The following is a 72,089-nucleotide window of genomic DNA, read 5'->3' as shown; positions in this document are numbered from 1 at the left end:
AGTTGGTTCAACAGTAGTTAACCAAATGGTTATCCATATGAGCACTTTCATATCAACCATATTCTTCTTTACCATAACTAGATCAAATGACTCAAATGAACTAGTTAGAGAAATTTTCTATTGCTTAGATCTTATAGAAGTATACAAGACACAATCGAAGAAAAAACGATTTGATTCACTCGAATCGACTCATGAACTTTATAGCCACGGTTTGCAAACTTGCATTCCTTAGTTTATATAAGTTTAAGTTCACGAATAATCCTTTTTAGAAAATAACCAACTTAAGTACGCGGACTGGGTATGCGGACTTAAGTACCGGGAATAAGTTTGTTTTCAGTTCACAAACTCCAGCAGAAATTCATGGGATGTAAACTTCCGACAGTACGCGGACTTGGTACGCGGACTCTAGTTCCGGTTTTCCTGAGCAGCAAAGTACGCATACTTTGGTTCAAGGAATAAGGACTTATACACGTATGAGTTACCACACAGTGTTTATATCCAACCATGGTTATATAATCTAAACTCTCATTTCAATCATTGAAACATTCTTAGAGGACGTTATATAGTTGTTGTTCACACACTATTTTTCGTCAAAGCAAGTTTCAAGTAATTGAAACTTAATATGAATTATGTCACTAGTAAAGATGAACTTGGCCAAAGCGAAAGCTTACCAACACATATTTCGAGAAATAGATAAGCGAGATAAACTCGGCTCGAAATAGCAAATGTGTACAATCAAGGTCTATATAGAAAAACGACTTTTGTCTCAAGATAGGAGATAGAGTAGATAGACTTTTGAGTGATAGATAAGTTCAAGTCTCAACATACATTTTAGTCGATGAAGTTCCACCATTTCCTTGAGTAGTTATTCGTCTTTGTATGATGATCGCCATGGAGTCTTGAGCTCAACTACAATTTCTATCCTAGTCCGAGACTTAACTATAAGTAGACTAGAAATCAAGACTTATAGTTTTGATCACTAACATTGACAAACATGCTTGAGATAGAAACGCATGTGAGTTCGACCGAGCAGTGCTCTAAAAATATCTAATCATTCTTTGAGCAGTAATATACGATTTTGTTGATTTAGCACTTTATGTTTCCAGGAAATCACAGTGATCGTGCTCTTAATCATGGAGCTGTTGGTGAAAACCTAACATTAGAGGAGCTTTGAGATTTCGATCGCATATAGCATGTGATTCTATATGAAAATGTGTAGCAAATTAATTATCATATGATCATGTTGTAGATATATTTATAGTCATGTTGGCGAAGATGCTCAATTAATAATAATCATGCTTTAATCTGAATAAAACATCTTAAAAAATTTGGATATGATATTTCTATTCATACAAGATCATGAATCAAATAAGATTTTGACCAGAAAAACATTATGAATCCGTAAAATTTAGATTTGACGAATTTTTTTCTTCAGAAATTTTACCATTGATCTATAAATATGCTAAAGGTTGAGATGTTTATGAGATCAAGATCATTAAAATGAACATGTAAAAGTTCGATTTCAATCAGAATTATCATGATTTGGACTAATAAACACATAAATCATCAACATTTGAGCATATCATGTTTAATCATGCAATTTGTCAAGTAATTATACCGAATAATGAATCAAACTTATGATTATGATCTATATTATGTGCAATAATCATGAAATTCTAAATAGCTTAGTCGGTTCCAATGAAGATACGTAAACTTGGTATTTTCACAAATTCCCTTGTCGGTGTCCTCTGTTCGTCGTGATGTGATCACGACGGGTTGCTCTATTCTCTGATCTTCCATCTGGATTTCCTGATTATCTTCTAAGTCGGTTAAGGTTAACGGAGGTTAAAAGAGAATCATAGAGAGAGAGGAGAGAGAATTGTCTGAAATCTATTTTTATTATCAGAATCAATTTGTTTACATTATCAGCCTTTCATGTTATTTATACATTACATGAACACGACAATTACATGTAGATGACTAAGCACATGACAATATGGACTTCGAGAGTTTCCCACCTTGTGCTTGTACCGACCTGGGAATGGTTCCCAGGTTCTCCCTTAGCTAACATCATCAAGAATCTTCTTTAGCTTCGCATATGGAATCAGGTCTTCCGCACCCAACTTCGTGTCTCTAACTTTTGACCGCTTATGACTTGGTCAATGGATATCCAGTTCAGATTTTCTACGTCTGAACTTGAGTTTTATTTCGTATCTCAGATGTATTATTCTCAGCTACTAGTTCTTGGGTAAATGCTATATCTTTTCATCTACAAGTTTATATCTCTTTCTCTTACAATCAGAAACTTCTAGACACGGAATCTGTGAACCTGATATGACCGTAAGAGTACTTGGAAGATTTCAAAGATCAATATCCAAGTTCAATCTAGTTGAGTCCAATACAGGATCAGAATTCTTCCAAGCACGAAACTTGTTATCTATCTTTCAAGATACGAATTCTGCAAGACAAGTTCTTATAAAGGATCATAATCAATATATATTATATAACTACCATTAATTAGGTATCACTTGTGATAATCCTATTATAAAGATAAACAATATGATACGGAAAAGAAAAAACATAAGATTTCTTAACGAGTAACACGCAACTGCCGAAAAACCCCGGGACATCGTCCAGATTTGAATACCAAACTTTATTAAGTCGCTACAGACACTAGCCTACTATCAGAACTTTGGACATAAATGTAGTTGAGACCAGATCCACCCTCCAAGAAATTCAGTTACAGTCGCGCTCCTTACGTCTCTTGAATCTCGTAAGATTCTAGGCAATTGATTCCCTTAGTTGGCGTCCTTTACAGACTAAGAGTTTCTTCAACCTAAGTGAAGAATTTTGATACCAATGTGTCTCTAATAGATAATCCTATATGATTTCCGTCTAGATCGTGAGATCAAGGTAAAGAAATCTTTTTATAGAAGATAAAGCCAGCAAAACTCAAATTCGATACTTATGACTCCCCAATAACATCCTAAATTATTATTCACCTCACAAGAAAAATCTTAGATGGGTTCAATTAAGAATCTTTATCAGATATATATCTTGCGGAATCAAAAAGTCTGATAGAAGAAAATTTATGATTACTATCTATCTTGCCTAAATGAGATTAACCTCGATAATAGATAAGCAAGATCAGGATACGCGATCTATCAAGATAAAAGATAATTGGACCTGGCTTCATTAATCCCTAAGTGAAGTCTTTAAGTCGTTAACCTAATTATGTTTCACAAAAGAAATCTAGGTTAATAGAGGACGGCTCTAACATACAACCAGGACACAAGAAAGTTTCATAGATTGATTTTTCCAGTGGTTTGAGTCTCTCTATTTAAAAACTTTCAAGATACAAGGTCGCTTAAGATTCAAGCTAAGGTAGTTTGGGAACCAATCAAACATTTTCTCAGTTAAGACGATACTCTGATTAACGTTTCACATAAGCATGTGAGAAATTCGGCTTGAAATCACACAACAGAATATGCATTATGGTCAGTTGTAATTGAAACGTGTATAATAATTGTTAATGGTCGGTTAACCATTAGATACATAAGCTTAGACATATTCATTTAGTACTTTAGACTTTAATCTTGATGCACAATCATAAGTGATTAAGAGATAACATATGTCTTAGAGGTGTTTTGGAGAGTTAATCAAATGCCAAACATATCGTAGAAATAGTTTGAATGCATCTGAAAACATTAAGCAGGGTAAGTACATGTACCGGGTACATATACTAGACCCAATTCTTGAACTCATACTGCCAAGGTACATGTACCCTTATGGTAATTCTCGGACAGACTATTTTGTTACGCATACTGGGTACGTATACCATAAGTCAGATCCGGAATCACGTTGTTTTGGTATGCGTACTGGGTACCTGTACCATAAGCCAATTCATGTACGTAGGCTATTTTGGTATACATAATGGGTACGTGTACCATGAACCGTTACCAAACTAGAGTTATGACGGTACGTGTACTGTGTATCGTCCATGTATCCATATTTTCAGTAGTTTTATTACTCTCTTCTAATCAATTGAAAGCATGCCCAAATGACATCAATGACGAATATCATCGCAAGGGTTATTTAAAATGATTAACTTGAATCACGACTTAGTTCATAAATAAATTGTTCTTAACTAAATTCATCAAGAATGACTATTGCTTTGAATCATATTTCAAGATATTTAACAAGACAAGCTTGACTAGAAATTTCTTTTATGCAATGTTTAAAGTCCACGTAGTCATATGACTTAGTCTCACGTAGTCATATGACTTAGTCTCAAAGATAGAAAGGTGAATGTTTCAATTATAGGTTGGTTCGATCTTCACATACCTTTTGTTGATGAAGTTCTCCAAATCTCTTTGGTTATCCTAAATCTTCAATAGGTGATATAATGATATCTGATACTCAACTACACACTTCTAATCCTAGTCCGAACTTCGTGCAACTGAATCTGACAACAAAGCTTGAGATAGAAAAACTTGCGAGTTCGGCTGAGGAATGCTCTAATATACATGACGTGATGAGTATAGAGAATATTTATTCACACATAAAGAATAAGTGAACTATGCATCAATTTTTTTTATGGAGGTTCAAATTATATAAATGTGATTTAAGCAGCGGAAGAGATAGATATATTGTTATGGGTTTGGAAACGTCTTGTTATTAAAGGTCATCAAGGATAAATGATCTTGCAGGCCTAAATTTTTTTAGGCTTTAAATCCAGCTGGTATGAATGAGCAAATGACAACTTATGCATTGGTATGGATCCATTCCTGGATTTAAAATTTGATGATTACACAATAAGTTTGTTTTTTTGCATGATATAATTTGATCTTCTTTAGAGCAAACACTATGATTTTCTTGGTTAGTCTAACTTCTTTATAATCTACCAATGAACAACTATTATGGTAGCAAAAATTTGCTAGATTATGGTAGTTATCTAAGTCACGGCTTACTAGCACAACAGATGTAGAGTGCTGGTAAGACACGGCTTAGCTTAGCGAAAACCATGTTTCCACCTAAAATTACAATACTTTTTTGCATTTTTTTTTCTTATACTCCTATGATACTCGATCTTGACCTTCTATTCGGTATTAACAATTATATCTTTAGAGAAGTTCGATCTCAATGGATATTTTTTGAAAAATCAAACCGTTGTTGATTTTTCTTTATAAAACAAAAATCAATCTTTCGAAACAAAATTTACCCCAATCAATTAAGTTTGTGTTGATTTTTTTTTCTTCCTTAATACTCCAATTATTATTTTTTATCTTCTCTCAATATAGTATGTACTTTTACAAACGATGAAGATATTAATCTCGGAAAAGCTTATATTTGCATAGTTGTTGATGAAGCTGTTGCTTATGGGAAAACAATGATAGTTTTTTTGGGGGAAAAATTCATTATCCAAATGAAAAGATGAAACATGGTAGAGATTGCAAATCGTTACAAAATGGATTTGGTGCAATTACAAGTGAAGTGAGTGAGTACGTGGAAGTTCTTACCGCTATACAAAGCAAAAATAAGAAGCGGCGCTTCTCATGATGACTTGGTAAGTTAGTCAATTCAACTAATTTTGATTCAATTAGCTTATTGGTAATAATCAATTTATTATATTGAAAAGACCAGGGTACCGAAATACACCACAATCTTTTAATTTCAACATATAAGTCTGATGACAAGAGTGATCGTCTATGGATAATAGTCGAGAAGATACAATAACAAGGTATACACTTGATAATAGTTACGATATAAGAACCGATTGACTATACGATCACTATCAAGTGTCTTGAATCAATGTACAAGTGTATTTACTTTATTATAGTAGAACAATTATAATGTGGGAGTAAAGTAAATAACACAAACAAGATTTTGCTAACGAGTAAACCGTAAATGTAGAAAACCTCCCGGACCTAGTCCAGTTTTGAATACTCTCGGAATTAAGCCGCTATACAAAGAACAAAAGCCAACTTCGTATAGTTGAGACCAAGTAAACTAATCCTAGTTACTTAGTTTCCTCAATATCCCTACATCTTCGACCTTTTGGTCACGCATGTGAATCACAAGACATAAATCACTATCTTGGGTTGCTTTACCAAGTAAAGTCTTATGCACTCAACTCCTTTTGATCGTATTCCAAACAATAAAGGAATAAATCTGTTTGGTAACCACTATATTCAATCTTTAAGAAATGATATGTTGAGTCGTTGACCAAGGATCTTATGTTTAATATAATAAACTCCTTTTTATGGTTAGATCAATCCAAATCTTAATTACCAAAATAATCATTTTCCGAATTTGTAATCAAACAATATATAACTCAAAGAGAAACTGTAAAGTGATGCCCATCTTACATAAGTAGCAACACAAGTTTATCAAAGATAAACAAGATCTAATTGGATCCCAGCCGATCAAGATGTGTGCAAAAAATTCACAAGATACGAAAACTAACTATATAAATTTCTTCATATTCAAATCTTCAATTATCTTTAAAGTACTTGCACACAAAAACTTGAAGCATCTTGTGATCAGTCACGCGCATAACAGAATCTGTTAGCGATGGATTATCATAAGATGTATTTAGATCTAACAACAGTTCTAAAGATCATGTATATATTTTGATCTAGTTTGAGTGACCCTTATGTCAGAAGAGAAGGCTCTCAAGAATAATCAAACTAGGTGCAGTTAAAGTTTCAACAACCGTTAGAGAATCAAATCAATTATAAAAAACTAAAATAACAATGCAATTATCTTGTTTCCCACCAACGGTACTCATAGAGCTTCTTGATCCAGCAGAAGTATTTAAACGAGCGGTTGTAAGAGATTTCACCTAATTAAGGTACTTTCCTCTCCGGATAGACGGCTTCACCAGAAACAACACGAATGAAGTTTTCCTGCCACTTTGGATACTTCTCAATAAATGCAAACTCAAATATTTATGAACAACAAGGAAATTCCAAAATCGAAAATATTCTCAAGATATGCAATCTGTACAAATCCGGCCTAAACCAAGAAATGGCCGTTCTAGACTTGCTTCGGTCACAAAGTGAAGGAGAAGGGTTGGTTTTGGGGAGGGAAGCGAAGAGAGTGCTGAGACAAGAATAGTTGATTCTGGAAGAGTAGTTGTTTCACGACTTGTATCAGAAAGTGGGAAGATAACAGATGGAAAGCTAGCAAATATTTTCTGAGTGTTGTATCCTCCTGACCTGAACTTGTTGTTCGGTGGAAATAGGTAAGACCTATTTATACAAGTCGAAGTGAAACGTACTCTGGTCTCGTAAGAAATGGAAAACGGATGAGTAAATGGGAGGAGGTGGTAACCGGTAACGCCTAGAATTGATGTTCCATAAAAGAAAGTTTTTTACCATTACTCCCTGTATTTACTAACCGCCTCATCCTTATGACACTGTCTTGTAACGGGCATAGTGTACGCCGCACAATGTAAACCGCCAAACCAATACCCAATGAGCATCCCCCAGTTTGTGACATGTGTTGATGTCTCGAGTGTTTTCGTGGAAAACATGTAGCATGTTGTTGTTGTTTGGAAAGTTGAGCTTGGGAGACTTGCCGGCTCGGTAGTGACCTTTGACGGTCGAGATTTTGTATCTTGAGAGGAAGGGTAGCCGTTGATTATTGCAACCCTTCGTTTGGTAGCCAGTGGCATGAAAGCATGGACGGCATGGCTTTAAATTGGCCTGGTTTAGGCGTGGCCAAAAGCTAGGGTTTTGGCATTGTTTGGGAGCGACCAAAACTAGGGCTTGGCGTCGAGCCAAAAGGTGGCCCTTGGTGTGGAATGGAAACACACAAAACTTGCAAGTATACAAGGTCAAGTTTATAATATAGGGATAAGAAAGGGATCAGTCCACAGGGAGTAGGAGTGCTTAAAAAAAGTTTTCCTAAGCTATCAATGGGTGCAAAGCACTATGGCAGTGAGCAATGATGGATGAAGGCAGATACAAAGAACTAAAACAGTTAACACAAGATGGCAGCACAGCAAGGATTAGATGGCAGATGATATAAAATAACAACAGCAAGGAACCAAGGCTGTAAGCCAAGGGCAGGGGTGAGATTGTGCACTGATTTCAGTGCACAACAGCTACAAATTGCAAGGAAAACAGGCAAGAAAAACAGTAAATTTAGCAGGGAACAAAATAGAACTGAAATTAAGTGACTGCAAAGGGATTTGTGGTTAAGCCAAGGCTTAGGATCCACCTTGTGTCCTAATCAAACAACATGTTTCTAGGTTGAGTTAAAAATCCTATGCATACATCTAGAATGGGAGGAAGACTAATTTGCTCACTAGGTTGCCCCTAGCATTGACTGTCTTTTGACAGAACAATCAATCACAGGCACTATGAGCATTAACCTCTTCCCATTGCTCAATCAAAACACACATCAGGATAACTATCCTAGCAACTTGTCAATTGACAGTGCACAAGGCTTCAACTGAGCCTTAGCTTAGTGCTACTTAGCTCATGCTCAACATAAGTATAACAACATCATTCATCAAACAAAATAGTTCAAACACAACACACATAGCATTCAACTGTCAACTGTGATAAAGAGAACTGGAATTGAAATTGCATAAAATTTGTTCTAATTCTCTACTGGCTAGTCCAGAGATCATCCCCCTCTACCCCTCTACATCACCCCCTATTTATATCACCAAATACCCAATTTTTCCGAAACCCTAGAATTGAAATTAGGGTTTTCAATTTCCGAAATTTACTCACCAAAACTTTGAATTGACGTCGCCCCATGTCTTCTCTGCCTCTCTCGGTTCTTCTCCTGCTCCCAATTGCTACAATTGCTCCCTAATTTGAGGTGTTTTATCAACCCTCACCTAGGTCAGTTGGTGAGAGAGGTTAAAGCGCTTCGAATTAGGGGGATGGGTCGTGTCGGGTAATGATGGAGATGGTGGAGGTGATGGTGGTGACAGGAGCGATGGATGATGGAAGTAGCAGGTGGAGGTGATGGTGGTGGAATGGGTGTTTCTGTTGCAGAGAGGGGGAGAGGAAAAAGAAGGTGGAGGTCGATATGGGTTAGGGTAGGGAGCTGTTTGGCTAGGTCATGGGGTTCGAGTATTAGTGTGTTAGGCGGGTGTATCAAGATGGGTGTACCACGAGCTGAAACCGCTGGATATGGAGATGGTAGGTGGATCGGACGGCTAAGAAAGAAGCAGCTTGTAGCGACCGTAGGATGTAAAATACAACGAAGTCTACGGTGCGAGATTAGGTTAGGTGTTGTAGTGTTTAGCGGAATCATCGGGATTTGATGCACAGGCATAGGAGCGACCGTAGGATGCTGAAATGCTTCGATCTGACGGCTGAAATTCGAGACGGGCTTGGATATAGAAAATGGGTTTGGGTGAGGGTTTTGGGCCTTGGGTATGCCAAGCCCATATCTTCTTTAAGAACAATTCTTCCTTCTTGAGCCCATTCCTAGCTTTTTGGTCTTGTGCGCACCATTCTTTGCGGCTTCCTTGCGTAATTTCTTCCGGCTTTTCACAACTCTTCAGCTCTTTTCCGCTCCGCAAGTTATCCAGACTTTATTTATTACCTAAAAATGCAAAATTAAGTAAGAAAAATATTTATTCTTGAAAACAATGACAATACAGAATATGGGATAAAATGTAGAATTACTGCACAAAAGATGAGTTAAATGCCAACAAAAAGGGATAAATATATACAATATTTGGCACTCATCAAATACCCCCAAACCTGAATTTTACTTGTCCTCAAGTAAAACAAAATTAAGGAAATCCTAACTATACCACTGTCGCTGGTCTCTCGAATGCATTTAGCGTATGCACTAAGCCTTTTAAACCACTAAGTGTCCCTAGTGGACGAGTTGAAGTCTCGTGAAGGTTTGCTTAGAACGTACCTACAAAGTTCTAGGTCAAAATATAAGCTCAGATTCCATCAAATGTGACATGTGCAAGTCAGTTAAGCTCACAGCAAAATGGAGATGTCAATCTAGCTATCGAAGGCACAATCCTAGCACTGATAACAAAAAAAGACATGTGATAAGAGTGTAAAGTGTATCTACACATGTGTAAAGAAAGATCGGATGTTATGACTACTAATCACCAAGAGATAGTTTCTCAGGCTAAGAACCAAGGTCGAAATCTAGCTAGCTGTCCGGACTTTACGAGAATTGTGAATGAGTTGGAGGTATTTCACAATTAATCGCGTTGTACATCAATGGCATACACCCTCCTTGCTTATTACAATGAAACAACAAAATGACTATTTACATGACTCTTATTTACATTGACTATTCTCTTTTTATTTTTGGAACAAGAGATGATGGAATTGATAAATACTTGATTTTTTTTTTTTTTTTTTTTTCTGATACATTTTTTTTTTTTTTTTTTTTTTTTTTTTTTTTTTTTTTTTGACAAGGAAACACTTTTGATACATAAAAAAGGAAACAAAAGATTACATGACACTTTGCAAGAGGTAGCCCTTTTTGATGCACCCAGTTAAATTCGATGGTTGTCTTTCTTAATGTAACCTCCACCTTCTATCCCAACCAACCAAAGAACAAGCTAGTCAAGTTTCGTTCAGTATTCTAAAGTGATTGGCAATCGTAACTTCCTATCAAACACCTTGAAGATCGAGGCCATACATGTATTGGTAGATCGTGCGCGTGCAAATTTCTTATCACTATGTGAATTGTGCTAGAATCAGGGTGCCTAAATATCTAGACTAAGACTCCTAATAATTACATATTTGCACAAGAGTCAACATTTCAAGGTAAATGAGCTCCATTTTTATGATTTTTCATTTTTTTTTTTTTTAATTTTTTTTTGAATTTTTTCGATTTTTTCAAAAGAAGAAGGAGTTCGTTTTTTTCAATTAAGCATATTATCATGGTATCTACTCTATACCCCCAAACCTAAACTAAACATTGTCCTCAATGTTTCAAAATATGGAAAGAATTATAAAACAATATATGAAGAGGAACATGCTGAGTAGAGTAAAAGGAGAGAGAATACCCGATTGTACGGCGAAAGCTCGATTAAAACTCCGTTATTCAAGGCAAAAATCCATCATATTAGGAGTCACAATGGATGAGCACAAATATATACAAAAGGAAATTTAACTAACACATTATCTACAAGAAAATTTGGTTTTTAATGGGATTGGACTTTTTGGGAAAAATTTGGTTTTGTTGGGAAAAGAAAAATTTTGGTTTTTAGGGAAAGATTTGGAAAACTTTTTGGTTATTTAGGGAAAGAGTGGACCAGTTTAGTCCACATAGACTGGGTCCTCCAGGTTGGTTGTTTCAATGTCGGGTGGAAATGGCTCAAGGAATGGCTTTAATCTCTGCCCGTTGACTTTGAAAACGTTCTTGTTGGAACATCCTCCAGCTCTACAGCTCCATGAGGAAAAACTGTGCGTACTAGGTACGGACCCTTCCATCTGGAACGCAGTTTTCCTGGAAAAAGATGTAATCGGGAGTCATACAGCAAGACTTTCTGACCAGGAGTGAAGGATTTGCGTAGAATACGCTTGTCATGAAACATCTTCATCTTCTGCTTATATAACTTGGCACTCATAAGCCTCATTTCTCAATTCTTCCAACTCGTTGAGTTGAAGTTTCCTTTGAATTCCAGCTTCGTCCAGAGAAAAGTTCAGTTCTTGATTGCCCAGTAGCGATGTTCTAATTCCACAGGTAGATGGCACGGCTTTCCATACACTAGACGATAGGGGGACATGCCAATTGGTGTCTTATAAGCTGTTCTATAGGCCCACAAAGCATCATTCAATCTAATGACCAATCTTTCCTAGACGGGTTAACCGTCTTTCAGAATGTGCTTAATTTCCCTATTAGAAACTTCTACTTGTCCACTCGTCTGAGGGTGGTACGGAGTAGCAACCTTGTGAGTTATGCCATACTTGCGTACTAAAGACTCAAAGTACTTGTTACGAAAATGTGAACCGCCGTCACTGATGATAGCTCTAGGGGTACCAAAACGTGCAAATATGTTTTCTTTAGAAATGAAAGTACCACCTTGTGGTCATTTGTTCTGGTTGCTATGGCTTCTACCCACTTAGAAACGTAATCAACTGCGACTAGGATGTACAACTTGCTGTCAGACATGGGAAATGGACCCATGAAGTCTATCCCCCAAACATCAAAAATCTCCACAATCAAAATGGGGTTCAATGGCATCATGTTTCTCCTCGAAATGCTTCCTAGCTTTTGACAGCGTTCACAAGCAACACAATAATCATGGCAATCCTTGAACAATGATGGCCAATAGAATCCACACTGCAAGATCTTTGCAGCGGTTTTCTTGGCACTGAAATGGCCTCCACATGCTTGGTCATGACAGAAAGATATCACATCTTTCTGTTCAGTGTTGGGGACACATCTCCTAATGATTTGGTCGGGCAGTACTTAAACAAATATGGGTCATCCCAAAGGAAATGTTTAACTTCAGCCAAGAATTTAGAGCGGTCTTGTCTCGACCAACGTGAGGGCATCCTACCTGTAGCGAGGTAGTTAACAATATCAGCAAACCAAGGAAGGTCTGAGATAGACATCAGCTGTTCATCTGGGAATGATTCTCTAATCAGCTCAAATTCATCAATAGACTCTAAAGTTAATCTAGACAAATGATCAGCAACCACATTCTCACAACCTTTCTTATCACGGATTTCGAGATCGAATTCCTGTAATAAGAGTATCCATCGAATAAGGCGAGCTTTAGCATCCTTCTTGGAAAGAAGATACTTCAAAGCCGCATGGTCTGTGTATATGATGATCTTAGACCCTATCAGATAAGATCTAAACTTGTCTAATGCGAAAACGACGGCAAGCAATTCCTTCTCGGTAGTTGAATAATTGAGTTGGGCATCATTAAGGGTTTTGCTAGCATAGTATATCACATATGGTAGTCTATCAACTCGCTGTCCTAAAACAGCACCAACAGCATAATCAGAGGCATCACACATAAGTTCGAACGGAAGCTTCCAATCGGGTGGTCGGACTATAGGAGCGGTGGTGAGAAGGGTTTTTAATTCCTCCCATGCCTTCACACAAGCAGCATCGAAATTGAAGGCAACATCTTTGGAGAGAAGACTGCACAGAGGTCTGGAGATTTTGCTGAAATCTTTGATGAATCGCCGGTAAAAACCAGCATGACCTAGAAATGATCTGATCTCCTTCACAGAGCGAGGTTGTGGTAGATGTTGAATGAGGTCAACTTTAGCTTTATCCACTTCAATTCCTTTTTCTGAGATGATGTGTCCTAGAACTATTCCTGAATTCACCATAAAATGGCATTTTTCCCAATTTAGAACAAGGTTCTTTTCTTTACATCTGGATATCACGAGGGCAAGATGCTTCAAACATTCGTCAAACGAGGAACCAAAAACAGAGAAATCATCCATAAAGATCTCGAGAAAACTATCTATCATGTCAGAAAAAATGCTCATCATGCAACGCTGAAAAGTAGCAGGTGCATTACACAACCCGAAGGGCATACGTCTATAAGCAAACGTCCCAAATGGACACGTGAATGTAGTTTTTTCCTGATCTTCGGAGCAATGTGAATTTGGTTATAACCGGAAAAGCCATCTAGAAAACAGTAGTGACTGTGTCCAGACACACGTTCTAGCATTTGGTCAATGAAAGGGAGCGGGAAGTGATCTTCCTTGTTACTGTGTTCAACTTCCTGTAGTCGATGCATACTCGCCATCCTGTGGTTGTACGAGTAGGGACTAATTCATTCTTGTCGTTCTGAACTACAGTAATGCCTGACTTCTTAGGCACAACTTGAATGGGACTAACCCATTTGCTATCGGGAATTGGGTATATGATACCCGCATCAAGTAGTTTCAGGATCTCTCCTTTGACTACATCTCTCATGTTAGGATTAAGTCTCCTTTGCATTTCCCTCGATGGTTTGGCATTCTCTTCAAGGTTAATGTGGTGCATGCAAATGGTGGGACTAATTCCTTTGAGATCTGAGATGGTCCATCCTAAGGCCTCTTTGTGTTCCTTAAGTACTTCTAAAAGCTTACTTTCCTGTTCCGTGTCTAAACATGATGAAATAATGACGGGTAAAGTATCAGAAGAACCTAGGAATGCGTACTTCAACGTACTAGGCAATGTTTTCAATTCAAGCTTGGGTGGCTCAACAATGGATGGAATGAGCTTGGAATCAGAGAGTAAGGGTGGTTCCACTTCATATTTCCTTTCAGTGATGTCCATTTGAGGTACAGATTCGAGCAGAGATAGGACGTCACTACAGTATGCATCATCATAGGAATCTGGGTTAAAGTTCTCCATACATGCTTGAAAGGGGTCGACGGATAGAATGTTAGTCAACGAATCTTGCATTAATCCTTCAATCATATTAACTTCATGCACATCATCATCATCAAGATTCACAGGTTGTTGACTAATATCGAACACATTCAATTCTACCGTCATGTTACCAAAAGACAGTTTCAACACTCCATTACGACAATTAATGATCGCGTTGGACGTAGCCAAGAAAGGACGTCCTAAGATGACAGGAATGTGACAGTCTGGGTTTTGTACAGGTTGAGTGTCTAAGACAATGAAGTCTACGGGAAAATAGAATTTGTCAACCTTGATCAAAACGTCTTCGACCACTCCACGAGGAATCTTGACAGATCGGTCTGCCAGTTGTAGAGTGATAGATGTTGGTTTCAACTCCCCAAGACCTAACTGCTCATAAACAGAATATGGCAGTAGGTTAACACTTGCACCTAGGTCTAATAACGCTTTATTGACCGTGTGTTCTCCTATAGTGCAAGAAATTGTTGGACATCCTGGATCCCTAAACTTGGGTGGAGTTTTGTTCAGAATGATGGAACTCACCTGCTCAGCTAAGAAAGCACGTTTTTGCACATTGAGCTTGCGCTTTTGAGTACACAAGTCTTTGAGGAATTTGGCATAAGCAGGGATTTGCTTGATTGCTTCAAGAAAAGGAATGTTGATGTTGACTCTCTTGAACAGATCTAACATCTCATTGTAATGGGTACTTTTCTGTTGATAGATCAATCTTTGAGGAAATGGGGCAACAGGAGAATGAGTTGGCAAAGGGACATTCACAGCAGTAGAATTGTCAGGCTTTCCAACTTGCTCAGATTCTTTGGTTTTCTGGGGTTGTGGAGACAGCGTGGAATTTGTATCAGATTCATTAGGTTCGCCCACGTTGTTCTCGATGACTTTACCACTTCGGAGGGTGGTAATGGCATGGACTTGATCGGGTGAGGTTTCAGTGCAGGATGTTGTGCCTGTTTGAAATATCCTCTTTGGATTTTGTTGGGGTTGGCTCGGAAGTTTACCCTTTTCTCTCTCACACATTTGATCCATCTTTTGATCTAGATTTTTCTGACTTTGCATCAAACTCTGGAACATTTCCTCTAGGGTGGATAATCTCTTGTCGGTATTGTGTTGAGGATATGATTGTTGTTGAGAGTTTGATTGTTGTTGAGGGTTTCTCGGGTGTTGATAACCTTGATTGTTCTGATATCCCTGATTGTTTTGATAGCTCTGATTGGGTTGAGATGGTCCTCCCTGAGGGGTCCTTTGACCATGAAAAGTTAGGGTGGTTTCTCCATCCTGGATTGTAGGTCTGTGAAAGGGTTATGCTCTGGTTTTTGAAACATGGCATGTGCCTGTTCAAGCCTAGATTCCTGGACTGCAAGCAAATCGGGACAATTTTGGAATTGATGGTTGGGATCGTTACAAGCGGCACAAACAGACGAAGCGACATGTTCTCGGAGAGTAGTGGTGGAAGGTTTTGAATTTTTATGTAGTTCTAACTCTTCTAATCTCCTAACTATTGATGCCATGTTTGCTCTTCCCTCGAAATCCGCTTCAATCCTAAAAGCCTTGCTTCGGATGTAGTCTTTCTGGTTTCACGGATGGATTCCCACTGTTGCGTCTTTTCAGCTACTTCAATCAAGAAGTCCCAAGACGCATCAGCAGTTTTGTCTACGAATAGACCATTACACATCGACTCAACCGTTGTTCGGGTGGACACATCTAGACCTTCATACAAAATTTGCACAAGTCTCCATTTTTCAAAACCATGATGGGGACATTGGAGCAATAATTCATTGAATCTCTCCAGTATCTAGCTAAGGTCTCACCTTCTGATTGCACAAAGCTATTCAGACTTTGACGAATTGTCGCAGTCTTGTGGTTCGGGAAAAACTTTTTGAAAAACTCCTTTATGAGGTCATCCCATGTCATGATGGATTGAGGCTGTAAAGCATAAAGCCAGGCCTTTGCTTTATCTTTCAGGGAGAAAGGAAAAAGCCTTAACTTTAGGGTTTCGTCGGACATTTGAGTGAAACGCAGAGTTCCACAAATTTCCTCGAATTCTCTCACGTGGTGGTACGGGTTTTCATTCTCAACACCTCTAAAAATAGGAAGCATCTGTATTGTGCTTGATTTCAGCTCATAATGGCCATTAGCCTCGGGTAGCACAATACAAGAAGGTTGACTGGCTCTAGTTGGGTACATATAATCCTTGAGGGTACGGGGTTCTCCCATTGTTTCTGGTTGATCTGGACTGTCTCCCTCAGAACTTAGAATTTCGATAGGTTCGTCTGGGTTAATTCTAACAAGTCTGTTTGTTTGGTCTCTGTAGGTCACAATCATGTCCTAGTAGGTACCTTAACTAACATTTTAGTCAGAGCAATCGGAAACAGTTTTGGCCCACAAGGGTTACGAAGATTTGGTTTTGAATGGGTTTTGGTTTTAATAAGGGATTTTGTTTTTGGTTTAAAATTGGGCTTTGGAAAAGTTTTTGAACTAAACCTAGCATAAATTAGCACAACTCATAAAAGAAAATAAAAACAACAATAAATAATTACAAGCCCATAAAAGAAAATAAAAGAAAAAGAAAATAAAAATAAAAATAATTATTACAAGCCCAAATTAAAAAATAAAGAACAACAAAAATTATTACAAGCCCACAAATTAAAAATGGAAGCCCACAGGTTGGGTTCTCTTAATGGGTTTAGGCTTACCTATAAAGCACAGCCCAGCTGTTCGGTTTGGTTGCAAAAGCCCAGTTGGGCTATGGATCGTCCTAAGCTTTGGCTTTTCTATGGCCCAGTTGGGCTTTGGTTCAACTTCTTCACCTTCTGTATCTTACAGCCCAGTTGGGCTTTGGGTCTTCCTAAATTTTTGTTGGAGAGGCCCAGTTGGGCTTTGGCTCTCAGCAACAAGCTCAGACCAGCAGGCAGCAGCAGCAGATCAGCAGCAGGACCAGGAGCAGCAGAGGCAACAGGAACAACTTCAGCAACATCAGCCCAGCAGCTCCAGCAAGGGCAGCTGCAACAACAGCAGGGGCAACAGCTTCAGCAACAGCAGCTGCAAGCAAGAGAAACAACACCAGTTCAGTGCAGCAACAATGCCTAACAGTAACAGCCCAACAGGAGTTTCAGCAAGCAGCAAGGCAATGCACCTGTTGGTTTCAGAAGAGAAGAATCAGCAAGCAAGGGCAAAAGCAAAGAAAGAAAAAGCAATTCGCCGCTACCGAGTCCCCGGCAACGGCGCCAAAAACTTGGTGTGGAATGGAAACACACAAAACTTGCAAGTATACAAGGTCAAGTTTATAATATAGGGATAAGAAAGGGATCAGTCCACAGGGAGTAGGAGTGCTTAAAAGAAGTTTTCCTAAGCTATCAATGGGTGCAAAGCACTATGGCAGTGAGCAATGATGGATGAAGGCAGATACAAAGAACTAAAACAGTTAACACAAGATGGCAGCACAGCAAGGATTAGATGGCAGATGATATAAAATAACAACAGCAAGGAACCAAGGCTGTAAGCCAAGGGCAGGGGTGAGATTGTGCACTGATTTCAGTGCACAACAGCTACAAATTGCAAGGAAAACAGGCAAGAAAAACATTAAATTTAGCAGGGAACAAAATAAAACTGAAATTAAGTGACTGCAAAGGGATTTGTGGTTAAGCCAAGGCTTAGGATCCACCTTGTGTCCTAATCAAACAACATGTTTCTAGGTTGAGTTAAAAATCCTATGCATACATCTAGAATGGGAGGAAGACTAATTTGCTCACTAGGTTGCCCCTAGCATTGACTGTCTTTTGACAAAACAATCAATCACAGGCACTATGAGCATTAACCTCTTCCCATTGCTCAATCAAAACACACATCAGGATAACTATCCTAGCAACTTGTCAATTGACAGTGCACAAGGCTTCAACTGAGCCTTAGCTTAGTGCTACTTAGATCATGCTCAACATAAGTATAACAACATCATTCATCAAACAAAATAGTTCAAACACAACACACATAGCATTCAACTGTCAACTGTGATAAAGAGAACTGGAATTGAAATTGCATAAAATTTGTTCCAATTCTCTATTGGCTAGTCCAGAGATCATCCCCCTCTACCCCTCTACATCACCCCCTATTTATATCACCAAATACCCAATTTTTCCGAAACCCTAGAATTGAAATTAGGGTTTTCAATTTCCGAAATTTACTCACCAAAACTTTGAATTGACGTCGCCCCATGTCTTCTCTGCCTCTCTCGGTTCTTCTCCTGCTCCCAATTGCTACAATTGCTCCCTAATTTGAGGTGTTTTATCAACCCTCACCTAGGTCAGTTGGTGAGAGAGGTTAAAGCGCTTCGAATTAGGGGGATGGGTCGTGTCGGGTAATGATGGAGATGGTGGAGGTGATGGTGGTGACAGGAGCGATGGATGATGGAAGTAGCAGGTGGAGGTGATGGTGGTGGAATGGGTGTTTCTGTTGCAGAGAGGGGGAGAGGAAAAAGAAGGTGGAGGTCGATATGGGTTAGGGTAGGGAGCTGTTTGGCTAGGTCATGGGGTTCGAGTATTAGTGTGTTAGGCGGGTGTATCAAGATGGGTGTACCACGAGCTGAAACCGCTAGATATGGAGATGGTAGGTGGATCGGACGGCTAAGAAAGAAGCAGCTTGTAGCGACCGTAGGATGTAAAATACAACGAAGTCTACGGTGCGATATTAGGTTAGGTGTTGTAGTGTTTAGCGGAATCATCGGGATTTGATGCACAGGCATAGGAGCGACCGTAGGATGCTGAAATGCTTCGATCTGACGGCTGAAATTCGAGACGGGCTTGGATATAGAAAATGGGTTTGGGTGAGGGTTTTGGGCCTTGGGTATGCCAAGCCCATATCTTCTTTAAGAACAATTCTTCCTTCTTGAGCCCATTCCTAGCTTTTTGGTCTTGTGCGCACCATTCTTTGCGGCTTCCTTGCGTAATTTCTTCCGTCTTTTCACCACTCTTCAGCTCTTTTCCGCTCCGCAAGTTATCCAGACTTTATTTATTACCTAAAAATGCAAAATTAAGTAAGAAAAATATTTATTCTTGAAAACAATGACAATACAGAATATGGGATAAAATGTAGAATTACTGCACAAAAGATGAGTTAAATGCCAACAAAAAGGGATAAATATATACAATATTTGGCACTCATCAGCCCTGCGTTAGCTGGTAAACTTGGACAGCTAAGATATGCGTCTTAGATAGAAATGTGGCCGTCGATTGTTGCAAGCCTTCGTTTTGGAAGCCGTGAAGGGAAGGCCGGCATGGTATGGTTTAACCACAGCAAGGTGGCTGGCATGGCATGCCATCGACACATGTGGCATGGTCGGCATGCCCTGGCGCGGTTTAGGCATGGCCAAAATTAGGGTTTTGGCGTTGGGCCAAAGGTTACCATGCGTTGGTTGGTGACCTTGGACGGGTAAGATTTGCATCTAAGACGGAAGGGTGGTTGTTGATTGTCGCACGCCTTCGTTTTGGCAGCTGTGAAGGGAAGGCCGGCATGGTATAGTTTAGGCGCGGCAAGGTGGCTGGCACAACATGCCATTGGCACATGTGGCATGGTCGGCATGCCTTGGCGCGGTTTAGGCGTGGCCAAAACTAGGGTTTTGGCGTTGGGCCAAAGGTTACCATGCATTGGCTGGCGACCTTGGACGGCTAAGATTTGCATCTAAGATGGAAGGGTGGTTGTTGATTGTCGCACACCTTCGTTTTGGCAGCCGTAAAGGGAAGGCCGGCATGGTATGGTTTAGGTGCTGCAAGGTGGCTGGCACGGCATGCCTTGGTGCGGTTTAGGCGTGGCCAAAACTAGGGTTTTGGCATTGGGCCAAAGGTTACCATGCATTGGCTGGCGACCTTGGACGGCTAAGATCTGCATCTCAGATGGAAGGGTGGCCTTTGATTGTTGCAACCCTTCGTTTTGGCAGCCAGCGGCATGTAGCGGGGTCGGCATGGCTTTGGCATGGAATCGTGGCTGGCATGGTTGGCATGCCTTGGCGCGGAGGTGTGGCTGGCACGGCATGCCATTGGCACATGTGGTGCGGCTGGCATGGTTGGCATACCTTGGTGCGGAGACGTGGCTGGCATGGTTTGCCATTGGCACGATGGCGCGGATGGCATGGTTGGCATGCTTTGGCACGGAGACGTGGCTGGCATTCCTTGGCGCGGAGACGTGGATGGCATGGTGGTGAGGCTGGCATGGTTGACATGCCTTGGCGCGGAGATGTGGCTGGCATGGCATGCCATTGGCACATGCGGCTGGCATGGTTGGCATGCCTTGGCGTGGAGACGTGGCTGTCATGGTTTTCCATTAGCATGGTGGTGTAGGAATATAGGGTATGGTGTAAGAAGGTGATGTCGGTCAATACTAAGGGTTCTACCGTGGAACATGACACATATATATACGTAAAAAAAAAGGTACCATGGTAATTCTTACGTAGGCATGTTGAATGATTCAATAAATGCGCTAGTGGTCCTAGTGACGTCATGTCAGATATAAGGTTTTACGATTTTAACCCTAAGCTAAAAACCACCATTAATTCAATATAATTCCTTGATACTTTGATCATAATTCTATGACAAAGTCTAATCACTATAGGGTTATAAATATAGCTTTGCATGTTATGTTTTCAATATAAAGCGACTTGAAAGATACGTTAGGAATGGAAACAAGTCAAGTCAGTATTACTAACCTCAAGTGGAAGGATGATGTCTGCGTTGTAGTCGTTACTTTTTCACATTCTTCAGGTCTTCAGAGTAATACTTGTAAGTCTCAACATTCCTAGACTTTCTAGTCTCACCTAAATGAAGTTGACTCTAGTAAATAATCAAGTGATTCTAGATGAGTTTTGATACTAAAATGTGACAACCAAACTTGACATACCAACGGTTGGTGGCTTCAACCGAGTTGTTCTCTAGCATATATAGTACACAATTTTCAGAATCTAAAAGGCCGAGAGCAATATCAAAGGAAAATTCCAAATGCCCTTCAAATTTGATGCTTGGTATGAACTTTTGAGAGACGATCATCCTGGATTTGATTATGAAGTCATCATGCAACAAAATTTGAACCAAAGACAAAATGAATATGCATCAATTAAAGATATTGGCGGAACATAAAATGGCCGAATTCGTTGGAAGTACAAGGAGATGGCAAAGACCATATGAACAAAGCAGTTAAATGAGGACTAAGTCATCAAAAAGATATTAAGAAGGGGATTATATGAGAAGAAAAATGAGAATGAAAGCTACTTTCTTGTTCGTAAAGGAAGATTATCGGGTAAGGAGTTCAAGAATAACAGATGAATCTGTTACTTATTCACAAAGTGACAAACTCATAGAAAATCTCCAAAATAACTATAAAAAAAAGAGAAGAAGAATGTAGCAAGAAGTTCCACGTTATGAAGATTTGACAAAATAACCAACATAAGATACATAAAACACAAGAAAAAATAAGATGATTTCTCAAAACCTCAACCCGGATGGAAGAATTGATAGGTGTAGAATGCACCGTATTTACTATCTAGAGTTTATGCTTTCTTTGCTATTTTTTCTTGTAAATTATGTATTTTACGCATGTTTTGAGTTTTGTATCTACTTTGGAGTCATGTGGAAGAAAAGAAGAAGAAACCATTCACTTTAAGCCAAAAGGTCAATATCGTCATTTCATAAGTGAACACTATTCGGAGACGAGCCAAGGACAAGGGGCAACTCAATTTTGGAGGAGTACTCAAGACAGGCCAGCTGTGGTTAAGGGGTTTCTATTGGGTGGCCGTATCCCAGCAGTGGGTGCAAATAGCTGTACCACTTTGATAACCCTAAAATTGAGTTTCACTCATTCATTCGTTTTAACATCTGAAATTGGGAAGAAAGGAGAATGAAGAGCAGCAACGACAACAGTTAAAATCGAGATCGAAATGATGTTCATAATGGATCGAGAAATTGAGAGATTAAAGATGAGATTGAGATGAACCTTTGGTGGTCGAAGAAATGAAGTCTGGGTTCGATTTGATGTTGATTTTCATGGGTTGATGTTTTGAGATATTGAATCAGAGATGGAATTTCAGGGTTTGGTGGTTGAAGTTGCTGCTGTCCGATTGAGAGAAGAAGAAGATGAACCTGATGCTGAAGGAGGAGATCTGTGATGAGATTGGGGTTTGCTGTGAAGATCTATTGCCTTCTGGAATTGATAAGATGAACTGAAGGTTGGGTTTGATGGTGTTGTTGGTGGAACATGAAATACAGATGGGGTTTGAATTGATTCCGCGAGAAATAGGATGAAATTCACGGCATAAGCAATGTTGTTGTCGATCTCAGAAAGGGTACTAGTTGTTTTGAGATCCAGAGAAGATGCCAAAGATTTGTTGTTGCTGTTGTCTGAAATGGTGAGGAGATTATGAGTTTCGATATCTGAGAAGATGGGTTCAATGAAGTACAAGAAATTGAAGACGGTGATGAACCTGCTGCTATTGAATCGAAGATGGGTATGTCGAAGTTGGTTTCCTGTTGCTGTTGGGTGTATTATTGATGCTGCTAAGAAGAAGAAATCGATGCTCTTGAGAGTGAAATTGAAAGGAAGCTCAGGAAGTTAGCAGTGGGTTATAATCAATTTGATGATTTCGATTGAGACTTGGGTCAGTGATGCTGTTGGTGGTGCTATTGATTTGGTCCCGATGAGCTGAGCTGATAAAAGCTGTTGAATTGCAGTTTAACTACAACAACTGGGTTGAATTAATGGAGGCAATTGTGTTGAGTGAACCGCTAAACTAGATGTATGATAGGTGTTTACAGGTTTTGTTACAGAGAAAGAAAGGCCTGAACTTGGCCTGATAAAGTCCTGAAAATAAACAGTACTTGGCCGAGTTCCGATTCAGGCGAGTCAATTCAGTGATCCAGGTGAGTTGAACAGATAACGGCGCCGTCAGTCGGACCGTTAAAGAGGACGGCGACCCAGAAAGACTGTTAGTTTGACTCAGGTAGCCGGCGACAGAACTCAGGTGGCCGACGCTGACTTTTCCGTCAAAATTCCGGTGATCCCGAGAAATTTTCAGACGACCAAAATTACAGATTTTTGTGTGGATTCTTCTCATGGGTGTGAATACTTAGATTTGGAAGTTGGATGGAAACTTGGAAGATTTGGAGAATTAGGCTCAAATTGGGAAAGTGGTGTTATTATGGAATGCGGATTATTTTTCTACAACGATTGGAGAGCATTGAAGCCTATAAAAAAAGGAGTTCTCTACACTTCTACATCTACACACCTCTACACACACAACACTTGTGTTTTTGCTTTCTTTCAAAATTCTTCTTTTAGTTATTTGTGTGAACTTTAAAAATTCTCCTTTTAATTATTTGTGTGAATTTCAAAAACATGAGTAGCTAATTTTCTTATTGATTGAGGATGAATTCCTAGTTCTTAACATGTTTTGAGTTTTGTTTTTAAATCTACTTTGAAGTTTTTCACATGATTATCGTTTGTTATTACTAATAGGAATGTTTATACATTCATGGTTGATTGATAGATTGTTTAGGAGGCCAACTAAATTGATTTGTTAATTGATCTAAAGCTAGTGAAAGTTAGGGGATAAGTAATCGTTCCTTGACTCTTTACATAAGTAGCAAACACGAGACCTTGCGGAGGGATTCCGTGGAACAATTGTGTGTGGAAACAACGTTAGCAAGTAGATCTTGAGCTAAGAGTCTAACTACTAATATCAACCTAATAAATTCATAAGTCTTAATGCGTTTAACTAAATTACATCTTGAGTGAGCTACTGCTAGGTGGTTTGGTGAATATAATCCGGTAGTCGAGAATTTCTGTATCCGGTGATACTAGGGATTTAGGGGTTTAGCACTGAGCTAGATGCTTTACCTACGGTTGGTGATAATCTGTGACTAATAAAAAGTGGAAAAGAACATAATTTGAATCATTGTTTTGCACCGAAGAAGGATTCCTTGATCTAATCTCTCTTATTGATTTCAACTTAAACTTTTAATTGCTTTATTTACTTTCTTTTGTTTTTAAAATTTAAAACCAATCCCCCCTTTTTGTGACAACTAAACAACTAAAACCTCTTGCTCCTCGTGGGAACGAACTTGAATACACTATATTACTTGTTAATTAGGTGGAAAAATATTAATTAATTTGTTGTGGTTACGACACGCATCAAGAATCTATTATGGATGAAAGCAAAAGAGTAGTTTGAAGAGGTTGAATATAACGTACGTCAATGAGTCAGACAATCATGAAGTAATCCAATAAAACAAAAGAATACTTTATTAACTTCAACTATTATTTTCAATTAACTAGTTTAGTTGTTATTGCATTTTTATTTTATGTGAAGATGTAGTTTTAAAATGGATTAATGTCATAGGACACTAGGTATGCAGTTCTAATTTTGAATAAGATGTTTTTAATGTAGTTTAATTTGGTTAAATGAATATAGTTTGATTGGTTGATATTAGTTATTAAAGTGAATTTACTCTGATTTGCTTTAATTAATGTTTATTTTGGTAAAATGAAGAAGCACCGCAATAAAGATCAAGGCGCCGTGAAAATGCATGAGTTTGCGGAAACTAAGTTTCCGCCAACTAGATTAGATTTGTTGGATTTGAATGGTACAATATTGTTAGCCATTGTCTGACTAAATCAAGATACTAACTATATTTTCAGAAAAATTATGTTTCCCCTTTTCCTCTTCTCAAATCATACCAAATCATCTATTAAAAACTTGGACTTTTTTTTTTGCTCCTTTTCTCTATTCGAGTTAAATAGTTTTTTCTATCTATATTTTCTTTCCACAAAAAAAAAAAAAAAAAAAAAAAAATCCAATTGAAGTACCGAAGAAGACTTGCATTTTATTACTGGTTTTAGTTTTAGAGACGGAAAGGAAAATAGCCGAATAGGAAATAATTTTGGCTAGTAGTCTTAAAAAAAATTACAAATTTTTGCCATGGAAATCCTCATACGCATACTGAAAAAGCGGGGGTCTAACAACCACACCCAATATTTCGTTTGGCAATCTGAATAGACAAACTCCAATATACTTTCAAGAGAATCAACTAGACAGTCAGACTCAATCTTAAGAAAAGTATATCAAAGAGTTTTATATCTCTATCTCTTGATTCAATCTGCAATCAGCAAATAGAAATTTGCAAGCCCGATTAAATATAAGAGGATTAACTTGAACGGTACCAAAGACCAATGTTCAAGTGTCAATCAATTCACTCAACAACCCAAAGGCCGGATACAAGAATTGATTGATCTTAACGTACAACCTGTGATATTTCTATTATATAAATAAAATATGATGCGGAAAAGAAATAACACAGGCACCAGAATTTTGTTAACAAGGAAAACGCAAATGCAGAAAAACCCCGGGACCTAGTCCAGAATAAACACACACTAATTAAAAGTTGTTACACCAATTTCCTACTCCCTATTCGGACTAGATGTAATACCTCCTTCAGCACTTGAAGAACTCCTAGCAGAATACCGATTCTCTTTAGAAATTCTTCACGTAAATCTTGTAGCAGAACCCAAGGTTCTCTTTAAAAGATACACCAACATGATTGATACGATTTGATATTTCTTTTGCACAAAACACCAGTTTGATTTCCCTTTAGATGTGAATCAAGGTTTTGGAGATCTTATATTTGTTTTGATAAAAACAATTACTAGGTAAAAGTAATATCAAAAACAAACTTGTAGATTAGGGATTATTATACTCTTCAAAAATAGAAAGAGAAACCTAATAACTCTACAACAAGAACAAGTAGAATAAATCTAGAGGTGTCTTGTTTAAAACTTCTCAAGGATTTTTACGCAATGCCTCAATAGAAGTTTTTCTTTCTAGTCTCCGATTTCTACTAACAAGTGTTGGTATACAATCGGAAACTGAAATCTATCAAAACCTAAGTTTTATGATCAACAACTCTTGAGTGGTTTTATATTAGAAGAGAAAACCTTAGAATAGACAAGAGGTGAAAAACCTAGATTACAAGTTGTATAATCTATCACGAAGATTTAATACAACTTGGCATTGTGATCCCCAATACAAAGACTTTTATCTCACTCTTGTTCACGAAGAACAGAATACATGGAAACAACCTGCAAAGCTTACGCCAATTTTCCAAAGGGGATAAAACTGTGTAAACTCACGAACCCTTTATTTATAGTGAAAAGTTAGCTTGAAAACAAAGCTAGGGGTTTGACTATTTTCCTTTTTCAAGACTCTCCTAATTATGGGAGTCTTTCCTAAGTTACAAATATTATGCATAAATAATTAATTAGCAAATATTTATTTATGTGAATAGCTCACATTTTAACTTAGGCAGGAATTAAAAGTTATCACAAACACTTTAATATGGTAATCAAATATGTTTGGATTAATAGCCATCTTGTCTAGACAAGGAAACATCACCAACTTGACCAAAAATAGCTTTTAGTCACGTAGTTGGGCCCAAGTCCGTGAACTGTTACAAACAACCCTGGATTGTTTCCTACTAACAAACTTTAGTGAATCACTCATAACTTCATCGTTATAACTCGGAATCGAGTGATTCTTGGCTCGTTGGATTCATAAGCTCATTCACTATAACATGAGATTCTTTACAAGAATAAAGGTTATTTTCTCCAAGGTCATGAATCAAATAACCTCACGCATATATACATAAATGTACATTTACCGTCATCGGAATTGTTCCATAGATTGGGCGTATATCTTGATAGATTAGAAAGGTAGAATTGAACAAGAATCCAAATGAAATCAATCACATACCTTTGTTGATGAAGTACTTGTTGATGTCTTCTTGTAGTCTTCAATCTTCAATCTTCATCCTTTAAGGATAACTTCGATTCAACTTCTTAGACCTAATCTAGTCCGAAACTATCTTTAATATGCTAAATCAAGAATGCATTTTGGCAACTAAAATTGACAAGTAACTTGACATACCAACGCTAGTGGGTTCAACCGAGCAGTGCTCTAACACATACTAATTCTAGAATTCAAAGTAAAGTGAGTATTAATAAGAGAGGTTTGATGGATTTTTTAAGTGTCTTGATGAGGTTCATTCGAAAAATAGAAACTTGGATTATGAGATCGGGGTAAGTTTCCTAAATTTGTTACCAATCGTATTTAACTTTTATATATATTTTCTCTGGTAAAATTATGGTTTATTTATGTACATCATGTAGGTACTGACTGCAAAAAATAAATATTTTAAAATTATTGACACAACTAAGAACTTCTAAAAAATAATAATGTTTTAACAACTGGGAATTGTTGATGGTAGATTTTTGATGAAGGATAAAATCGTAAAATCATAATCTTGTGTATTTCTGACCTAGCTTCAGACGAATATATATTTTAGAATTTAGACATGAAAGCTCATGCCATGATAATCTCTGATTGATTGTGTAGCCTCTTCAGAGAATGCATGATTATGTAATGATTAAAGCCTCTTAGCCGAGCTTTCAATATTCTGCACATTCATCATTTATACTGAGCAATTCTAGTACACACTTATACATCGAATCTAGAATGATTGGACGGCTCCTGGATGGACTGACCACTAGTATAACGCAATAACGTCTTCAGGATGTCACAAATGTTCCATAACTATGCAGAACAAATGTTCAGAACGAGTATGATGCTTCCACTATCTCATACCTCGATTATCGATTAAACATAATGCTCCTAGACAGATCGCCTGCTAGTATAGAGCCATCAATTAATCAATTCTACTACAAAATTCATCAAGGATTCCTAGAAAATATTCTACTTTCATACAATATTTTATTACTTCAATTCATGGCTTTCCTCAGCTGAATCCCATAGATTAGTTATAAATATCTACCTTTCGGGCACATAGGCCACCATCGAGTAAGCCTCGAGAAAATGTGTGAGTGTACTTATTAATAATGTATGAACGAGCACCCAAAAATATGGACGAATGAGGATATATGGAGAGCCATGCAAAATAGGAAAGGGAAAATAAAAAACAAAAAAAAGGAAAGGAAAGAGGCGCACGGAGCCGGGCCCACCGTCCGGCTGTCCATGCCACGACCTTGGCCGGTTCCACGCCTCTCCACTTTTTATTTATTTATTATGATTGTTGTTCCATAACTCTTGACTACCACATTCGTGCAAACTCTTAGTTTTCCATATTTCTTCAAATATTGCTAAATTCTCCAAAAATCCTAGTCTCACGCCCATTAGGTCTTTTTCACCGATAAGCACTGAAAAATCATTATTTTAATATTCAAAAAATATTGCACGTGTGAGAAAAACCCTATTTGCTTATTCATGCAAAAATTGAGAGTTTCAGTCAAGATCAAACTCTTCTAAAAATACAAAATATTGCACAAACGTCCAACAAAAATACCAAAATTTACAGGAATGGACGCACGTCGACATGGTGGCCCGTGCACCACCATGGACGCCGGTCCCACATTCCTTAATATATATTTTGGATAATCCTCCATTTTTTTTAGTGAATCCTCTTCCACAAGTTGGACAATTCCCCATACACCGCCTAGTCGGTCTCTCCACCACCAATGGCTGGTTCTCATACCTATTTGTTATCTCTACCCACATTGGACAACTCTCCATCTCCAGGATCCATGGCTTCCTAAAATTAGGTTTTCATACTTATGATAATTTTGATAAACATCAATAAATTTCCATGTTGATCCAGCTATCAATATTTTAATCAATATTTAAATTTTCGATCATACTACCCACATTTTTGTTGCTCGACTGTCCAAGGAGCAACATGATATTGGACAACCATCCTATATTTTATTGGACGACCATGAGTCCAGTGCTTACTAATACTCTAATTCCTACTTTGTCATTCGACAATTCATGACATGTTAAATCAGTAATGAGTACTCTAGATAACTCAATAATATATGATTTCCTGTCATATACTTAACATATTAGATAGGTCTATGATCGAGAAATCTCATTAGACTGATGTTCGTCAATCTAAATCATAATATATCATAATTCATCAGACTCAATGTCTATACATTATTGTTGCCCCAACAGACACCTTATGACCCGTCTGCCTTACAGACTCCACATACATGAGACATCAATCGTGTCACATGAGGGGATATTCATTAGGGTTTTGGTCTGGCGGCCTACAACACATGCGATGTAACAGTACATCCATGATGAGAAATGTGAGTAAGTCGTGCTAGCAGTTGAAGGAGTTAACAAAGTAATGGATGGACAATCAACCAAGTTTCCCGTGCAATGCGGAACTGATTCAACCACGATTTCCCACTCCCATATTCTTACACTCTTCTGCAACCGTTACACTTACTGGAGATCAATGTGTTAACTACTTCTGCAATATAACATATATTGGTTCATCAACCTATGAAAACATAACTTAATTCAACCTAACGGATCTCAGTCGAATACTACTGAACAGAACTCAATCAATCTGATCAGAAATTCACTGACAATTCATCAAGCTTGCAGAAGTCTCCATCACATCCACAATCCTTCAATCATCATTGATCTCACACAATTCTCAGCTTCCCTCTTACAGATTGACCCTCATCCCTCTTTGTGACCGTATTGACTCTGGAACAACCATTATATTGGTTTGGGCTGGAGTCTTACAGATTGATCTCTCGAACTCAAAGCACTCCTGTGAAGTGCAGCTATTAAAGGTTTAGGCAATTTGATCAATTGAGGATCTTCCTGCTGTACAACCCTCCATTTTTCTCAAAAACCAACAAATCGTTTTCACCCATCAACATGAATCAAATTCTTGATAATCATCAAGCTATTCATGAGAGACGCGGAGACGTGTCGACGGTTATAGAACTGAAAAGACAATTCTTTTCTCATCCCACCCTTGTTCGGTTGATATGAGAACAAGCAAAATGTGTAGTCAGAAGTAGGAAATACCATATGGTCTTAGGAATAATATATTAGAGAGAGTCTAGTCCAGTTGACTGAGTCAACTGTCTGTTTGGTCCTTTTTGGTAAAATATATTATAGTTTGGTCCTAAAAATTATGATTTGGTCCTAGGATGACGTCATGAATGATGTAATTTTCAAATGGTAGTGGCAGAAATACCCTTTTAATGGGGACCATATATATACTCATTATTAGGAGAGAAGAAAAAAAAATTCAGATTTATTTTCTCTCACCTCCTTTTTTTCTTCTTCTAGATCTACTTTTTCTTCTTCTTTTTTCTTTTTTCTTATGCTACTGTTTACGATGGTGTGTTAAGATGAAGATGATGATGAAACGATGAAGATTTGTATGGTTTTTTATTTGTGTTTATTGTTGTTTGCTGGTGAAGATGGTGGAGATGATGAAGACGATTTTTAAATGAATTTTTCTTGATTTTTTTGTCTCTGCTGCTGATGATGAAGAAGAAGATGAAGATGAAGATGACGATGATGAAGACGACGATGATTTTTCGTTTTTTCGTCATTTTTTCCTGTTGCTGCTTTTGAAGATGATAAAAAAAATGAAGATATGCTATTGTTGCTGCTGTCAAAGAAGATGAAGATTGAAACGAAGATGATGAAAAAGATTTTCGATGTTGTTGTTGCTGTTGAGTGACGAAGAATTTATTTCTGCTGCTGTTGAAGACGACGAAGATGATGATGCTGCAGTTCATTCCATAAATGAAGTCTGTATTTTTAGGTTTTTATATGGAGTTCATTTATGGAATGAAGTCTGTATTTTTAGGTTTTTATATGGAGTTCATTTCTGGAATGAAGTCTGATTTGTATAGGTTTTTATATGGAGTTCATTTCTGGAATGAAGTCTGATTTGTATAGGTTTTATATGGAGTTCATTTCTGAAATGAAGTATGATTTGTATAGGTTTTATATGGAGTTCATTTCTGGAATGAAGTCTGTTTTTTAGGTTTTTATATGGAGTTCATTTCTGGAATGAAGTCTGATTTGTATAGGTTTTTATCAGGAGTTCATTTCTGGAATGAAGTATGTTTTATAGTATATAATGAAGTATACAGTTTTCATCAGGCAGAATGAACTGCTACAAAAAAATAAGTTGAAATTGGAAGGGTACTTTGGTCAATTTAATATTTTTAAATAGTTATGGACCAAACAGTAAAGGTGTTTCCCCAAAGGACCAAACAGACATGGGCCCACCTAAAAAAGGACCAAACGATATTTTTCTCTAGTCAGAAAGTCATGCTGTCACGTGGAGGAATCTCAAGGCTCAAATACGAAAAATTAGGTACAAGAGGAAACACTAAATACAATCCGAATAATTGCTTTCCCTGAATCGGTATATGTACCGACACCCTAAGATGACTACACGAGGAAAGCCTTAGCCACTATCAAGTTTGAAACAGGTAGATGAGCATTTGGTGTGAAAATCTAGCTAAGGTAATCACTTATACTTCGTTAAGAATAAGTTCAATAGTGAAGATGAACCCTGTCACAGGTAATAACATCGAAGAAAGACTCGGCGAAGACTACCTAGAAAACCAGCAAGCGAGATGAGCCGTTATCCACAGCTGAATCTAAAATATATAAGAAAAATCACCCCATGGATATAGGTTTTAACATCGAACAATGTAAATTTTCTTGTGTCTTTAACTTTCTAAACATTCATGCTCGCAGTCATTCATTGTAACATTTGATACTAAAGGTCTACTTTGGGTATACCTCATAGCTACACTCCAAACCGCAAGTCAATCAGATAAGACAATATAAAAGACATGCTGGTAAAGACTGCGGCCGGGATAAAACTCTATAGAGAGACCGTCAGTAAAACTACAGAAATGTTGGTGTGCTCAAAGCATTTTCACTTGACACTAGTTCCTCATAGCCGCCTTGTCATGGGCCACGGGTTGCTTATTGCCATGTGACTCTCCATGTGCCATATTTTCCTTTAGTTATTCGCAACAAAATGGGTTCAAAAAGAAAAAAACAGTGTATCAAGCTAGCAACTGTAAGCAACAAGATGGGTTCAAAACCGTGGAAATGAAAGATTAATCTTTCTCAATGACAATTAGAATGTAGTCAACAACATTAAGAACATTTTTGCTGTTAATTGGACTTCAAAAGCTATTGAGTTCTAAGCTTTAGAGTCCAAAAAATTTCTTACTAGTTCTTCTTTCATATACATTCGGAAATCATATAATAGTCTAGCGGATAATATAGCTAAATTCCTTAGCAGACAAGCGGATATGCATGTTAATTCTAGATGCTGGGATAAGTCCAGAAAGGAAAAGTGATAAGGGGTTTTGTGTAAACAAAACAATGTAATTTCTTTTGGTTAGCTTTTATAAAATTTCTCTTTATCGACAAAAAAAAAAAAAACAAACAAACAACGTAAGCAACCACCATCACTGTTGTGTGATCAACTGATAAAACAGAACTTAAAAGCTCTCGCACATAACCCATGGATGCTAGAAAACCTACACGCTACTGCATATTCATGAGTGGGCCTTGATTCTCACCTTTTAAATCTTGCATTTGATTTTCAAACCCCATATAACACTTCAAATATATATATATATTTTTTTTGTTTTTGTTAAACGAAAGTAATTTATCAATGAAATGACCATAGAGATACCTAAATGCATAGCTGGTGGATTAATTTGCTGGTGGTTGCAATTTTCCTCCCCATCTCTCATTCAACTTCTTCAAAAACCATGCTCATCCGTAAAGAAAAAACTAAAAGCGAAAAGAACAGCACCATGGCTAATCAAGAAAGCATTAGAGAATTTAGAGGAAATTTTGGAAGAATCGGAACAGGTATATGCGGAAGAGATTGGGACTTTGGAGTAGATTCAGCTGGCAGTCGAGCATTGGGATTTGCATGAGATTCCAGCCAATCGGTTGATGGTGCTGCCGGCGGACTTGGGTTTGGATGGTGTTGTTCTGCTTTCATTAACGCTGGTACTGGTGTGCTTGGCAGCGGAGGTATTACATTCGGTGGTGGGGTGGTTCTAGGCGGTGTTGGATTTGGATGTTCTGGTGGCAGATTCTGGTTCCAAGGCGTCAGGAACTCAATTAGAGTTGAACATGCTCATGACTAAAGCTAGCAACAACAAGGCGCACTCTATTTGTCTAGGACAAGACAAATCAACGGAAGTTTAACTGGATTACTCAAAGAGATGCATCTTTCTTAATAAAGTTAATAAAATTGTTGAGCTAATAAGATTCCAGTCAAATAAAACTCTAAAATAAGGCAAAAACAGGTTTAATTATCATACGTACACACAATTAATAAACATGCACAAGAGAATGTCAATTTAGGTTCTTGAGACCAAATCATATGGGTAGTGTCACTCTTTCAAGTGAAAGAGTCCATTACCAATTTGGGCAGATTAGAGGCTCCTATGGGTAGTGTTTACCCCACTTTTCCCCAAACACCTGCATGCACTCGTTCAGTCGAACGAGTAGTTGGTAGTGAAACAATAGATAGGGGACGGTCCCCCGTCAAAAAAAATTGAACTTTTTGAACCAAACGGGGGACAGTCCCCCGTTAAAGTATTTTTTTTTACGATCTTGTTATAGGGGCGGCATGTTCCATTAGAGATAGGGATGCACAAAACCGAACCACAACCGTGAACCGAAACCAAAACCGACATTTTAAAACCGAACCGAACCAAAACCATTGTTAGTTGTCAGTTCTAGAAAACCGACATGAATGGTTTCGGTTTCGATTGGTGCCAAAAACCGAACCGATAACCATCGGTTTTAACCGATTTGTATATGACGTAGATTTTAAGAAGTAAGAAGCGTCAGTTCTCATTTCTCCTCAGTTCTCACTCTCAATTTTCTCTCTTCACTTCTTCGGTTCTTTTCCATGACTCTATTAGCAGTCGAGCTCGAGCACCAGCGACACCAGTCACCACTCTAAAATCAATTAATAACTAGTAAAGACTGTAAAGTACCACAACTTCTTCTTCTTCTCTTCTTCTTCAAGTTTAATCAAGCAACAAACGAAGATTCGAAGTTAATTCAGGTGTTGAATGTTTCATTTGATCTTATTTTATTCAAAGATTATGATACTATGACTATGATCTTTAGGTCTGAATAGATTTTGATATTATGAGGAAGATTTGATTTTACAAATTTGTAAATTAGGGTTTTGTGATGTTATATTTTTTTGGGGATATTTCAAAATTAGAGTTCATTTTTGCTGATTTTACATAGGAATATGAACTGGGTTGTGCTTAATTGGATCAATTTATTTAGTAAATACGCAACTAAGTCAATTTATTGGAATGAATTGGCTTCTGGGTTACTGAATTTAAGTAATTACTATCATATGTTAATGGGCGTAACTTAACCTTTTCCTTCTCACAAACTTAAAATGGATAAATGCAAAACCTCGTATTGTTTCTTATGTGATTCGATATTCCAATATGAGTTGAGGAAGACACTAAGTCTCGTGTGAATAAGTAATTCAAGAAATATTGTGCATCACAGAATTAGTCTGCGAAGTGCTAACTTGAACATGCCAAGTCTTTAGATCATCCCAGTTGGAAGCATTGGTGATTCTTTCAGTGTTGCGTCATTGAAAGCTTACTTAGCTAAATTCATTGCCACCCTCCTTTTTGTTTTTGCTGGTGTTGGTTCTGCCATCGCTTACAATAAGTGTTGACCCTTTTTTTTGTAGAAGGCATGATATCTATATGCACACTCAAATTGTCAGATGAGAAATCATTTTCTTTTATTCAATCTTAACTATACATTTGAGAATACCCATATGAAGAGACTAATTTGGTTCCAAATTTGTGATCGATGTTCCACATGATACTGACTAATTAGTCGCTTTTGACTTTATCTATTTGGATGAGTGTATTTATAAGGCGTACTTAATTTGATAGTAGACTGGCCATACTTTTTTGTAGCATCACTATTCCGTTTCAAAATTTCTAGCTTTCGGGGTTATGTTCATGTTGTCTCTGTCCGCAGCTGTTTACAGTTCCAGCAAAACTGCCCCTGTTGTCAGGTCATTTCCCTTATTGACCTGCAAATAACATAACTTAGTGCCCCCCGGGGCCAAATACCTTTTACTGCAAGATAATGACTTGACTAAAGCATAGCAGAAAGAGAGGAAGTGACTCTGTGATGGCATGTTAACCCTTTGCTTTCTAAAAAGAGAGACAATATTTTAGTTCTACGGATTTCCTTGATTTATAAATCATAAGATTAGATATACTAGATACATGCTAATCATTGCTAAGCCAACCCCAACCAAGTTTGGCATTAGTTAATACCAATTATATTTCTGATTTGTGTGCGTGCATGTATGAAGTTTAAACTATGGGTTGCTAGATCTATGCTTTCTGTTTTAAGTGGTATAGTTTTGAACTCCACCATGACTGTAGGTTACATTATGTACCATTATACTGATTTGGTTGAGCAGTTCATATTTAACCCGAGTTTCCGTATGTGCAGGTACCATTACAACCTCCTATGAAATACGGAACAATCGGTTTTTTGCTGACCCTCTCAGGAATGGTACCTCTAGATTGATTGTCCATCTAAAGTCTAAAGATATGTAGCCACTTAAGAAGGAACAACCAGTTATAATTGTGAATTTGAAACTAGACTCTTTATAATTTAATGTTTCTGTTAATAGTTAATATGTATTGGGAGTTGAACATCTGATGTATTTGAAACTTCAATGGTAGGATCTGAAATTTGCATGTCAGTTTTTTGGGACTGACAGATATAAAAAAATTCTTGTGACCTAAGGCGGTTAACCAAAAACCGGATGGTACTATACAAAACCGAGTAGAAACCGAACCGAGTGAAACCGAATAAGCTTAATGGTTTCATTGGTTTTTAATATTGAAAACCGAGTATTATGGTTTCGGTTTTGGTTTTGCCAAAAACCGAACCATGTGCAACCCTAATTAGAGGGGCGACAAGTGTGATAACAATGTCCCTCTAGTTGGTTAGGGGATGTCCTATAGGGTGTAAATTGATTAATTTATCCATTCTTTTTTGGTTGAAAATACATAATTGTCCTCCTCTATTTCTAAACCCAATTAATCAAAAAAATCAAAAAAGTTTTTTTTTCATCTTCATCTTCTCTTCTGCTCTTCCATTAAAACTGAAATTTTCATCGTCCTCGATTAATCAGAAATTTGAAAAATTGATAATCATTGATTGAAAACTATATTAGAGATGCCGAAGAAGAAGGTTGACGAAGATTGTAGTTATTTTTGTATCAAAAATCAGGCTTTGGAACAAAATTGAAATTGAAATTTTTGTGTAGCATGTGAGTTGCGGTTGGTAATAACGCCAATTGGAACCCTAACTATATATTTGGTTGATGTTACGGTTCATTTAACTCAAATACCAACCTTAAGTTCTTGATTTTGAGATAGAATGTTCAGTTACGATTTTTTTTTTTGCAACCGTAATTGGTTTACGGTTGGTCTCGATACTTAGGTTACGAACCGTAATTCTTTCTAGATGTTTCATTTTTTTTTTATGGTTTGTATTTGCATCACTGTTATCAACCGTAACTGAGTTACGACTTGTAACTCAAATAACCTTACCAACCGTAAAACATACTGTGTCTTAGCAATTTATCCGGTTCAAAAATTAGTTGAAATACCAACCGTAAGTCAGTTATGGTTGGTCTCGATTCATTAGTTACCAACCATTATTTGTTACGGTTGCTATATGCTGTCATGTTTCAAACCGTAATTAGGTTACGGTTCGTACCGATTTTTTTTTACCAACCGTTACTGGTATTCCGATTGGGTTTTCCCCAAATTGAACCAGTTACGGTTGGTATTCGGTAATTTATGAACCGTAACACAGAGTTACGGTTGGTCAAGAACACAATTCCAACTGTAAGTTCTTCTGAAAATGTAAAAGTTTTGATTTTTTACGTATTTTAGATAGTTTTGAGCGACAAAAAGCTAATGGGAACTAATTTAGAAGTATAACTGGTCATTTTCAGGCTCTGGTTCTTCACTTTATTGGCAAATTTCTTCAATTGATTGAGATTGACCTTGACTTTGGGTTAAAACATCTCTACCATCTAACAAATACTCCATATCCGGATCTCCATCAAGAGGAATGTAGTATTTGTTTTCTCTATCATATAGAGATTCACCCGTCTCAAATTTGTCACTGGAATCACTCATTTTGGTTGAGTGAATCAAAATCTAGGGTTTTACAAATATCACAAAAGTTTTTCTTTTCAACACTAATTTTTTTTTTAACTCTAAAAATATGGTTTTGATTTGTTTTAGAGTAAATATAAGTGACATCTGATTATCAAAACTAAACTAGATTATCAATACTAAACTAGATTATCATCACTAAATTATGTAAGGGTTAATTAGTCATTTTCAGTTTTCTTTTTATAAGGGGCACTTCAAATTACCATGTAATGACCATTTTTGTCCTATTACCCGCCTCCCCTCTAATGGAATCCGCCGCCCTTATAACAGGATTGTTTTTTTAGGGTTTTTTTTTTATTTTGACGGGAGAAAGTCTCCAGTCTATGTAGGATTTTTAGTTTTTTTTTTTTCTTTTTACGGGGGAAAGTCCCCCGTTAAAGTAGTTATTTTAGGTTTTTCTTTTTGACGGGGAAAATCCCCCGTCTAAATAGGATTCTTAGGTTTTTCTTTTTTTTGACGGGAAAAAATCCCCCGTTCAGTGTTCCTTTTTATTTTTGCCCATAGTGGCTTCACTCGTTCATATGAAGGAGTCCTCTTTCATATGAAGCAGTTAGTCTTTATTTGGGGATACCCATAGGATATGCTACGAGGCCTTCTAAATTGTCAAGTTCTGGTAACCAGTACTGTACAAATATGGTAATGTGGGAGAGGGGTCTGCCACAGTAAACATTGTGAGTGTCAATATAAAACAAATCCTCAATGAGGTTAGGATAAGGTGTTTTGTTACCCAGCAGGTGGCACTTAAAACCTCACTAGTTCATTCATCAAACAACTTCATTTCTGGATTGAGAGAAAAAATGGCTCAAGCATTGGCAATGCCAGTAGCTCCTTCACTTTCAGTTATCTACAAAGGAGGAAACCCTAAAAACAATCCTTTCACCAACACACTCACTTTCTCAAGGTCCAATTCTGTTAAGGTAGGGTTTGTTTTGATTTCTGCAATTTCTAGGGTTTTTTGTTTGTTTGATGTTTTGGTGTTCTAATCTTAGTGAAGATAATCTTTGTTACATTGTAGGTACAAGGTTTAAGTATCAGATGTGCTCGTGTTGGAGGAGTTGAAATACCTAACAACAAAAGGATTGAATACTCACTTCAGTACATTCATGGGGTTGGTCGAACTAGAGCTCGTCAAATTCTTGGTGATCTTAGTATGACTAACAAAATTACTAAAGATCTTTCTGAAGAAGAATTGATTATTATTCGTGAGGCTGTTTCCAAGTACACTATTGAAGGAGACTTGGTAAATTCCCATTTTTCTTAGATTTTTCGATTTCGTTGTCTTTGGTTGTTTAGTAAACTGGTTGATTATTTCTGGCAAGGCAATTATTATGTTTCAGAGATTCCATAATTTATGAAAATTAGAACATGAGGTTCGATTTCTGATGTTGTTGTGTTTGGTATTTTTTCAGAGGCGTTTCAATGCTCTTAATATTAGGAGATTGAAGGAAATTCAGTGTTATAGAGGAGTAAGACATATTCAAGGATTGCCTTGCAGAGGACAACGTACAAAGAACAATTGCAGGACTCTAAAGGGTAAGAGAGTTGCAATTGCTGGAAAGAAGAAGGCACCACGTTAGTTGTCTGAATTTGGTTTTGTTGTTTACATGTTATAATTCTAGCTTTTCCTAACTGTATAAGAAAAAAAACATGGTATGCAATGGATGAGGTTTTCTGATTGTTTTGTATGAAAGCTGATTTGTTCAGTGTGGTGCAGTGCAGTTCAATTGGTAATTATTTGCATTCAAATCGAACAGTTGTGAGCTATATCTTTATTGTACTTGCTGTGCATTATGTTGTTTATTTTGAAATGTAAATTGCTGCTTTTGCTTCTTCTTGTTTGTTGAATTTGTCTGTAACTCATGCAGTGTCATTTTGCAGTAAATTAAACTAGTTCTTGATATAGTTGTAGAGAAGTTCAATCTTGGCATGGAACTCGTGAAAAGAAAATGAGTTTTCGAGGGTTCACTATCTAGTTGAAAACCCATGTGTATCACACTGTCTAATTTGCATGAAATCTTTTGAATAGATTTGAAGCATATTTTGCTGAATTGGAATTTTAGAATCTATTATTACATCTTAAATGGTTGAGTCTGATAGTACCTTCTATGTATTTTTTGAGGGTTTCCCTATTTTTTTGGTAATCGGAAACTTGGATTAGACAAAACACAAAGACTCTGAAGGCAGAAGCATGACTAGACACATAATTTGAAACTAGAGATTTAATGCTTCATGGAACTATACTGACGACTGCCAACTCTCAATTCCGTCAGTACATTCTATCTTTCCTTGAATGATTAGTAGGATTATCAGTTCTTGTACATACTTTTCTTTACCTCTTGTACATAGTTTTCTTTACCGTGGCAGTATGATCAGTGTGAATGTAAGATTTCCATTCTATTGAATCTGAACTCATGAACTTGAGTTTTTGCCAGCATTATGGGTTCCTGTATAGACTCTGAAAACAATAGTGTGACTAGACCCATAGCTTAAAACCAGAGGCTATAGGTCTTAATCGAGCAAGTTGATTCTTTCTTTACTTTGATAACATGATTAGTAGGAATTTAAGATTTCTGTTGTACTGAAACTGAACTCCTGAACTTGAGTTTTTGCCAGCATTTTCATTTCTTATACATGGTATGGCTAATTAGTCTACAGGAATTGGCAGGCTTAGTATGCGCATATATTGGTGAAATTGGTGAAGTACCTTTTAGAAATTAGTTTTTATCTTGTATTTTTTGAGCTGCAAGTGCATATGTTGCACTAATAAAATTAATCTTTCCACCGTCCGTTGTTCTATGTAAAACGTGGAAGTATCTCCAATAAGTTTTACTGCAGAGACCGTTCTCTGTAGAAAAGATAGAAAGCTAAAGCTAGATAGCCAGATATTGCTAACCTTATAAAGCTATCTTCAAATATCACTTCCAAAAAAATACCCAGAGTTAAAAGCACCTCTTAATTAATACACTTGTTACAGCCATGATTGTTTTCCACGGAAACAACCGTTATACCATAAGAAACAGGCGAAACTGTTTTCGCAACTATGGTTCAGTACAGGACAGTCAAGTCGGCCTTCAATCAATCTTCTTCCAAACTAGATATGATGGGGTATGCATAATACAGGTCCTGAACAAATTGATGTAACCAGTCAGGTGAGCTGAATAAGACTGGATGAGCCGAACAAAGAGCAAGCTTGCAAACTCTATGGTCTTCAGACAACAATCAAAAATTCAGCAAGATGAAATTGCTGAAGGCTTCCAAACAAGTTCGGGAGCAGCTGGACTGCTGGAGTGGACTAAACATAGCCTGAAACGATACGCCAGCTTCCTCAAAAAACCAAAAAAAGAAAGAAAAATAGTACAACTTGTAAAAATGAGTGACCGGATTGGAGGAAATGCAGTATAGATTAGCAAAGCGGCAAAGCCATAACGCAGGAGCGTATTCTGTGCCTCCAATCCCAAGTGATATGATGGCAGTATACATTTGCTGAATTTATGCCGTGTTTCTGTCTTAAGAAGCTGGGTAATTTAAGAAAGAAATGAAGTCTGCCATAAAAAACCTAACCATCTTTTCTCTCTTCTCATCAAAACCTCCTCCTTACCATTTCCTCCCTCTTTCAAAACCCTCTACGTTTCTCACTCTTTCTTCAGGTGTAATCCCTAAAACTCTTTCTCACTTCTCCTCTTAATTTTTAGGTCATATTATAGCAAATTGAAACTCTGTTTATTTGTTTCCACAGGCATGGAAAACTCACCACCATCATCATTATCACCGTCTATTCTAGTTTTGGGAGGTAAATCATCTCAAGAAAATGAATTTGCGAAATCACTGAAGGACAATTTCAAGAATTTGACACTTCCAGTTGAAGATTCTGGAGTTTCGGTATTTTTATATGATTCTGATGCTGAGAAAAAAACTTATGAGGTTGAGGAGGAGACATTTAAGATTGAGACTTACATGAATTTGTTATCGGCTAATCGATTTGGTCGATTTCTTATCTGGTCTCCTAGGTTGTCATCTACACAAGACTTGATTGCTAAGTGAGTATTTTTTATTTTCTCAAAAGTTTCTTGTTCTTTTTTTCTTTTGTTGGTTACTTAAGTTGGAATACATGAAGTTTTTGATAGAATGGTTGAGAGATATTGTGTGACTAAATTTTCTAGGTTTGGGGTCTATGGTTGCTGATTTCTAGGTTTTAATTTCATGAGATTTGTTGGTCTAGGTTTTGCATTCCAAGTGTTTAGATTATGTTCGTTTTGTTGAGATAGAGTTACCTAAATTGTTTGGTTAGAAAATGAGTGTGTTTTTAGTTCGCTTATTGTAATTTCTGAACATTGCAACCTTTGATCATAAATTCATATAAATACGGAGTTTCTAGTTGCATGACTGTCTTTTCAAGCTCCACCATTAAAAAGATATCACAGTTTGAGTTGTTTCATACATTCTAGGTCTTTGTAGAGTCCAATCATGTACATGGTTTCTCTGTTAAGGTGGTACCCCTCAACTCCAAGATCTTTGTACTGCCCATGTTAAACCTTTAGTAAAATTAGTTCTATTTGGAATTTCCTTTTTGCGGTTTCTATAGCATAGGAGGGTTTCAACTTGGAAACTTCTTTTCCAAAGTCATCGTGTCTCCTAAAAGTCTGAGTTGTTCTTCATGACAGGAATTTCTGCGAGCTTCCTATAGGAGCAGTTTGTGTTGCGGATATCCAGTTTAAAGGGAGAGGTTTGATTCTTTCGCTGTGTTTCTTTTTTTTTGTTTACTTTAACAGATTCCCGTGTTTCTTGACAAAATTTTTACACTAATTGTAGGAAGGTCAAGAAATGTTTGGGAATCTCCGGCTGGTTGCCTTTTGTTCTCGTTTACACTACAAATGGATGATGGGAGGATATTGCCTCTTTTGCAATATGTGGTATCACTTGCAGTTGTAGAAGCTCTGAAAGATGTCTGTGATGCAAAAGTAAGTGCATACTTTGGTGGAACTGGACATTATTTAATGAAGCCAGTGTGGATGTATTACCAACTTCTTATATTAATTATGATATGTTTTGAAAATTGTATATGAAACCTAGAGCACTGTTGGACTTTTCCCTTCTCGCTGAAGTCTATTTGAAGAGAAGCATCATTTAAAAGTATAGGCATTCAGTTAATAAATTTGATGGTCCCACAGTCCCAGTATTCTCTTATTGGAGCCTCTCCTCACAGTTAAATTCTACTTAATGGGATATCGTTCATATTCTAGATTTATTATGTTTCACTTTATTTCTAAAGCTTAGTTATTGGAGTATTGAACTTATAGTCTTCGGTGGGGACAAAAACGAAAAGGGAGCAACAACTGATGCTAAATCTCTTCAAGCTTATTTGTTCTAGTAAAAATTCTTTAGATTAATAAGTCATCACTTGATTTTAGAGTCCCCTGTTGCTGATTTTAAGAAAGAACCACCACTAGCATAGATGGAACATTATTACCATGATTTATAACTCCAGTTTATCATGCTGATCTGCTTCACAAATACTCAAATGCAGAGGTCCTTGTCCTAAAATGTGGTGTGTTATATTCTGCTACAGGCTTTATATGTTATTGTCTATTTACTCATGTATTTTTTTTCCTTCGCCAACACCATTAAATTTCAGGGCTTTCCGTATCTGGACCTCAAAATCAAGTGGCCGAACGATTTGTATCTAAACGGCCTCAAAGTTGGAGGGGTTCTTTGCACCTCGACATACTCATCGAAGAAGTTCAATGTCAGTGCTGGTAAAAGGGTCCTGTACTCTTGTCCTTTAGTTACGAGTTACGACTTACGATACAGTTATATCTGACGGCCATGTGTCGACATGTATAGCTTTTAGATTTCTTGGTTCTCCTTGTGATGGAAATAATACTTCAACCGCTGTTACCAATCCTAAACATAGAGGATCCTAGTCAATGTTCTACACATAAAACCAATCAAGCAGTTACAAATGCCTTCATAGGAGACTGGATTTTTATTTGGACGCATGTTGAAACATTTTCTTTTCTTTTCTTGCAGGAATAGGCTTGAATGTGAACAATGAGAAACCAACGACATGCTTGAATGCAGAACTGCGAAAATTAACATCCGATGCTTGTCAACTAGAAAGAGAAAATGTTCTTGCAGCCTTTTTCAAGAGATTTGAAAGTTTCTTTGATACTTTTTCTAATCAAGGTCAGTTAAGGTCCTATACTAATCTAGACATAGTTGTTCATTCAAGTTTCAGTTTTTATCTTATAAAGTATAGACTGTATAGTTATCTTTCTATGTTCATTGGTGATCACTTCAACTAGGATATTTAATCATGGGAGGCATTGGGACCGGATCCCATGACTTAAATCACTTAATATCAAACGTTATTTTCTGACCCTTGATCTAATTATATCCGACGACAGAACTTGTTCACCAAACTTACTTACAAATTGATATAGCTCGGATTGAGCCGAGCCGTCATCTCTGAGAATATTCTTGTTAGGTTAAGAAATCTTTTAATCTCTGATTCGATTTGTTAGGGAATTGGAAATACCAAAACATATCTATCTTATCCTACTCAATAGAGAGTTATAGGTATTAACTTCTCATGTTTCCTCCTAAGGTTGGCGCGATAGAATCTTTTGAATACCTAGAATATTGATAAAATCTTTTGAATATTTATAATATTGGAAGTTCGAATGCTTACAACGAATTTTGGAAGTTTGAATACTTAGAGTCTAGAAACATGGATCCCTCGTCGTGAAAAGGAACAAAGCACGGTGATCATTTTGATAACACGTCTAATCCAATCAAAGGAGCTGAAAGTATTGTATAGCTTCTGAGTTGCTACCACTTATGGAAAATATGGGTGGTGGGTGGTTATATGTTGTTTGTGCAGATATATTAGAGATACATGGACCCGCAATTTCCTTCCTAGTTTTGTATACATGCTATGTTTCACAGACACGGACACGGGCCACGGTTACGACACAATACGGTTACGGGGACACGTCAAATCTCAAAAAAGTTGGTTACGGGGACACGTCATATTTATTACACACACTATTAAAATGAGATTCTACAACAATCTACTCAGCGTAATCTTATTTTTAAAGCACTTGATTACTAATAAAATAAAATTAATAATAATGAAATTATGATCAAGTTTTTCATAAATAATGTTTGGATTCGACTAAAAGATGAATAAATTAGCTTCACAATTAGTTTAGTTTGACTTTTTCAAACCAAAATTAATCATTTATGGGGTGTCCGAAAGTGTCCAATTAGTGTCCGCAAAGCATCCGATGTCGATTTTTACGGGACACGTGAGATGGCGTGTCCGTCGTGTGTCGAGAAGTGTCGTAACCTTGCCGTGTCCGATCGTGTGTCCGACACGGTTACGGCATCTTTCTAGGCGTGTCCGTGCAACATAGTATACATGTCTCTCTTGATTGTTGGTTACAAGCTTTGGTTGATTTCAACTTCTAGACCATTTTGTCTTTTCGTACAATTGTTCTCAATAACTTCAGCAGATCTTGCCAGAGTAGTTTCATCTTGTCAGGAAGGTTTATCTCGTTAAATATATTTAATGTCTTCTTGTAAAATTTTCCCAACCTGGATTGAGATTGTCCAGTTTACATTGCCCTTTCTTGTACATACTGCATGAAGGATCTTAACCCATTAAAGCTAGTTTCAAAGCTATTAAAGCTAGTTTCAAAGCTAGCACGCGAATCCTGAATGGATTTGTAGCAATAACTGTAGCCATAGGTGTAATGAGTATACGATACTTCCAAAGTTCATTTTATCTGCAAGTAAATCTGTTAAAAATTTTAGCCTCTACCATGCAGGATTTCAAGCACTCGAAGAGTTGTACTACAAGGCCTGGCTCCACAGGTAAGAAGGTTATGTCCTCTTCTTGCACATATAATTATATGTATTTATGGTGTCTCTGGTTTAAGTTTAGACCTACAAGGTTGTAATTGCCTTGTGTTAGACCTATAAGGTTGTAATATCATGTTCACAGCATTACTGCTTATGGTACATTCAGGATTGGAGAAATGCGCATTTGCTTTTGTTCTTTGTATGCCATTGACATAAGTTCGTTAGTATAAATTGCATAAAAGAGCAAAAAACATGGTCTTTGTGACCTTCAGTTGGTAAGTGACACACTTTTGCTCAAAAGAACAGGCACAATCATTTCAACGTCAGCATGCTGGCATATCTATACAAATTTATTTAACTGCGAATAATACATTTGTCAAACTATTACCTGCATAGTTAACAGGTCATATCTTCATCGCTATAGGCCCTCGAACTTGTACATGTAGTTTGCAACTTAAATTTTTTTGAGAATCGCCAGGAACCTCTTGCTATGTGCTTGGTGAGATTCCACCTTTTGTGTGCCATATTTCTGTGATCACAGTCTGTTCTATATTTTTGTCCATTTCAGCGAGTACTTGATACTTACTTCTGTAAAGCTTTTGCATATCAGTGTCTGATTTGCCATAGTACTGCACTTCTGCTTGTTTTACGTGTATACTTATAAGCCACATACCAGAGATTAATGTGCTTGAAGTCTTGAAGATAATTACTAGTCTTTCTTATTTAATCAAGCAAGTTAAGTGTTGGAGCATCTGAAATTAAGCACTAATAGCTCGACCATGTCATAGATACAGCCAAACCTCTTTGCTATTCTTGATGCAAAGGACCTAAGGAATATCTTTGAGCTTGTTTATTATTTGGAGTGGTTAAGCATGAAATATTCCAGCATTAGCATATCTAAGTTTAAGTTTACAATTTATAAAATGTATAGTTATTGAATAAGGTGTACGAGGTTTGACAATGTGCATCAATATAGTTTTCCAAGCTCCGGACAAATATTCATTTAAATAAAACAAATCACAATTCAGATCCTTAAATATGATTCCTCTGAAGTTCAAATCTTTTTCTAATTGAAATCAACCTGCAAATGCTCCTGGAAACAATGGAAAATGGAAATAACAGCAAAATATGACATCTGAAGCCATTATATTGTTAACCGCATTCTTAGGGCAAGTTCCATAGAAGCCTTAAATTTGTATTTGCTTTAAAAATGTGATTCTTGAGGCCTTAAGTTCACTGCATTCTTAAGAGCTAGTGAACGTCCCACCAGTCTTGCTTAGGCCAGTTACGAAAATTGCTTGTTTTGTTACCTCATATAAGTTTAAATGTTGCTTTGAAATTATTATACTTTACTTTTAGTTGGGGATCCACCTTTAGGTCTTTTATGACGTTTGTAGTGTAATGTATAAAAACCAAACAATTTGGGAAATTCTGGTAGGTTTGCTTTTGTGACGCAGATTCCCGCCAATCTTAGCTTTTACATGTTTTCCGTAGGACTTGCCCTTAGGAACTGCAGTATCGCTAAGTAGTCCTGATGTCTGTGTTGTCTCTAGATGTACCATCTCTTGATTCACCTCCAAGTTAGTTATTCAATTGATGTACATGAACCATTTGCGAAAACTTAGATGTGGAGCTTCGTCCACATGCTCCAAAACACCTATACTTATAGCATCTGATACAGTTCCTTTTCCGTGATTCTCAATTGTACCTTCTTTGCTGATACAGTGGGCAGCGGGTTCTCATACAGGAGGAGAAAGAGGGACATCTGCTGGAACATGCTGTTACTATTCAGGTAAACGTAGTTTGATAGTAAAAATTGAATTGCTTAGACAATGGGCAATCAATCATGTTGGTTTCTATTTGCAGGGGTTAACGCCATCCGGCTATCTGTTGGCGATTGGCGATGACCATCAATTTTATGAACTTCATCCCGATGGTAACAGGTAATATTTGTTTCTCCCATGTCAATCGTTGTTGTTAGAATTGTGTCTTGCTCATCTACATGCTTCCTCCAATTTTATGGGTGCACAGTTCTCCCATCTTTTTATCCCATGAGGCCAATTTGGCTGTAACTAAGTGTGTCTATTCTGGTGTAGTTCAGGCATGCTTATGGTTATGTATTTTTGGAGTTGCTAGCATATATTGATTAGGTTTCACTGCTTGTTGTCACTGAACCTGTTACTTATGGATCTGCAGCTTGGATTTCTTCAAAGGACTAGTAAGAAGAAAAGTGCAATAAAGAATGTTACCAGCTTTTGGGTCATGGACTCCAGGAGTTCTAGTTTTAAAGTGTGGTTGGAAACTGGAAGACTGTAAAAATGAGATTCTGATCAATGTTTAATTTAATTTAGCTTTTTATTTTGGGTTATAGTTTTATAAGGCGATATCTTGTAAGTTTTATTTTTAAGAATGGTTGGTGAATTCCACGTCTTGTCTGTACAGAAGGGAAAAAACAGCAAGTCCCGCACCATGACATCTAGTCAAAATAATGACGATAATGCACTTCACATCCCAATGGAACTTGGTTTTCCACGGATGATATAGGGCTTATTTGTCAGAACTCAGAACCCTACAATGTAAAATTCCAGCAGGTTACTTCTTGTGCAGTTTATCCTGACTGCATTTGTGATTCAAAGCGATTTCTGGACAGGAATACATGAAAATAACAAACAAACACTTTCTACTTGGCAAGGAATCTACTCAACAAAGCACTAGAAACTAATTTTTAATCCAAGGGCATCAAGAAAAAGCTCTAGAATGCTCGGGCAAATGCAGTCCTCCTACAGGCACGCAGTTGTTTCTTTTGTATTTTTCTACACAATCCTTACAAGTTGACTCCACGCAAAATACCGCAAGGACTCCATAAGCTGTTTCTCTGTTAATCTTAGTAGTAAGGGTTGCACAATAACGCGGTGATGAAAAAGGTTATCAAAGGAGCTCAATGATCTTTGGTCGCTTTTTTGGTTGCCTGTCGCCAGAAGAATCATCTTTACGAGACTTCACTTTCTCGGTACCGTTTCCTGTGGTTCCCTCATCATTGTCATCTTCATTTTCGTCATCACTGCTTTCTGTATCAGAATCACTATCGTTGTCTGCTAAATTAATCACTCGTTGGGAGCCAGCCATGGCAGATTCAGCAGCAGCCACAGCTTCTGGGGTATGAAGATCAGCAACACCCAGAACCAAATCCTGCAGATTAAGTTCAGTTAGTACAACTTCAATGGCTTTCAGATAGTCCGAGAGATGATGTAACAATCTCACTAACCATCTCAATGAATTCATTTTCATTTCCAGTGAGCGCCTCAATATTGTAATCCTTGCCAGAATTCTCCTGCATATTCATGATTTATGACACGGTGAGGAATTAAGGTGGGAAAGGAAAAGAAAAGGTAGGTTATTAGACTTTCAACGAAGAATCTACTGAGAGTAACAGTAAGTTTCCATACTTTGACATCATTCTGCAGCTTTTCATTAGCTTCAGCCATTACTCCAAAGAAATCCCTCACTTTCCCAAGCACTGATAAAAGAAAGCGAGCAGTTATGCAATATCATAGCGGTTTCATAGCTATACATCTCACAAAGATCTACCTCAACCTTAACAACTAAGTGTGCAAATACAAAGTCTCCAATGAAGTGTTCTCAGTGGTACTACAACAATGTCATATTTTTCAACCAGTTAAGCATATTAAAACGCATCAGGAACTTCAACTGACATATTTCTCAATTTCAAAACCCTTCATTACCACATTAACAACTTCTTTTCACTTTCCATCATCATAAGCATCTTCTAAACCCTCAATTGAAATCAAACTAGCATAAGAACTTTTTAGTGAGTTACACATATCAAATATCTCCACTTACTAATTCGCATGTCATTCTTCTAACGAATAACTATCACTCTATGAACAGACTCAAATTTGTGCAAAATTTGTTACCTTGGCTTCTAGGAATGGAACTTGTCACTAGCTTTTCCCCACAAATCGAGCCTGGGGATGGTGTTTCCTTTGTAGGGCAGACAAGAAGTGATGATTCTGAAATATAAAAATTCAAAAACCCCCAAACATTTCAAGATCAAATAAAAGGCAAGAAAAACTTTTTAAAAAAGGGGAAAAAAGTGAATACCAAAAGAAGAAGATGTAGAGGTTTTCAGCTCCAACTTCAAAAGATCCTGGTTCGTAGTTGCCATGTTGACAAACAAGTCTTTGATGTCTCTCTGGTTGTGAAGAATGAGAACAACAAATACTGAGAATTAAACCTAACAGAGAGATAGCCAAGAGTCAGATAAAGTTCATAAAGCTGGGGACATCTAAAACCCTAAAAATTGCTGAAGATGTAAGAAAATCAATTATGTGAAAAAAAGAGAGAAAATCATACCCTGGAAGAAACTTCTGCAAATTTGGAGTTGGGGTTTAGTTTAACTGTGGCGGAGCTATGCCAATTTAGAGGGGGTCTATAGGATATAGGAAAGAATTAGGTAATTCCAGCAAGGGTATAGTAGGGAATTAAACATTGATTTTTTCTGTGCTCTAGTAAAGTGGGTATTTGATACCCACATTAGAGAAGTTTGTAGAGGTTAAATGAGGGCGGTTTGTTTTTAGGCGGCATAGGTTAGGGTTCCACTTCAACTTCCCTCTCATTTCTGCTCCCATTATCCGCCATTAAGAGGAGGGCCCCAGACTTGATAACAGGTAGTTTTTCTTTCATCTAATTCGAGATTTGAGGTTTTCTTAAATTAATCGGAAAAGTTTGTAATTGTATCTTAATTTTGACCACCAGAGCGATGAGAGAGAAAGAGCGAGAAAGACATGGTGGAGGTAAAAAACTTATTCAACTTGATAAGAAAAGTTTTGAGATTACAAAGAAGAGTTTCGGTGACAAAGAATTGATCAAGATTTTGGAGCGTGGATGGGGAGGTATTAGAGTTTGGATTGCTTTTCCAAATCATTTGATTTTCTGGTTGATTGAAACATTATGGAATTAATAATGATTGCTTTTCCAAATCATTGAAACTTATTCAATGATTGCTTTTCCAAATCATTTGATTTTCCTTTATATAAAGGAAAAAACAGAGAACCACGGTGTGAAGAGGGGGATGGAGAAAACGTATATGGAATTAAGTTGCAGAAGAATAAAGAAGGAGATTATATCCGTGTATCTAGACATAAAAAGATAGGTGGAGATAATGGTGTAAGCATCTGCATCCCAAGTGGAGATAATAAAAGTTGTTGGTTCATATTGGCGGAGGTATTAGATTGTTACATGGAGAAAGAGGTTTGAAGAAGGCGTTGCAGGAAGTTCCAAGGGCAGCTGATTTCCAAAAACTGGTATCTAACGAGGGGATGGGATCCAGATCAAGGATGTTGAGAACTGGTTTGATTGCTATTTCTAATAAACTTAGTTGGAATCAGGTGGATGTATAAACAGGAAATGGGGATACGGAGATTTATTAAAATTGATGTGGTAAATGCCTTGGAAGGGTTGATTCAACTGGAGGAAGAAGAATTGAGGCAATTATGGAGACCAATGAGGTGGCAATATAGAGACGTGTATTTTAGTTTTGCAATATGTGGTGGAAGCATAAGGAGAAATCAAGAACAAGAGAAAGAAAAAACTGTGCTGAGTAATTTGTCAGAAGGTCTTTTGTTTGATTTAAGGAAGACTTCTGAAGTTATCCAATGATTTAAGGCTCGAGGATTGCATAAATCTAAGTGGAGTTCGTCTGTTTTGGCTAAAATTGGTGGTGAATTATCTAAAGGGAAGTTTACAAGGATAGCTACATAGACTCTAAAACTAGAAGGTTTACATTTCTTTTGAATAGCCGTAACTGGTGATCTTAGCTAGATACCGGCGGTGCTGGTGACGGATGTAGGGTTGGAGAAGGTGGTGTTGACGGCGGAGTGGGATCTTAACTATGTGGAGAAAATCAAGCTTTCGGAGAAGATTATCGGCGTGAATTAGGAGTTTTTGATGCTGTCGTTAACAAATTTTCAAATTTCAAAAATGTTGTTGATGCTGAGCTGGTGTCGCGAAATCAGGAGTTGGTTATGGGGAGTTCAGCTACTGTGGAGTCAGATGATACGACTAAGCCAGACGAGTCAGTTGCAGCTTAAAATGAAAATGGAGAAGGCTTGAATAATTGGGTTATAAACCGGTTAGAAAGTCAAGAGCTAATAGTGGTCAAACGGTGGTTTATGGTCAGGATACGACCGTTAGGAACTCTTTTTCAAATTTCAATTTCCCAAATTGAGGATTTAATACAAGGAGAGAGAAGCGTGTCTCCTCAGGCAGTTTCTAGGCAAATGATAAACACTCATGAAAAAATTATGGAGATAAATCTTCTATCTGATATTGAAAATAAGGTGGTAATGAAGTTGGAAGATCTACAAATATCTCATTCTGAAAGTATGGAGAAAGTAATGGAGGCGACTGAATTGATGTTGATGCACTGTTGTGCTTATGGAGGAGCTTGTGATGGTGATAAACTGTTGCTTAAAGAGGTGGTGATGAAACAAGTTTTAAAAGAAAGGTTTAGAAAAGTTAATGCAGAGAAGAGTGTGGAAACTGCTAGGAAGATTGATGAGAATTGGACACAGGAGTTGGTGTTATTGGAAGATGTTGGTTCAAATTCTTTGCAAGTGGAAAATGGGGTTAGTAATCAAACTGAAGCTATTAATGGATCTTAAAATTATTAGTTGGAATGTTCATGGGTTGAATTCTTTTGGAAAGATGAATGCACTGAAGGATTTGATTGGGAGTCAAAAATGTGATGCTTGTTTAATTTAAGAAACTGAAATCATGAAGATGAATAGGTGGCTTGTTAAACAAGTGTGGTATGATGATGATTTTGATTGGTCTTATATGCCATCAGTTGGGAGTAGTGGTAATAGTGGGGGTCTTCTTTCTATTTTGAACAAGAATAAACTAGTGAAGGAGAATGAAAGAATTGGCATGGACAATGTTACAACTATCTTCTCTTCTAAGATGAATGGTGCAAAATGGGGTGTTTTTAATTTATACTCTCCATGTGGTTATGATGAGATAGATTTTTTTAGAGGTGATTTAGCTGAAGTGAGATTTTGGTGGGATGGGCCAATTTGTTTTGCAGGAGATATGAATGCTGTGAGAAATGAGGAGAAGAGGAATAGAGGAGAATGAGACAATAGGAATAATTCTTTTCTCAATAACTTCATTAATAATCAGGAACTGGTAGATTTGCTATTGGTGGGGGGTTCTTTTACTTGGTCTGACATGCAAAGGGAGCCTTCGCTTTGCAGATTAGATAGATTTCTCTTAAGTATTGACTTAGATTTATCGTTTCCTGATTCAATTCAAATAGCTTTAACAAGATTGATCTCTGATCATAAGCCTATTATGTGGATGACTAAACCTAATATTCAGTGTAAGCCATATTTTAAGTTTGAAAACAGTTGGCTTTTACATAAGGATTTTCTTAAGAAGATGCAAGAATGGTGGAAGGTAATGGTGTTTCAAGGGAGGCCTAGTTTTGTGTTTTTCAAGAAATTTCATAACTTAAAATTCTTTTTGAACAACTCTCTAACTAGTTCATTTGAGTCATTTGAACTAGTTATGGTAAAGAAGAATATAGTTGATATGAAAGTGCTCATATGGCTAACCAATTGGTTAACTACTGTTGAACCAACTAGATGTACATGTTTGGGTACGATTACACAAACCTAAATAAACTTGCATTTCATTTGTGTGTAACAAGCTAAGTTTTGATCTAACGGTTGAAAGATATTAGCTTGAATCTAATCAGGTTTTCCTCTAACACTGAATATTGAATGCTTTGTTACTAAGCTAACATTGATTGCAAACCATGATTTGAAAGACTACATAAGGGAGAACTCTAGCAACTGGGAAACCTAATCCCTACACCTCCTGTGTGATACTAGTTGTATTAGCTAGATTCGATTCTCCTTTAACCTTAGGTTTCTACCGAGACCCTATAGGTTAACGACTTGAAGACTTCATTGGGATTGTGAAGCCATACCGATACTACTTTTCTTGTAGTTGTGTGATCTGATCTTGTTGTTTCTATCGTACTAAGTACAATCGTAAGATTGGCTTGAGATTGATTTCTCCGATAGGCAAGATATAAAAGAAGTTACAAACATCTTCGTCTCATATCATTTGTGATTCCGCAATATCTTCTTTCGCTAGTCGATTAATATTATTGTGAGGTGATTGATAATACTGAGCTGTTCTTCGGGAATATAAGTCTGGTTTATCAATTGGTTCCTGTTCACCTTGATTTATCAAAAGACGGAACAAAAACTCGTAGGTATTTCTTTGGGAGACAGATTTATATATTACCGTAAACTTTTTTGTGTGATACAGATTTGTTTATTATATTCTTCGAATTTGGATCGTAGCAACTCTTAGTTGTGGGTGAGATCAGCTAAGGGAATCAAGTGCGTAGTATCCTGCTGGGATCAGAGACGTAAGGAGCGCAACTGTACCTTGGATCAGTGTGAGATTGATTGGGGTTCATCTACAGTCCAGACCGAAGTTAGTTAGTAGTAGGCTAGTGCCTGTAGCGGCTTAATACGGTGTGTGTTCAATCTGGACTAGGTCCCGGGGTTTTTTTGCATATGCGGTTTCCTCGTTAACAAAACTTCTGGTGTCTGTGTTATTTCTTTTCCGCATTATATTTTGTTATATAATTGAAATATCACAGGTTGTGCGTTAAATCAATCAATTGGGAAATCCAACCTTTGGTTGTTGATTGAAATTATTGATACTTGAACATTGGTCTTTGGTATCGTTCAAGTGATTTATCTTGTGTTCAATTAGACTCGCAGATTTCTATTTGCTTGACTAAGTATTGAATCAAGAAAGAGAGATATAACTCTTTGATATACTTTTATTAAGATTGAGTCTGGCTGTCTAGTTGATTCTCTTAAAAGTATATTGGAGTTAGTCCATACAGATTGCTAAGCGAAATATTGGGTGTGGTTGTTAGACCTCCGCTTTTTCAATTGGTATCATGACAGGCAAACACGTTTAAAGACCTTACAAGTATGTGTTTGTAGCGATCTGACTCTATGGACAGGAATTCTATCTCCATAAACGTACCACCAGTCTTCGATGGATCAAACTACCTATGGTGGAAAATTGTTATGCGTGCTTTTCTTCAATCTCGTTATTTTCAAACATGGGTACGTGTTGTTAATGGCTACGATCCTCCGGTTAATACATAAGGCGATGTATCTATGCCTACGGATATTGGTAGATATAGTCCAGAAGAAATCCTTGCTGCAAAGCAAAATTCTGACGGCTTAAATGCTATCATACATGCCATTACCCCATATCTTCAGAACCATGTGACTACGTGCACTAAGTCTAAAGAATCCTGGGATATCTTAGAAACCATATTTAAAGGAAATACCAGTGAGAAAGAAGCTAGGCTTCAAAACCTAAATTCTGATTGGGAAAACCTTCGTATGGCAGATAAAGAAACATTTGATGAGTTTAATCAGAAGGTGTCTGAAATTGTTAATGCATTTTTTGCATTGGGTAAGACCATTCCTGAAAAGGACATTGTGATGAAAATTCTCAGATCGCTGCCATCTAAGAAATAATCTCGCAACGCTATCCAGAAATACTCTGGTTGGGAAGCTAAAGATATTTGATCATGAGCATACGTCAAAGTATATTAAGGATGTTGCTTTCAAAGCACTAAAGAACACTAAATTACTTGATAAAAGTAAAAGTGTTTACATATCTGAAGATGATCTTTCTGAGGCTGATTCATCAGATGAAGATCTTGACAAGTCAGTCTCGTTGATCACAAGACAGTTTAGGGATCTTCTTTTGAAGAGAAGTAAACGATTCTCCAGAGATAAATCCAAGTCATCAGATAAACCACATAATCGTGTTCCTCTTAAAAATATGGATAATGATGAAACTGATGACGAGGATACGCCTTAGTGCTTTAAGTGTAAAGGCTTTGGTCATTTTTCTAACGAGTGTCCAAATCGAAAGAAATACACCGGGAACAAAGGTCTTACTACAACTCTTGATGAAATGTCTGACAACTATGATTCTAATGAAGTCGATAAATCGAGTGTTGCACTTATTTGTGAAAATATTAATTTTGATAATTGTAGTAATTCATACATCAATCTTGATATTCTTTCAGAAGAAAACTCAACCAATCTGGAAGATGAAACTGACCTTTCTATTGGAAACTCTGTGAATAATGTTTCAGGTTCAACTATGTGTCTAGCAGCTTGCACATCTCAGATGCCTGAGTTATATTCAAGGTTGAAGTGCTCATATTGTTCACTCAAAGGTCATGAACTATTAAGGTGTTAAAAGTACAAAAACAAATTGAGACATGTCAACAAACTTCAACGAAGAGAAAATCGATTAGCAAGCAAGCTTAAACTTGCTCAAAAGACCGCTGAGGTATATAAGATTTTATCTTCGTCTAAGAAGTTAGTTTCCAAGGATAAAACAAGACCATTAGAGAAGAAGGTATGGTCCAATCGTTTTGATAGATAGAGGTCTATTGATTCTTCTCAAGAGGAACATGGTGGACAGATTGTTGTTCACCACAACACAACTTGATTGTGTTGAGTTGTTGATCTTGTCTCATGTGCCTGATCAAAAGAGACAAGGTTGTGCACCTCTCAGGCTTTAGGAAAAGTTTGTCTTCATATTTTCTTAGTTTTTTTTTTATTTTTTATTTCCTGTCTATCAATAAAGGAGGGTTATTCTCGACAATTATACTCTCTCTAGGGTTCAGAATTGTGCGCGCACGAACCTATTAAAGGTTGCGTAACCCTACATTCCTTTTTCCTTCCCTGAAACTTCTTTTATCTTAAGACTACTTGTTGAGTTGAATTGTGATTTCCTCTCACAAACCCATACACTTATGGATACTCCAAGTATTATGTCTTCTGATGGAAAAGATGTTAATATGATTGAGGAAAAAGAGAAATCTCCGTTGCCTCCAACTTTGAAAAGAAAAAGAAGGAATGTGAGGAAGCCAAGAGCTGTTCCTTCAAATTCTCAAAAGTTTTCTGATGTTCTTGAAGTATTGAAGGAGACACGAAAGGAGATTCAACAGATAAAGGTTGTTGTTATCAAGACTCTTGAGATTCAGAAGGCCCTGGTTCGACATCAGTCAAGAAGGTTTTTTGATATTAACTCTTATATTAATGAACCTTATGTCCCAATGACTGTTGACGACAAGGAGTTTGGGGACGATAAAGAATTTTTCAAAGGTCTTAATGTCTAGTAAATCTTCTTATGAGAATTTTATTCTTGTTTTTTAGAAGAATAACTAGAGTTTGGAATAGCCATTATTGTGATTACACATAGCTATGTCCAACATTTTCATCTTTATTGTTTTTATATTTATTTGCTTAAATTCTAAAAAGTTGTTTGGAAGATGATTTTTGCAGTATTAATCTTTATGGTTTTATATATTGTAAACTTATTATGTGATATGTATGTTTGCGTCCGTGAACTATGATTGTCCCATACCTTGTCAAAATTGAAGTCTTTCATGTGTCGATATGCATGTATTGATAAAAGAATGAATGAAGTTTTGACATTACAAAAGTTTTAAGCCTATTATGTCATTATGCAGAAATTGATGGAAGATAGGATGAACTTTTGTTTACGAGGATTATGTCTATTGTATGTCATTGTGCAAACAGTGATGGAAAATAGAACGAATCCTTGTCTATTCCACAGTATTGATCTTCCCTGATCCATATTTTATGTATATATTGTGTGGCTCCGTAAGTTCTCTTATGTTGAGCATTTCCGATTAAATTGATCATGGGTTTTCTTGTGGTTAATTTAATTGAGTATTTTTTGGATTCAAATTCATATTCGTATGTGATTTGCTATATCCAAAGAAATCTTTCTTTCTTGTGAAAGTAAGGTCGCTCTTGTTGTTCTTTCGGGAATGACATTTTATGGGGGAAAGTTCTTAATTGAACTTGTGCTTAATTGCCAAATCGTTGTGGGGAGTGCGACTGTGGAATATTATTGGGGTTATCTTGTATCTTTATAAACTCCTTGTTGAATGCATTTAGCTTCGGCTATATGATGGCATCTAAAAAGTTGATATGTGCTTTCTTTTGGTCATGAAATGTCTCTATGGAAATTTCATTAGGATCCCACTATTTTTCATACCTTTACCAATTTTATTGACAAAAGGGGGGAGAATTAATGTGTAGTTCACACTACAAATACATGTGGTTTTCGGATCATTATGTAAGGAGGAGTGGTTTCTATGTGAGTGGAGTATTGACTAAGGGAGAGTGATACATATCACCATAGTATTGTTGTCGAAGTTGTGATACAATTGAACTTTGATGTTGTATAATAAAACTATGACATTGTATAACAATGATTGAGAATTCTTGTTTTCTCATTGTTATGACTACGGATTTTCAACAATGGTGATACTAAACTTACAACCTTTGGGATCATTGGAGTACTTGGAAGTGACGCAGATTTCGAGTAATGTTGAAGAACCAAGAAGATCCGGCATGTGGAAGATAAACTACAAAAGTTTATTTATCTATTTTTGTATTCCATATGTATTGATAGTTTTGTCACTAAAATTGACAAAGAGGGAGATTGTTAGAGAACTGCTCGGTCGAACTCACATGTGTTGTTATCTCAAGCATGTTTGTCAATGTTAGTGATCAAAACTATAAGTCTTGATTTCTAGTCTACGTATAGCTAAGCCTCGGACTAGGATAGAAAGTGTAGTTGAGCTCAAGACTCCATGGTACAAAGACGAAGAACTACTCAAGGAACTGGTGGAACTTCATCGACTAAAAGGTATGTGGATACTTGAACTTATCTATCACTCAAAAGTCTATCTACTCTATCTCCAATCTTGAGACAAAAGTAGTTTTGCTATATAGACTTTGATTATACACATTTGCTATTTCGAGCCGAGTTTATCTCGCTTATCAATTTCCCGAAATATGTGTTGGTAAGCTTTCACTTTGGCCAAGTTCATCTTTACTAGTCACGAAAGTCATATTAAGTTTCAATTACTTGAAAATTGCTTTGACGAAAAATAGTGTGTGAACAACAACTATCTAACGTCCTCTAAGAATATTTTAATGATTGAAATGAGAGTTTAGATTATATAACCATGGTTGGATATAAGCATTGTGTGATAACTCATACATGTATAAGTCCTTATTCCTTGAACCAAAGTATGTGTACTTTGTTACTCTGGAAAACCGGAACTAGAGTCCGCTTATTGTCGGAGGTTCTCTTCCAGAGAATTTCTGCTGGAGTTTGTGAATTGAAAACAAATTTATTCCGGGTACTTAAGTCCGCGTACCAGTCCGCATACTTAAGTTGGTTATTTTCTAAAAACGATTATACGTGAACTTAAACTTATATTAACTAAGGAATGCGAGTTTGCAAACCGTGGATATAAACTGCATGAATAGGTTCGAGTGAATCAAATCGTTTTTGTTTCAATTGTGTCTATTTTAAAGATCTAAGAAATTGAACAACTCTCTAACTAGTTCATTTGAGTCATTTGAACTAGTTATGGTAAAGAAGAATATGGTTGATATGAAAGTGCTCATATGGCTAACCATTTGGTTAACTACTGTTGAACCAACTAGATGTACATGTTTGGGTACGGTTACACAAACCTAAATAAACGTGCATTTCATTTGTGTGCAACAAGCTAAATTTCGATCTAACGGTTGAAAGATATTAACTTGAATCTAATCAGGTATTCATCTAACGATGAATATTGAATGCTTTGTTACTAAGCTAACATTGATTGCAAACCCTGATTTGAAAGACTACATAAGGGAGAACTGTAGCAACTGGGAAACCTAATCCCCACACCTCTTGTGTGATACTAGTTGTATTAGCTAGAGTCAATTCTCCTTTAACCTAAGGTTTCTACCGAGACCATGTAGGTTAACGACTTGAAGACTTCATTGGGATTGTGAAGCCAGACCGATACTACTTTTCTTGTAGTTGTGTGATCTGATCTTGTTGTTTCTATCGTACTAAGTATAATCGTAAGTTGGCTTGAGATTGATTTATCCGATAGGCAAGATATAAAAGAAGTCACAAACACCTTCGTCTCATCGTTTGTGATTCCGAAATATCTTCTTTCGCTAGTCGATTAAGATTATTGTGAGGTGATTAATGATACTGAGCTGTTCTTCGGGAATATAAGTCTGGTTTATCTATCGGAAAATGTTCACCTTGATTTATTAAAAGATGGAACAAAAACTTGTAGGTATTTCTGTGGGAGACAGGTTTATCTATTACCGTAGACTTTTCTGTATGATACAAATTTGTTTATACTTTTGACTTTGGGTCGTAGCAACTCTTAGCTGTGGATGAGATCATCTAAGGGAATCAAGTGCGTAGTATCCTGCTGGAATCAGAGACGTAAGGAGCGCAATTGTACGTTGGATCAGTGTGAGATTGATTGGGGTTCAACTACAGTCGAGACTGAAGTTAGTTTGTAATAGGCTAGTGTCTGTAGCGGCTTAATACAGTGTGTGTTCAATCTGGACTAGGTCCCGAGGTTTTTATGCATTTGCGGTTTCCTCGTTAACAAAACTTCTGGTGTCTGTGTTATTTCTTTTTCGCATTATATTTTGTTATATAATTGAAATATCACAAGTTGTGCGTTAAATCAATCAATTGGGAAATCCAACCTTTGGTTGTTGATTGATACTTGAACATTGGTCTTTGGTACCGTTCAAGTGATTTCTCTTGTATTCAATTAGACTCGCAGATTTGCTTGACTAAGTATTGAATCGAGAAAGAGAGATATATCTCTTTGATATACTTTTATTAAGATTGAGTTTGACTGTCTAGTTGATTCTGTTAAAAGTATATTGGAGTTAGTCCATACAGATTGCTAAGATAAATATTGGGTGTGGTTGTTAGACCCTCGCTTTTTCACTTGCAAATAGATTGAAGAAGGTAATGCATAATTTGATCTCTGATTTTCAAGAGGCTTTTATTTAAGAAAAACAGATTTTGGATGGTGTTTTGATAGCTGGTGAGTGCATTGATAGTAGGTTGAAGATCAAGATACCTGGTATTTTGTGTAAAATTGATATGGAGAAAGCATTTGATAATGTTAAATGGAAGTCTTTATTGAGGATATTGGAGAAGCATGGTTTTGGTAGAAAATGGATTTCTTGGATGCATTGGTGTATTTCTACTTCACATATTTCTGTTTTTGTTAATGAGAGTTTTACAAAGAAGTTCAAGCCTTAAAAGGGGTTGAGACAAGGAGATTCATTGTCTCCCTTTCTCTTTCTGTTGGTGGTGGAGGTATAGTATAAACTTATTGAGGATGCAGTATCAAGGGGGCAACTACATGGTTTTCAAGTAGTTGAAAATGGTGTCATCATTTCTCATCTATAATTTGCAGATGACACATTGATTTTTGTGAATGCAAATGTTGATGAGATAAGGAGATTGCTTCTAATACTCATCACTTTTGAGTTGCTGACAGGTATGGAACTAAACTTGGATAAGAGCTCTATGATAAGTGCAGGGGATAATGGGATGGTTGAAGTTTTGTCTATGGAGTTGGGCTGCAAAGTAGAGAAGCTGCCTTTCAAATATTTGGGGTTGCCAGTTGGTGCAACTGCCAGATGTATTAATATGTGGGATGAGGTTATTCACAGAATGGAGGTTAAATTAGCTGCATGGAAGAAGAAGTTTCTTAACAAAATAGGTAGATTGGTTTTAATTAGAAGTTGTTTATCTAGTTTACCAATTTATTTCTTGTCTTTAATAAAGATGCCTGCATGTGTGGAGTTGAAGTTAACAAGGTTGATGAGAAATTTCTTATGGAATTCTAATGAGAACAAGAAGGAGATGTGTTGGGTATCATGGTTACATATTTGTAAATCCAAGAGTATGGGTGGTTTGGGTGTAAAGGATTTGAGATGTACTAGTAAGGCTCTGAAAGCTAAATGTCTATGAAGGTATTCAAAGGAGAAAACAACTTTGTGGAGAAGAGTTGTGCAACAGAAATTGAAGAATAAGGAGGAAGTTTTTACGCCAACTAATGATGCAGCTCCTCAAGGGAGAAGTTTGTGGAAAAATATTGTTGATTATACTTCTTTTTTGCAGGATCATGTGAGTTTCAAGCTGGGAAGTGGAAGGTCCATAAGATTCTGGTTGGATAAATGGACATCAAATGGTCCTTTGAATGACAGATTTGCAGTCATTTACAAGATTTGGAAAAACAAACAGGCTTCAATGGAAGATATGATTGTGGATGGCAGGTTGTAGCATCAAACAAGAAGGAGTTGTTATGTTGCTGAGCAGATGGAATGAAACTTATTGTGTAATGAACTTGGACCGGTTCACAGTTTAAATGAGGAGGAAGATGAAGTTGATTTCACGGGTGGGTTCACAATAAAAAAGTGCTATGATATGCAGCAGCTGGATGAAGGTGTTTGTGATTTTCAAAAGTTTATGTGGAATAAAATATTTCCCCAAAAGTGAGTTTTATGATTTGGGCTACTTTACATGATTCCTTAGCTGCCAGAACTATGTTGAGACATAGAAGAGTGACTGTGCAAAGTGATATATGTTTGTTTTGCAATGATGAGAAGGAAACTGTAGAGCACTTGGTTATCAATTGTCCTTGCACTTTTGAAGTTTGGTCTCATTTTTTATGTGCTTTTAAGGTTGATTGGGTCTTTCCTAATACAGTAAAAGGTTTTTTTTGAAGGATGGAGTTTGAATAACTTGTCAGGAAGATGTAGGGCAGTTTGGTGGAAGGTCATATATGCGGTTATGTGGCACATCTGGAAGGAGAGGAACAACAGGGTATTTGGAGGAAGGAAAATGGACTCTCAGGAGCTGATAAAAATAGTGAAGCAATCAATTGTTCTTTGGTTTTTTGACACTGATGTTTTTAAGGGTTTTGATGTAAATCAGATTATCTTTCACTGGGATACAGTTTTGCACATATAATGTGTGTGCTTGCTTATCCTAGTCTTGTACATATCTTTATTCCCTTTTAATATAACCTTCTCTTTTCAAAAAAAAAAAAAAGTTTATCGTCTAGGTTACCCAGATTATATCACAATGGGAAAAAGAATGAAACTGTCTTCTAAAAATTTTAAAGAAGATAAAGAGGATAGAATCGGTAGGGTACCAGATAATCTGATTCATCACATCCTGTCATTCATTGATGTGAAATATGCAGTCATTCATTGATCTGATTCATCACATCCTGTCATTCATTGATGTGAAAAAGATCACCTAACTCTGATACCAAATGTAGAATATTTAAAGAACAAAATATTTGGAAAAATATAACTACATTGTTTAACACTTTGATACACTTTCCATTAATAAAAATCTTCTCTAAATAGGCTTTACACAAAACAGAATTATTAACCCACTAATTAATTACCCCACTTACATTTAGATCCTAATTCTTAGGAATTAACTCTCACTTTTAATTCACGACTAATACTAATTCCTAAATATTAGGACTTTAATTCCTAAATATTAATACTTAATAAAATTCCTTAACAAACTTAAATCAACTAACATAAGGGGTTTGGATTAAATTCCAACACCTTCCCTTAATTCAAACATGTTTAATTCATCATTGCATTATCCATCATCCTTCATAATCATCATCATAAATCAACAACATCTTTGATTTGTTGTCGCCATCACCCTCATCATCATCATTGTCATCATACATCATCATCATCATAAAATTATCGTCGTCACGATCTTCATCATCATCATTGCTAGTTGATGAACATCCTGCATCATCTCAACTATCCTAACATATTATGCAAACCTTATTTGCATCTTCAAAACAATCATCATCATCATTGTCGGAAACAAACCATTGTTTCCCAACTTTTCATCATCATAGCTGGAAACCCATGTTTTCTAACCCAAAACCTTTTTTTTAATGGAACTCTTATTTTCCAAATACATAAAACTTATTTTTCTACTTCATAAGTAAAACCAAACTTTTTTTCTTAAAAAATAAATCTTAAACCATTTTTCTAAACATCACTTTCTCACATAACAAATAAAAACTTTTTTTAACAAAATTACTCAAAAACATTTTTTCTTAACCGATAAAAAAAGTGATTTTTTTTTGCCATCTCCCAAGGATCACCTGGCTCTTGATGCAAAAAAAAAAAAATCACTTGTTTTTATCGGTTAAGAAAAAATGTTTTTGAGTAATTTTGTTAAAAAAAAGTTTTGATTTGTTGTGTGAGAAAGTGATGTTTAGAAAAATGGTTTAAGATTTATCTTTTAAGAAAAAAGTTTTACTTATGAAGTAGAAAAATAAGTTTTATGTATTTGGAAAATAAGGGTTCCATTAAAAAATGGTTTTGGGTTAGAAAACATGGGTTTCTAGCTGTGATGATGAAAAGTTGGGAAACAACGGTTTGTTTCCAACAATGATGATGATGATTGTGTTGAAGATGCAAATAAGGTTTGCATAATATGTTAGGATAGTTGAGATGATGGAGGATGTTGATCAACTAGCAATGATGATGATGAAGATCGTGACGACAATAATTTTATGAAGATGATGATGTATGATGACAATGATGATGATGAGGGTGATGGCGACAATAAATCAAAGATGTTGCTGATTTATGATGATGATGATGAAGGATGATGGATAATGCAATGACCAAAATAATGATTATGAATTAAACATGTTTGAATTAAGGGAAGGTGTTGGAATTAGATCCAAACACGTTTTATTAGTTGATTTAAGTTTGTTAAGGAATTTGATTAAGTCTAATACTAAAATATGAGGACTTTAATTCCTAAATATTAAGACTTAATCGAATTCCTTAAAAAAACTTAAATCAACTAATAAAACGTGTTTGGATAAAGTCCAACAAGTCCAAGCTAGTCTTTTGTCTAAAAGACAGAAGGATGTTTGGCTGTCTCTTCCCTTTCTCAACATTAGTAAACATACATTCGAAATAGGCGGTGATGATAATCCTGAAAATTATGAGAAACAAGCAGATAGGTTCATAAATATTGTTGATATGGTAATGATATTCCGTGATGATTTTGATATTCATAAATTTAATCTGCACTGGCACGACTCTACATCTTAGGATACAGTGATAAGAAATGTTAATAAGCGGATGCTTATGGCTGTAAAACGTAACGTTCAAAATCTTCGTCTAGAAATTGGTGATTATTATGATTTGGCACGTGAGCTTCCTCATCGACTCTTTAATTGTAAGTCATTACGAAAATTTGAACTTGTAAGTGCTGATGTAGCCGAACATAGAAAAATTATTCTACCGAAATCAATGTGTTTTACCGCAGCTTGAAGCATTGGCACTTGTTAAACTTTCCATCTCCAGTGTAGAATTAGAAAATCTCATTTCAAGCTCCCCACTTCTCAATCAGTTACACATGTTTAAATGTGATATACGAGCAAAGAATCAACAAAATTTAGTTATTGATTCTCCCATCCTTCAGACTTTTGCATTAACAGACACTCTTAGATCTTTCAGGTTGGAAGATTATATTGTTCATAACATTACCAAGTTATCTGCTCCGAATCTAAAAACCTTCGTGTTCAAAGGTTTTATGACACAAAACTATTGTCTTGAGAAATTTTATTTCCTAGACATTGTTTTCATTAACATGAGATTAGGAGAAAATGAAACTACGGAAAGATATTCGACACTGCTAGCAAAGGAAACAAAAGTGTTTGCTGGACGTATGATGAAATATCAAGGTGCGTATTATAATGCGGGGATCTTGATATTATCACCCGGGCTCATGGAGGTATTGCTCTTCCTTTTTTTTTTCTTCACGAATCAACATTTAGATTATTCTTGTAAATTATATAAGTATCTTTTATTACGTAGTTGCAGATATATGTTCCTTTGAACTCCTTTTAATTTTTAGTTTACTATACTTAACCTAATGGTATTTAGCTGCAATTATCATATAGGAAAATTGAGTCTATATTACTTCTCCAGGTTCTATCACAAGCTTCAGACTTATTTAACTGTCAACATCTTCAATTTTGTAATCTACGGCGCATCAATATTGAAATGTGGTTTACAAGAAGCAGCTTGCATTCGCTAGATTACTTATTCGAGATATCTCCTACCATATCACATCTTTTCCTTACATCGAAGAAGGTAATAATTATTAAAGTTCTTTGTAGTATTTTTAACTTGGTCTGCTATGTCTTTAAAACCTTAAACCTTTTTAAACACTTTGAATGATTTCGGCACTGCTTTACAGTTCATTAAAAGTTTATTTTGTGTTTATAAGCAGTTCATCCTGGTAGTCTCTATGTTGGTTTAGCAACAAAATATGTTTTATATTTATTTAAACTGGATTAGTACTAATCCTTATCAATGAGGTAAAAGTTTGTTCATGTTAATTATGTAAGTTTAAGGGTACATAAGGATAAGTGTATCTTGGACTATATAGAATGGAATACTAGTTATATCTATGCTTAGTATGGCTGTTTTTCGGCTCATGATGAAAGATTGAATGACACATGTCTTGCTAAGCATTAGTTGGACTCCATTCTAGCTCTTGTTTAAAAAAGGAAAATTTTCATCATTCAAGAACAAGAGAGGATAGTAGTGGAAGTGTCTACCTAGATAGAGAACAACTGAAATTTCTAATTTTTCCTTTCAACTTTTGTGAGCTAATCTAAGGTATGTGCTTATACTTCCTATCTACTTTCATCTTAATGTTACACAGATGCAATATATATGATCCAGAAGCATGAATTGATATATATCAGCATACAGTGTTAACCATGTTTAAGAACAACATGATTTATAGCTAATAAAGGTTTAAAAGCATGATTATAGGTTGATATTCCAACATTGGTATCAGAGCCCTATGTATAATATATTCTGCAACTAGTTTTGAAATGATTACTTAAATTCAAATCATGGGTTATATATGTTTTGTTATAATTTTGTTACAATCTAGGCTGTCATGAAGTATTACTTGAACCTTGTAGCAGTCTTCATGTGTCTTTTATTATTTATATGTGTCGCCAAAGTGATACTTAGGGAGCTGAGAAAACGACATATTTTGGTATCAAAAGACTGCGTAAGTGGCATTTCAGATGTTGTATGTATGATGATACCCAAAGGTTAATCATACTGCTAACATATGTGATGGAGCAAGAGAATCTACTTGTACACAGTAAATGATAGGTCTTTTCGACCCAAAGGTTTAAAAGTCCCGTCGAGTACTATGTGTGAGCTGATTAGACTTGTTATTTATTAGAATATGATATATTACAAGTTTACCCAAAGGTAAAGTTGTGGTTATATCGAGTCTGAAATCAGAATTTAATTATTGTGAAGTATTAATAACAATTGTTGTTAATTCTGATTTACTGTTATATGAAGTTTCAGAATGTTTTATGTTTGAATACATATATATCATTCATATGGAAATAGATTAAAAGGTTGTGCATGCATATTTCAGCTACTTCAATGAATCCTACCCAAATTCAAGGTTGTTTGGCTGGTATTGAGCCTCTAAATGGCACAAACTACCCCAACTGGAGGTCGCATCTGGATATAGTTATTGGTTACTTGGAGTATGATATTTCTTTAAGAGATTCAATGCCTCAAAAGCCTGTAGATAATTCTAATAGAGGTGAAAAACAGAATTACTACAAGTGGGAAAAGGTAAATAGAATGAGTATTATGATCATTCAAGGTTCGATTCCAGATGCAACTCAAGGTGGAATTCTGTTGAAAGATACGGCTAAAGAGCTGTTAGATGTTATTAAGTCTCAATTTATGGGTTCGGCAAAGTCTATGGTTGGTACTTATATGGGTCAGCTGACATCAATGTGGTATAGTGGAGATGGCAGTGTTCGAGATCACATACTTCAAATGGAAGATCTAGTATACAAGTTACGAGGTCTAGATATAAACCTAAATGATGATTATCTAGTGAAACTCGCAGTAAATTCACTTCCAAAACAGTTCGAGACTTTCAATATCAACTATAATACGTGTGACAGAAAATGGGATGCAAACGAGTTAATTTCTCATTGTGTGCAAGAAGAGGAAAGGCATCGACATGAAACTAAAGAATACGCACACTTTGCTTCAGCTGGTCCTAGTAAGAAAAGCTTCAAGAAATCAGGAAAGAACAAAAAACCTTAGGAACTGAAAAAGGAAACACCAAATGATGAGTCTGAAGTTAAGAAGGATGGTAAGAAGTTTCCGTTTAAATGTTATTTTTGTAAGAAGAAAGGCCATATGAAGAAGGACTGCTTTAAGTATAAGAATTAGCTGAAAAAGAAAGGTATTGATTTCCATATGATATGTTTTGAAATTAATCTTGTTGATACTCCTTTAAATACTTGGTGGTTAGACACCGCAACAACCATTCATATTGCGAATTCCTTGCAGGCATTCAAAATCCAGAGGAAACTAAGTAAGGAAGAGAGGTGTCTATATATGCCAAATGCTCAAGGAGTGGAAGTTAAAGCTATTGGAAATGTGCGACTAAATCTGGATTCCGGAATTTTTTTGGATCTTTTTGATGTATTTTATGTACCTACTATAAGAAGATGTTTAGTTTCAGTTGGTAGACTTGATACTAAGGGTTTTCCGTTTTCTATCGGTGTTGGCTGTTTTAAGATGTATTATAACTCTCAACTGGTTGGTTATGGGTCGAATGTTGATAATCTATACAAGTTGAATGTTGATCTAAATTATGTGAATTCAGTATCTTGTATGAATGTTGATACATCTAAAGGTATCAAAAGAAGTTTATATACCAAAAAATTCTTCGATGTTGTGGCATCAACGTCTAGGACACATATCTAAAGATCGAATGGAAAGGATTATAAGGGAAAATATGTTAGCTCAACTGGATTTTTCAGATTTCAGTATTTGTGTAGCCTGCATTAAAGGGAAGTTTGTTAAATATAGAAAGATAACTGCTATTAGAAGTCAAGGGTTACTTGAAATTGTGCATACTGACATATGTGGTCCTTTTATAGTTGCTTCTAGAGGTGGTCAGAGATACTTCATTAAGTTTATAGATGATTATTCTCGTTATGCTTATGCTTATCTCATTCGTGAAAGATCAGATACTTTGGAAGTTTTCCAAGCGTATAAGACAGAAGTTGAAAACCAACTTGGAAAGAAAATAAAAGTGTTAAGATCTGACAAGGGAGGAGAATATTATGAGAAAGTTGATTCTCATGGCGAGACTCATGGAAAGTTGATTGATTTTCTGCGAGAACAAGGTACTGTGGTTCAGTTTACTACTCCCGGATCACCGGAGCAAAATGGAGTTGCTGAAAGACGTAACAGAACTTACAAAGATATGGTTCGCACTATGTTGAGTAATTCTACATTACATGAATCCTTTTGGGGAGAAGCTCTGAAAATAGCAGTGTACTTACTGAATCGTGTACATAGTAAAGCAGTTACGAAGACTTCCTATGAAATTTGTATAGGCAGGAAACCGAGTCTAAATCATTTTCATATTTGGGGCTGTGAAGCGGAAGCTAGACTGTTTAATCCTTTAGAAAAATCAATCGATTCTCGCACTACAAGTTGTTTCTTTGTTGGTAACCCGAACATATCAAAGGGTTATAGATTTTACTGTCCATCTAAACCTTTCGAAATTGCTGAAACTAACCATGCTAAGTTTCTAGAGGATGATCAGATCAGTGGGAGTGAATCCCAACAAATTGCATTTGAAGAAGCGGATCCTGCAGATCTGTCTGGAACAGAAATTCATAAAGAATCAACAACTGACATTCCAGAATCATCTAAAGCTGCCGAAAAGGAAGAAATCATTTGCACACATCTGCTAGACCGAGAAAAACAGTCGTCAAACCTGGTTTTAGTACATTCATGGTGGAATTAGATGGAGTTATTAACGATATGGAAGAACCGTTGACATATTCACAAGCTATGAATGGAAAAAACTCTCATGTTTAGCTTCCTGCCATAGATGAAGAATTAGAATCAATGGATAAGAATGGAGTATGGGATATGGTGGAACTGCATCTGCCTGAAGGTGCAACAACGGTTGGTTGTAAATGGATTTTCAAAATCAAACGAAATGTTGACGGAAGAATAGAAAGTTACAAGGCCAGACTTGTAGCAAAAGGATATACTCAAGAAGAAGGTGTTGATTATGAAGAAACTTTCTCTCCAGTTTCAAAAAAGGATTCATTTAGAGTTATCATGGCAATGGTAGCTCATTTTGATCTTGAATTATATCAAATGGATGTGAAGACAACATTTTTGAATGGTGATCTTGATAAGAAGATTTACATGATACAACCGGAAGGTTTGGCATCCAAAGGGAAAGAATCAAAGGCATGTTGCTTAAAGAAGTCTTTATACGGGTTAAAACAAGCATCCTATCATTGGTATTTGAAATTCGATCAAGTATTTTCATCTTACGGTTTCATTGAGAAAGAAGTTGATAGATGCATATATATATGAAAACTAGTGGGAGCAAGTTTATCATCCTAGTTATGTATGTAGATGATATTCTACTTGCTAGCAACAATATTCATATGTTGCATGACGCTAGAAATTTTCTCTCAACTAATTTTGAAATGAAATATTTCAGAGAAGCTTCATATGTTCTTGGTATTTGAATACATAGGGACAAAAACAGAGGTTTATTAGGTCTGTCTCAAGAAGCCAACATCAAGAAGATTCTCAAGAGATTTGAAATGCAAAACCGTGCACCTGGTGAAGCACCTATTGTGAAGGGTGATATTATCAACCGCTTGCAATGTCCTAAATCATATTTAAAAAGGAGTCGAATAGACTCTAAAAGGTATGCGTCAGCTGTTGGAAGCTTGATGTATGCCATGATTTGCACCTGTCCAGACATTAGTTTTGTCGTTGGAGTTTTGGGACGTTACCAGAAAAATCCAGGTGAACTACACTGGAAAGCAGTGAAGAAAGTGCTTCGCTATTTGCAAAGAACTAAACATTTACAGCTTGTATACAGAAGATCTAATGAACTAAAGTGGAATGTTTCTCAGATTCTGACTTTATGGGTTCCGATAAGCTGAAATCCACATCTGCTTATGTATTTATGTTTGTTAGAGCACTGCTCGGTCGAACTCACATGCGTTGCTATCTCAAGCATGTTTGTCAATGTTAGTGAACAAAATTATAAGTCTTGATTTCTAGCCTATTTATAGATGTCTCGGACTAGGACTTAGTTGAGCTTAGTTTTCACGACGTTCATCATTTGAAGACGAAAAACTACTAAGGGGAGATCGTGGAACTTCTTCGACAAAAGGTATGTGGAGACTTGAACTCATCTATCACTTGGAAAGTATATTTCTATTATCTCCTATATCGATACATAAGTCGTGTTACGATATAGTTTTCTCTATACACATTTGAGATTTCGAGCCGAGTATATCTTGCTTACATATATCTCGAAATATGTGTTGGTAAGATTTCGCTTCAACCAAGTTTATCTTATATCATGAGAAAATTTCCGAGTAACATCTTACATGGTTTATGTGATACAATCATTTGATGTAGGCTTGGAATGTTTCGATAATGATTATTTCAATATCTTGAAAATTGCTTTGATGCTTATAGTGTGTGAAAACGACTATTGTCATCCTCTAAGAATGTTTCAATGATTAAAATAAAGATTTTAGAATCTTGTAACCATATTTGGATATAAGCATAGTGTGTTCACACATTAGCGTATAAGTCCAAAACTGGGAACCTAAAGTATGCATCCTTGTGTGTATACAAAGTGGTCATAGGAGACTGGGTAAGTATGTGTACCCATACGCATACTGGTGGAAGTTCACGTCCGTGAATTTCTGCTGAGTTTGAAAACTAAAACCAAACTCATCTGGTTGCCTAAAGTACGCGTACCTGTACGCATACTGGCGGAAAGTTCACGTCCGTGAATTTCTGCTGAGTTTGAAAACTAAAACAAACTCAAATCCGATTACATAAGTACGCATACCCGTACGCATACTTAAGTGGTTACTTTCTAAAATCGGTTGTACATGAACCTAAAAATTTAACAATAAGGAATGCAATCTTTACAAACCGTGGCTATAATATTCATATATTGATTCGAATGAATCAAACCAATTTTGCTTTAATTGTGTTCTTGTATAATTCTATGAGAATATAGCAATTGAAAAAATCTTTAACTAGTTTCATTTGAGTCATTTGAACTAGTTATGGTTGAGATGAATATGGTTGATATGAGAGTAATATATGGCTAGCCTCGGTTAACTATTTGTGAACCAACATGGTGTAAACGTTTAGGTACGGCTTCATAAACCTAAATGAGGGTATATTTCATTTGTGTGTAACAAGCTAAGTTCGATCTAACAGTTGAAAGATATTAGCTTGGTTGAATTAGGTTTTTCATCTAACGGTGAATATTGAATGCTTTGTTACCAAGGTAACTTGAATTGCAAATCCTAATTTGAAAACTATATAAAGGAGAACTCTAGCAACTGGGAAACCTAATCCCCATACCTCCTGCGTGTTATTAGTTTCATAACTAGAGTCGATTCTCCTTTAACCTTAGGTTTCTTATCGAGACCTTGTAGGTTAACGACTTGAAGAATTCATTGGGATTGTGAAGCCAGACCCAACTATTATCTTTGTAATTGCGTGATCTGATCTTGCTGTTTC

The 72,089-nt window shown here is 36.5% G+C and overlaps 4 protein-coding genes across 5 annotated transcripts; 3 read left to right on the top strand and 1 right to left on the bottom strand.

Annotated features, from left to right (window-relative positions):
• Positions 1-38,251: 38,251 nt before the first annotated feature.
• LOC113346288 (30S ribosomal protein S13, chloroplastic-like) lies at positions 38,252-39,362 on the top strand. Its single transcript, XM_026589834.1, has 3 exons — positions 38,252-38,441; positions 38,540-38,764; positions 38,934-39,362. The coding sequence occupies exons 1-3, from the start codon at positions 38,322-38,324 to the stop codon at positions 39,099-39,101; spliced, it is 513 nt and encodes a 170-aa protein (XP_026445619.1). The 5' UTR covers positions 38,252-38,321; the 3' UTR covers positions 39,102-39,362.
• Positions 39,363-40,660: 1,298 nt separating this feature from the next.
• LOC113346420 (biotin--protein ligase 2-like) lies at positions 40,661-47,757 on the top strand. Of its 2 annotated transcripts, XM_026589954.1 has the most exons (10): positions 40,661-41,171; positions 41,261-41,561; positions 42,186-42,247; positions 42,334-42,482; positions 43,157-43,277; positions 43,552-43,707; positions 45,354-45,399; positions 47,113-47,179; positions 47,254-47,330; positions 47,584-47,757. In XM_026589954.1, exons 1-10 carry the CDS (start codon positions 41,060-41,062, stop codon positions 47,624-47,626), a joined length of 1,134 nt encoding a protein of 377 aa, XP_026445739.1. In that variant the 5' UTR covers positions 40,661-41,059; the 3' UTR covers positions 47,627-47,757. The 2 variants fall into 2 exon arrangements, 1 of the variants encoding a protein (XP_026445739.1); XR_003358492.1 differs by lacking the exon at positions 47,584-47,757 and having other exon boundaries at positions 45,354-45,407; positions 47,254-47,290.
• A 90-nt stretch (positions 47,758-47,847) lies between these two features.
• Positions 47,848-49,850, bottom strand: LOC113346421 (uncharacterized protein C12orf45 homolog). Its single transcript, XM_026589955.1, has 6 exons — positions 49,762-49,850; positions 49,510-49,642; positions 49,323-49,418; positions 48,834-48,904; positions 48,653-48,718; positions 47,848-48,576 (listed from the first exon to the last, which is right to left on the bottom strand). The coding sequence occupies exons 2-6, from the start codon at positions 49,571-49,573 to the stop codon at positions 48,316-48,318; spliced, it is 558 nt and encodes a 185-aa protein (XP_026445740.1). The 5' UTR covers positions 49,574-49,642; positions 49,762-49,850; the 3' UTR covers positions 47,848-48,315.
• A 17,049-nt stretch (positions 49,851-66,899) lies between these two features.
• Positions 66,900-67,583, top strand: LOC113346391. The gene has a single exon (XM_026589925.1). It carries the CDS (start codon positions 66,900-66,902, stop codon positions 67,581-67,583), a length of 684 nt encoding a protein of 227 aa, XP_026445710.1.
• Positions 67,584-72,089: the final 4,506 nt, after the last annotated feature.

This window comes from Papaver somniferum, unplaced genomic scaffold, assembly GCF_003573695.1.
Source record: "Papaver somniferum cultivar HN1 unplaced genomic scaffold, ASM357369v1 unplaced-scaffold_99, whole genome shotgun sequence".
NCBI classification, from domain to species: domain Eukaryota; kingdom Viridiplantae; phylum Streptophyta; class Magnoliopsida; order Ranunculales; family Papaveraceae; genus Papaver; species Papaver somniferum.
The sequence above is the reverse complement of the archived record's forward strand: the minus strand, read 5'-3'. Positions and strand labels throughout refer to the sequence as shown.

Coding starts and splice junctions, on each gene's coding strand:
- LOC113346420 (XM_026589954.1), top strand. CDS start 41,060: ATGAAGTCTGCCATAAAAAACCTAACCATCTTTTCTCTCTTCTCATCA. Junction 42,248..42,333: donor TATCCAGTTTAAAGGGAGAG/GTTTGATTCTTT, acceptor CACTAATTGTAG/GAAGGTCAAGAAATGTTTGG. Junction 45,400..47,112: donor TACAAGGCCTGGCTCCACAG/GTAAGAAGGTTA, acceptor TTGCTGATACAG/TGGGCAGCGGGTTCTCATAC.
- LOC113346288 (XM_026589834.1), top strand. CDS start 38,322: ATGGCTCAAGCATTGGCAATGCCAGTAGCTCCTTCACTTTCAGTTATC. Junction 38,442..38,539: donor CAAGGTCCAATTCTGTTAAG/GTAGGGTTTGTT, acceptor GTTACATTGTAG/GTACAAGGTTTAAGTATCAG. Junction 38,765..38,933: donor ACACTATTGAAGGAGACTTG/GTAAATTCCCAT, acceptor GTATTTTTTCAG/AGGCGTTTCAATGCTCTTAA.
- LOC113346421 (XM_026589955.1), bottom strand. CDS start 49,573: ATGGCAACTACGAACCAGGATCTTTTGAAGTTGGAGCTGAAAACCTCT. Junction 48,905..49,322: donor TTCCATTCCTAGAAGCCAAG/GTAACAAATTTT, acceptor TTCTTTTATCAG/TGCTTGGGAAAGTGAGGGAT. Junction 48,719..48,833: donor AGCTGCAGAATGATGTCAAA/GTATGGAAACTT, acceptor ATGAATATGCAG/GAGAATTCTGGCAAGGATTA.
- LOC113346391 (XM_026589925.1), top strand. CDS start 66,900: ATGAATCCTACCCAAATTCAAGGTTGTTTGGCTGGTATTGAGCCTCTA.